The 72089-nt window shown below is 40.1% G+C and overlaps 1 long non-coding RNA gene across 1 annotated transcript; it reads right to left on the bottom strand.

The window, feature by feature from the left end:
- Positions 1-29276: 29276 nt before the first annotated feature.
- LOC144587815 (uncharacterized) lies at positions 29277-57541 on the bottom strand. The gene is made up of 2 exons (XR_013542979.1): positions 57476-57541; positions 29277-29426 (listed from the first exon to the last, which is right to left on the bottom strand). It is a non-coding gene; the product is annotated as an uncharacterized LOC144587815 (long non-coding RNA).
- Between the last annotated feature and the right edge of the window lie 14548 nt (positions 57542-72089).

The raw sequence follows: 72089 nt of genomic DNA, 5'->3' as shown, positions 1-72089 counted from the left end.
TATTCACAAGGAGGCAAAGTGTTGGTTGGGAAAAGAGCTTGACCCTTTTCCTCACTCTCTGTGATACCAATGACAATTCTCCCCAAAGTAGCTTTTAGCCATATAACAAATGTCCCCACTGGTAGTCCTGAGGCATATTAAGAACTACATCTACACTTGTCTTTCTTTGCCTTAGGATATGGGAACTCCAGTCCTTCAGTCTTAAGGGGTAGGTACTGCAAAGAATGACCAAAAGGGTGCAAGCATTGCATTTTTCATCTAGCTGTATAATTGAAAGACAATAGAAATAAGGCAGATCAACAATTTTAATCTTCTCATTGCTACACAACTGCTTACACTCACAGAAGCACTAGCTGCTACATATTCTTTTTGCTCAACTTTCGGCTGTAGAAACATACCTTGTTGGGAGAGTTTCCCCCACCAAAAGATGAGCTATTTCCTGTTAAGCAAAAGTAAAATCCAGGTTTTTGTAAGATAACTAAATATGTCTTTCTGGAACCTTAGTACTTTCCTGGACTGTCTGCTCTCATCTAAGCTCACATGTCTGCTAAGCTGAGCTCAGAAACACTATTACTTTTTTGGGTTACCATTTCCTGTACCTCCAGTGGCCCTGAGGATTCCAGGTGATATAGTCTAAAAAGCAACTTTTCCAAGCTCTGCTCTTGTAGTTCAGTCATCAGGTTTTATTGCCTGTGCTTAATATGCAACACTTGTTTGGTTGGTTGTTTCAGGCATTTTATACCACCTCATTTAGTGACACGCACTAGTCTGGGTAGTTAAACAATAAATATAAGCTGTCCCAAACCACTACTGCTCACAAACCAAAGGGGGAGGGGGAAACCATAATAAACAACAATCATAAATAAGAATTAGAAAATAAAACCCCAGCAAATAATCCAAAGCCAAACAATGGTGGTGTATGGTGAATACAGATCTCGCTGCTACCTTGGGACAAGGATGTCTTTAAATGCTTTCTTAAAGAGTTTGGTCTTCAGTATCTTCTTAAAGATACTGAAGACCAAACTCTTTTTGCCTGCCAAATCTCCAATGGGAGCCCATTCCACAAAGATGGGGCCACAACTGAGATTTCGTAGCTCCTGGTGGAGACCTTCTTCGCTTCTCTTTGCATGGCCACCCATATGTGCAAGGCCTGGGGAGCCTGGGTGGAGTGAGCATACATACCTCAGAAGAGATGATCAGGCAGGTAACATGTAACAACTGCAATAATCTGAAGTTGGGTTTTGACTGTGGCTGTTCCAAAACTCTGAACTTGCTTAGCAGTGGAAATTAGAACAGATACTTTCACTTTATTAAACTGCAAGATGTTTTTCCATTTCATTTGGTTTCAAGTCATTGTCTGTCTTTAGCTCTTTTATTTATTGTCTTTAGCTTTTTTTATTGGAGGTGGTTTGTGCATTGGCAGTTTGGACTTTTAATTATTGGTGCTTAAAACCACTTTGAACAAGTGTACAGTAAATGTGTCACATAGTTGTTTAAATGTTTTAAAATGCATAACCCAATTTTAGCATTTGCAAAAACTTGCAAACCTGAACAGGCACAAGCAGCTCTGTTCTATATTACCCACAGTGATTGTTAGATAAAAACATTATATCCAGAATTGGCAATCTTTATAGCATAGCTCTGCAAAGAATAGTGGGCAGCAATGGGAGATTTCACAGATCATAAGAGAATTAATTACCTGTTCTACACTGGAAAGAGACTATGTGCAAAGGAACATGTCACATGGTTGTTGTGGGTTTTTCGGGCTTCTTGGCCGTGTTCTGAAGGTGGTTCTTCCTAACGTTTCGCCAGTCTCTGTGGCCGGCATCTTCAGAGGACAGCACACTGTGCTCTGGGTAGGCTTGAGAGTGGAGTGTTTATGGCTGTGAGAAAGCTAGTTTGTAAGATAGGCTATTGTCCTAATCAGGAGATGGTTGACTAATCAACCATCTCCTGATTAGGACAATAGCCTATCTCACAAACTAGCTTTCTCACAGCCATAAACATTCCACTCTCAAGCCTACCCAGAGCACAGTGTGCTGTCCTCTGAAGATGCCGGCCACAGAGACTGGCGAAACGTTAGGAAGAACCACCTTCAGAACACGGCCAAGAAGCCCGAAAAACCCACAACAACCATTAGATCCCGGCCGTGAAAGCCTTCGCAAATACATTGAACATGTCACAGATCAGCTCTCATCTTGTAGACACACGGCCTACATTACTGGCTGTTAACCTGTCATGGGGCATAATTGGTAGCTTCGAGGCAATAGTAAGAACTTATTTGACAGAAAATTATATGTGGAAAGGATTAAAAAATATTCCTAACAATTTTATGTGTTTGGTAACAAAGGTAATGAGTCATCAACCAATGGAACGCAAAAAGAAAAGTGCACATAATAGTTCAGTGAATGATGAGTAAGTTAAGCCGTCTAACCAGTTAAGAGAAAGTTATTTATCACAACACCAATGAATACAGGGTACTTGAAAATCCTCAGAATGAATAATGGAACCATTCCTTATGTGCATTTTTGAAAGTAACAATCAATTATATCCAACCTTTCACTCAAGGCATTTGAAACACAAATTAGGAAAAAGAACTCTTTTGTTTTCAGCTTTCAGCTTGCAGAAACCTTTGTGCTAAGCATATAGTCCTTTTCTAAAATAATTTGGGCTGTTCTGCAGTTCTGAAGGTCCCTACTTACGAAAATTTCGAGGTATGAAAAGCTCCGGCTGCAAAATTTTAGTTCCACTTGTGGCCAGAGCTTCGACCTACGAAAGGCAGGGGGAAAGGGCGGGAAATTCAAAGCCGCCCCTGCTGCCCTCTGCTTACCATCACTGCTGCCCTCTGTCTTCTGTCTCTGTGGGGACAGAAGGCAGAGGGCACCAGGGAAGGGAGATGGGGGGCAGAGGAGGGGGTTGTGAAGTCTGGGAAGCTGAAAGCCACTCAGCCGCAGTGGGCGCGGAGTGTCTTTCAGCTTCCCGGGCTTCCAAAGCTGCACCCACTGCCCTCTGTCTCCCATCCCGGTACCCTCTGCCTTCTATACTATACTAAAATTTTGTGGCGTGGATTAAATGGTTTTCAATGCATTCCTATGGGAAGTGGACCCTCGACCTATGGACTTTTCAACCTGCGGCCACCGTTCCAATATGAATTAATTCCATAAGTCGAGGGTCCACTGTATTTATCCAGACATTCCTGTCGGTATACTAAAGGCATCTGCTCACAAATTGGCAGTCTGCTAAAGGAGGCGATAAGATGAGTCTCCACCTCCTCTTCTGGCCAAGTGAGACCTGGAATGGTCTTTTTTGTTGCATGGCTATCATCCTTTCATTTTTCTGTAGGGTTACCATAATCATTTTGCCCATCAATTGAGTGTTCTTTCCCTTTTTACACACCGTGGCTGCGGAAGCCTGATGGAGACCTTGGCAGCGGCAGCGACAACTAAGTTAAGGGGGTCTTGGTGGGGGTGGGGGCTAAGGTAGGGAGAGGAGGTGGTGGGTGTAGACTGTGGGGGTGGGTGGCTGTGGAGGTGGGTGGCTGCCTATCGGCCTGAATGGGTAAAATATTCATCAGTCTGTAATTCATTGGGACTTAAAATTTGATACGAACAGATGAATATTTAACAAATCAGCTATTTTGTTGAAAAAGCTGATCCATTTTTATATTCATCACCATCTCTATATGTGAAGCATCAGGCATCAGTAACAGCCAATACAATGTAACCCGATCCACAAAAATGGAAAATACCACATTTTGTGGATTTTGGAACACAGTCTGAAGGCACACGGTGCAGCAACTTCACTAAAATAAGTTGGTTTAAGTCAGATGAAAGATCTCTGGGAACCTTAGGTATATCAACTCAAGCTCTATGGAGAAAATGTGAGGTGAAATTAAATACGTAAGGCAATGGCCATGTTGATTTTTTAGATTGTTTTTAAAAAATGTATACTTTGCATTTAGAAACTCGTGTTTGAAATATCTTAGACCTCCCTCAATAACTCATGCTATCAAGAGAAGCCTGTATATTCAAGGACAGTGCCAAGGTCTTTGAAGAACACATTCAGAGAGGGGAAACAGATGGTGCTGGGAAAGAAAAAAATTGTTTCTCCATAAACATGGTAGTAGGTTGAAACAGGGAATGGAATTACATCAGCAATGGGGATATACTTGAGAATTCAGAAAGGTTGTTAAACAAATTATCACAAGCTGAGAACATAACCAAGAGACAGATGCAGTCAGTAATTGCTCATTTGAACTTTGCCTATAGGGCTATTCCTGAAGGAAAAGAATCCCCTCCCTTCTGGAAATTAAATCGATGCTGAGCTCTCAACACATTAGATGAGGACATCAAAAGTAATTACATCTGATACTACCAGTGGTGTGTGTTGGCACAACAAATTCATAACTCTGTTACATTTGAAGCAATTTAATTTAGCACAAGAAACAAATAAAATGGCTGATTTAAGACTTAAGAGACAAGCAAAATGAATATTCCCCCCAAATAAATTCTTTTGTTGATGTTGGAGCATTTTGTTTCAGTGTCCATTGGGTTCAGAAGGAACTGCCAAGAAACTGCCAAAATTTAGGAAAGAAGGAGAAAGCCAAGAAATCAACAAGCCACATTTCGTATTCAGACAGTATCAATTTTCCATAATGTCCCCCAAAATGTAATATTTCTATATATTCTCAGGGCAGTTATTTTCATGTTCTCATTTTCCCTTATAGATTTGAAATGGTACTCCATGCTAGCTTTTTTGAGGTTAAAAAGATCAAATCAGTGTACAATATTTAAATATTAACAATATTGTAGAACACACACAAACATGCCTCATGAATGTACGAATAAAAACACTATGCAACATATTACATTTAGAAGTTAAAGGTTAAAAGACTATGAACTATGATGGAATCTCCCAGAAGAAGTACTCGGCTGTAGGGAAGAATCATCAGGGGGGAAACATCCTCAGGAATACGTGGAGGCTCTTGTTTCCAAGAAGATCAGTGGGCCAAACCACTGCTAAGTTCCTTTCCCAACTGACCATATGTATCCTGTTGAGCATGAGGTTGGCCCCCAGAAGCCCAGTTATTTAAACCTTCAGTCTGAAGCTGTGACTTGCTGGAGATAATGTCATGTCATTTCCTGCTCATGCATCCTGTGCACCTGTACCCCCACTACTAATTCCTTGACTATGCATAATCTCTGATCTGGCTCATTATGCCCCCCCCCCTGGATACTCCCTATTGATTTCTGATGGATACTGGCCTGGTTTGACTTTTTGGACTGTTGCAGGACCATGACTTTGGCTGTCCTTGATTTGCCCTCCTCTTCAGAAAACCTCTGATTACCTGACCTTCTGCATGGCTTTGTCTATGATTTAACACTTCCCTCGCTTTGTGCCTCAGCTGACCTGCAGGTCCAGCTCACCAGAGAATACGGCAATATCTCTAAAAAATTTTTTTATCTGGAACTTCAAAACAAAGCTTGGGAGTAATCAATTGCAAATAATAGGTTATATATAATTAATTCCTTTTTGCAGTAACAAGATTAAATTGTGATCATAATGTAGTAAGGGGAAATATCACTCCTTTAGTGATAGAACTGTAACTAGTTTATAGCAGCTTCATGACTACCAGTTGTTGTCCTTAGTATTTAGATGTGTTTTGCCCTACAAATCAATAGCTTGTAGTATCCTGATGTTTTGGAAAAGCAGCTAAACATTCCTATTTTGGACAACAATCTGCTTGTCACAGCCTGAGCTTTCCAACCTCCTTCTCTTACAAATTATCTTGATTTAATTGGTCACCAGAAGGCATACACCACCTCCAATGTGGTTGAGTCGTTATTATCTTCTAATGACTTGCTATGCAATTATCTAACTTACATAACTAAACTAAATTACTAACTTCAAAAACAAATGGGCCATGGGACAGTAACAAATATTTCACTCAATACCATATATTCTTAACTTGTATTTGTATTTATAGGACTTTCACTAACTTCTGTCAAACATCAAATAGCTTTACTTGATAGTTATATTAATACTAAGACTGAAATCTTACCATCATTTCTTTGTGTCCTGGTTCATTTAGTCTGTATTTTGGGACATCCTGGAATAAGGCTATTAATGTGGTATATTTTAGAAAGCACACATGGGTTTGGCAGGTTCAGTACCTTCCAATAAAATAACAACAGCAACAACAGTAATAGGAATAAACATCACAGGAAAGGATAGGCAATTGTATTTTTCCTATTTCTTTATTGCTGTAATCTGTTTATAAAAGCGTCCACCAAGTCTGATCATGGCTGATAAGCCTGACTCATAATTGTTCATAAAATCAAATATCTCTGAGGATCAGTCAAGATAGAATTCCATGTTCGGAAGAAGGATTGGGTGAATGTTGTCAGTTTTCATATGAAAGTAATCTGAACCTGACAGATTTTTTTTTGCTAGATGTCCATAAACAGTCTGATATCCAATTATGCTGGACAACACAGAGTTCCTCACCAGACCATTCCCATTTCTGCCACTGTTGAGCCTAGATAGTGGTTCACTAGAACTTGGAAAGATAATTATTTTGCACAACGACTCCCCAGATCCCCACCCAGCATAGCCATGGGCTACAGTGGCCAGGTATTCTGAGGATTGTGGTCCAAAAAAGTAACATTTCCAAACTCTGGAGTTCTTGACCCCACCCCTTTAGAGGGAGGAATCACCACCAAGAAATAAAAACTGAATGTTTTCAAATAGTGCTCCTCAGTCTCTGATTGAGCTGTTAGAGAACCATTTTCAGTTAGTGTAGCACTTACTAGGACAGACAGAGAAAAGAAATGACTAGACAAGGCAATGGCACATTTAAAAAATGTTTTTTAAAATTATTATTTTTATTGAGACATGCCGACATACAGAACAAAAAATTAAAACCTAACAATAATTACAGCAAAGCATCAAAACTAAACATCCATACTGCACCTATAGATCAGAGATTTCGCCATTGTCTGGTCATCTAATATCATCAAAGGATTCTAGTAAGCACTGATTCACCATAAACTAATTCTTCCCCTAAATTCCTGTCTTTTCCTGGACCTAGTTATATATCAGCTTCCAGTTTTCCTTTACAAAGTGTCTCGGTTGATCCAGTAGTGTCTCTGAAAGCATATCCAGTTCTGCAATGTCCAATAGCTTCTTTAATAGCTCATCCATCGTTATGCCCTTCTTCCATTTTTGTGCCCAGAGTAACGTAGCTGCAGTGGATTCTTGACCTACGGAATTAATCCGCATTGGAACGGTGGCTGCAGGTCGAAAAGTCCGTAAGTCGAGGGTCCATTTCTCAAAGGAATGCACTGAAAACCCTGTAATCCGTAACCTGCCCAAGAAAAAATTAAAATAAATAGACCTTACCTGTCCGAAGCCTTCCAGGGGTCCCTCGCTGCCACCATCGCTGCTGCCCAAGGCCTCCAAGGGCTTCTCCGCCGCCATGGGAGGCCTCTCGGAGGGCCCCCGCCCCCACCGACGCAGGCTTTCTCAGGGTGGCCCAGGCCTACCAGGGGAGGGCTTCCTGGGGAGTAGTCCCGGTCTACTCCCCAGGAAAGCTTCAGAGGCATTGTCGGCGGCGGGGGGGGGGACCTCTGAGGATGCCTCCCATGGCAGCAGAAAAGCCCTGGAAGGCATCCTAAGGCACGATCGATCGGCAGACTGGAAGGGGGAGGCAGGGAGGCAAAGTGCCAAATTTGAATTTGGTGCTTTCCCCACCTCCCCTTTCCGATCTATAGGTCGGTTCTCTGGCTGCAAGTCGATGGGAAAATTTGCGGCTGGAGAAGTCTGTACCTCAAAAAGTACGCACGTTGAGCCTTGCGTAAGTTGAGGGTCCACTGTACAGCAGACTATATTTTATTTTCTTATCTGGCATTATATTCAATAATAACATTTCAGGTTTAAAACTTAATTTTGCTGAATTTCTTTTGACATTTCCCAAACCTCCAACCAATTTTTGTTGTTGCTTTTTCGCATGACCACCATACATGATAATAAGTCCCTGGATTTTTTTTTTTACATTTACAACAAACATTACTGATCCCTTCTGACATTTTTGCAAATCTTACCAGCGTAAAATGCTATCTATGAAACATTTTAAGGGTGTTTTCTCTAAGATTAACTGGCTTAATCATTTTATAATTATCTTTCCACATTTTTGTCTATTCATCAATATCAATATTATAGCCAAAGTTTTGTGCCCATTTTAACATCACCTCCTTCACCCTCTCATCCTCTAGATCAGAGGTCCCCAACCTTGGGCCTCCAGATGTTCTTGGACTACAGCTCCCACAAGCCTTCACCACTACCTCTGCTGGCCGGGGTTTCTGGGAGTTGAAGTCCAAGAACATCTGGAGGCCCAAGGTTGTGGACCACTGCTCTAGATCATATTCTAATAGATATGTATACTTTTTTTGATTATTTTCTCTTTCGTATAAATCCATAGTTCATCCACCTGAACTTTTCTCTCAAAAAAAGCCCATGTATTTGTCCCTTTAATATCTTGATTCTAGTTTCAACATTGATCACCAATCTGTAGATAGACCCAATTTTTCTAGGTCTTGTTTGTCTTTCATATTTTGATCTTTAGTTAACAAGTCTTTATATGTGAGTAAAGCTCCCTTCTGATTCAATACTTTCAATGTAAATGCCTCTATTGGTGCTACCCATATTGGAATTTTCTTATGTTTACATTTGAAATTTTTGCCATACTAGACACAACGTGTATTTCCTTCTGAGTTGTAAGATAATTTTCTTTCATCAAATTACTATTTTTGTGATAATAACTCTCAGATATTTCACTTTTTGTACCTCCTCAAATTTAGTTTTCATTATCAATTTTTCAGTGTCCTCTTTTTTATATTTTTAGTCAAAAGTTTTGTGTTTTGGTAGTCTATTTTAAGACCTGCTACAGCTCCGAATTCTTCTATAGTTCTTGATAGTTCTTCCATACTATCCAGGGGATTTTCTAATATTATTATTAAATCATCAGCATATGCTTGTAGCTTAAATTCATCTCCCCTGATTCTGAGGCCTCTAATTCCAGTATTCCCTCTTATTTGTCTATTCAAAATCTCTAATGTTAGAATAAATAGTAATGGAGAAAGGGGGCAACCTTGCCTTGTTCAATTTGGTAACTTCAGTTGTTTGGCCATTGATTTTAATTTTGGTTTTCTGTTTAGTATATATTGCTTTAATTGTTTGTAGAAAAGTTCCTTCTGCTCCCATCTTCTTCAATTGCAGCAACATAAACTCGCAGTTGACATATGTGCAATGGCACATATTTATTAGTTGAATTTACATCCTACCTTCCCTCACCTTGAGGATCTCAAGATGTCAGATGCGATCCTTTCCCCTGCTGTAAGGTACATAAGACTGACAAATGCTGACTTTGTGACTGAATGAGGATATCAGTCTTCATAACCTTATCTGGCTACTAAACACTGAACAGTATAATTCATTCATTCATTCATTCATTCATTCATTCATTCATTCATTCATTCATTCATTCAGTGCTGCCATTCTCCCACAAAAGGACTCAGGGTGGTTTTCAGTAGTTAAAATACAAGTTAAACTGAAAGGACAATAAATATACAATTAACTAACAACTAAGCATAGAATAGTATAAATCACTGATCACAGAAAATTTTAAAATAATTTAAAATGCATACTTCTAAATCATAACCACTTTCTCAGGATCAGTCTACCTTTAACGTTCAATGTGATTTTTTAAAAACTTGTTTTTAAAAGAAATATTTTACTGTCACTAGAAGGTCAAGAGGGCAAAGACAAACTTGCCCCCCCCCAAGGGAGGGCACTCCACAGTGTGGGAGCAGTCACCGAGAAGACCCTCTCACATGTTCCCACGAGGTATGCCTGTAAAGAACAGGCAGAAGGGTGTCCCCTGAAGATCTTAGGAACTGAGAAGGCTCATATGGAGAGAGAGATATTGCCCTTCAGATAGCCTGGACCTGAACTGTATAGGGCTTAATAGATCATAACTAGCACTTTAAACTGGGCCTGAAAATGGTCTGGCAGCCAGTAAGGCTGTTATAACAGGGAGTGCTACCTGTAACTATCCCTGGTCAGTGGCATGGATGTAGCATTTTGAACTAGCAGAAGTTTTCCGATTGTCTTGCAAGGCAGCCCAATATAGAATGTGTTACAATAATCCAAGCAAAATGTAACTAAGTCAAAACAGACATCTCAAGCAACAGCCTCAGCTGGCCAGGGGATTTTAATTGTGCAAGTGAACTCCTGACCACCAGGAGACATGAACATTTGACCTCAAGGATGAATCCAGGAGTACATCCAAGTTCTCATGAGGAGCATAACTCTGTCTTTCACGGGCTGAATCACTGTTCTCTAATCTGCCTTTTGACTGACCAGGAACACCTTTGTCTTGTCTGGATTGCTGTACTGCACTACCGTATATTGAAATATTCTTATCTCTAAGCAACAAAAAATACAGAACCAAACAAGCAAACAAAAGGGGATCTGAATAGATTCAGTGAAGGAACACATTTTTAATTTTAAATTTAATAGTAAGGATCTGTGAAAGACCACTGAACAAAAGTGTCCATCTAGGATAAATGTCATTCATCCTTCTGTCTAAAAGTAATGAAAATGACTAAAATGACAGTCTCTAGCAAAAGAAAATTCATTTTATTAGTTTTGATTGCATTTGATATGATAGAATCAAGGGATGAAGATGAATTTAATAAAGGGACTACTGCTTTGACGAATGATGGCAATCTCTGTTTACATACTAGTAGCTAGAGATCATCTATAATTTCATGCGACAAAATACTGCATTTCCCAAAAGACATAATGGAATTTTGGTATTTAAGGAACTGCCAATCTGAATCATTCCTAAATCCTGGGTTATTATCTATTATTACTTCATTGCAGATATCCCTGTATTGCAGCTTTGGTTTCCCTCTGGTGCGCTTTTCCTGCACTAGTTCTCCATACAGGAGATCTTTTGGAATCCAACCATCAGCCATTTTCACAACATGTTGAGTCAAAGTAGATGTCGCTGTTTCAGTAATGTATACATGCTAAAAATCCCAGCTCGTTCTAGGACTACACTATTTGGAACTTTGTCCTGCCAGGTGATACCAAAAATGTGTCAGAGACAATGCATATGAAAAATGTTCAGCTTCGTCTCCTGCCATGCACAAAAGGTCCAGGACTCACTGCAGCACCGAAGTGTGCTCAGGACACAGGCTCTATAGACCTGGATCTTGGTATATACCATCAGCTTCTTATTAAGCCATACTCTCTTTGTGAGTCTAAATGAGCCTCGTGGCGCAGTGGTTAAAACGCTGTACTGCAGCTAAAAAACTGTGCTCACGACCTGGGGTTCAAATCCCAGGTAGCCGGCTCAAGGTTGACTCAGCCTTCCATCCTTCCGAGGTCGGTAAAATGAGTACCCAGCTTGCTGGGGGGGCAATATGTAGCCTGTATAATTAAAAATTGTAAACCGCCTGGAGAGTGCTTGTAGCGCTATGGGGCGGTATATAAGTCCAATAAATAAATAAATAAATAAATAAACATGGTAGCTGCTTTGCCAATGCATTTATTCAGCTCGACATCTAGAGAAAGGGTGTCAGAGATTGTTGAGCCAAGGTACACAAAGTCATGAACAACCTCCAATTCTTACGTGGAGATGGTAATAGAGGGAGGCGAGTCCACACCTTGGCCCATGACTTGTGTTTTCTTCAGGATGATTGTTAATCCAAAGTCTTGGCAGGCCTTGCTAAAACAATTCATGAGTTGCTGGAGGTCTTCAGCAGAATGGGCAACAAGGTGTTACATATTATACCTATAAGACAACTACTAGTTATAAAATAATTATTTAAAAAATAAGTAATTATATGTGATTGATACTTATAACTAGTCACTTCTGATTTTGCCTTCCATTGTTAAATAGCTAATACACAAATATTTGTATCTCCAATGTACTGTATTTAACAGATGTAGAAACATTTGACAAATTAGTTGTGGAAAATGTAGAACGGCAGATAGCTATGAATTTAATCTGAGTACAGTCCTAACAAGCCAGCAGAAGAGGCTTATGTCTAATCTCAGCCTTTTGCACCCAGTATATGTATACTTGAATTAGGATTGCACTACTCATAAAGCTTAAAGTAAATAAGTGGTCAACTTAATAACTGAAATTAGTGTAACTTAAATTAGTCTTCATCACTTATTTCTCCCATTATTTTAATGGTTTTGCTCTACACATGAGAAAGTCAGAACCAAGCTTCAGTTCATAACATTTCTGGTGCACAAACTCTAAACCTAACACTGGGCAAGGTGAAGTGGTTGCCTCGGACAACAGATGGTGTGAGGTGAGGAACAGCATCAAACTGTTGTCAGATAGAACTCTGTGTGACGTGGTCTGTGACAGAGAATATTAAAACTTGTTGATTACCTTAGAATTCTGTGTCTTTTGCCCTTGTCTTTACAAACTGAAATATAATTCAGCCAAAAATGCTGCATACATATTTTGTGAATGTGGGTATATGACATCACAAAGCAGAAAGCAGAATAGTCTGCAAAAGGAAGCTCCATGAGTAACTTGCCATATGAGTAGATAATTACTGCTGCACCGGCAATTCTTATACCGGATGTTATGCTATCTCATCACATTCTGGAAGTAGTCATTAAGTTGGATCCCAATTAGATTGGACCCAGTGAAGTCAATGGTACTTAAATTAGCAATGACCCCTGATTCTATTGGGTCTGTTCTAAGTGTGACTAAGCCTGAATTCTATTTCTGTTGTTAGCAACTGAAAGAATTAGTAACACATGCGGAGCAACATCTAAACTTAGCTTAATTGACTGAGGGCTCTTTTGGAATATTTGTTCTCAAGTTCCGGAGTGTGCTCTGTTGTTCTCTGTATTCTCATCTTCATGAGCAATGCAAGTCTTGTCTTTGTTGCAGCAGTGACCAAGTGCAACAAGCTTTCTACCCTTCCTGCAGGGCATGGCTTATTTCTCTTCCTGGTTGGTTCTGGGGAGGGGAGTTTAATGCTATGGCAGCCTTCTGGTTGGAAAGTTACAATTATATTTCTCAAAGGGCAAAAATATACAAATAAATAGTTCTGGAGCAGTGGCCCAGCAGTGAATTTGATTTTTACATTAAAATAAAGAAGAGTACAAGGTCTCTTTGGAAAGAAGTGAGAGGAAGTGCATTATAAGGTCAAAAGGGTTTAATTACATGTCAGTTAGGTAAACACTCAGAGATAGAAGAGAAGCACTGGAGGAAGGTTGTCTTTTAAAATTATTTTTAAAGATTTTTGGAGATATTCGATGTAAAGCATTTTAAAAGAATTTTCATGGTCTCCTCAAGGGAGAATTAATTGATTAATTAATTTCTCTAACTTGTGTATTGTCTCCCATTAGTGTAACTCATCCTTCTGAGTGGTTTACATGAAAACAATAGTCACTAAAAACAACAAATATAAAATAACATAAACAACAACACCTGAAACTGGCATAAACCCAGATGGTGCAAAAATTGGAGCCATGGAACCAGAGCTAAACATCCACAAGAGGCTGCCATTAAAAGCAAAGGGGAGAAAAAGCAGTGTGCTGCTTATATACCGCCTCATAGCACTTCAAGCACTCTCGGAGCAGTTTACAAGTTAATTATGCAGGCTACACATTGCCCCTCCCACAAGCTGGGTACTCATTTCACCTACCTCTGAAGGATAGAAGACTGAGTCAATCTTGAGCTGGCTACCTGGGACTGAACCCCAGGTCATGAGCACAGTTTTGGCTGTAGTACAGCAATTTAACCACAGCACCATGAGGCTCCTATTAAATGCCTCTTGAAACAGAAGCATCTTCAACAGCCTCTTAAAACTAGGGAAGGAGGGAGCCAGGTGTAGCTCCACCGGGAGACAATTCCACAAGAAAGGTGCCACTGCTGAGAAGGCCCAGTTGCTTGTGGAGTATTTCCTAGCCTCCTTCAGCATGGCCACCCGTAGGAGCATAGCCAGTGAGGATCTAGTGGTGCAGAAACATGCACTTGGGGAGAGACGATCCAAGTGTGAATGATTTTGTAAATTAACATCAATACCTTGAACTTGACCTAGGATGCAATCAGACACCAGTGTAAACGAGCCAGGACTGGTGAGATATGACCAAATCTGCTCACACCTGCCAACAATTTCAAATGAAAGTATAACTTTTGAAAGAGATGAAAGGGTATAAAATTAGTAACTACTTCACTATATATACATGAAGCTGCTGTGCTCAATATAATAGTTTTCTATACATGCTGTATTCTTCATTATAAAGAATTATATTTTATTCAGAATATAGCTGGATTCTGGTTCTTCAGTTATCTCTCAGTAGAGTGGATTTGAAAGAAGGTTCAAAGCTTTCGCAGGAACCCAGAGTGCCTGTAGAAAGGAGATTGCCTTTTAAATCCCTTAGAGATGATTGTCCCTTAAATCCTATCCAGACTCTGTCTTTCATTACACAATGTGGTTTATAAACATAAGGGAGTGTGGAAAAAATATCTGAAACCAATTGCTTCCTGTAACCATGAATGAGTTTCTTATACCTCTCTCCTGGAACTTTGGACCACTCTTCTTTTGCAAACTGTTCCAGGGCCTTCAGATTTGAAGGATGCCTTCTCCCAACTGATATTTTGAGATCTCTCCACAGATGTTCTATGGACTCATTGCTGGCCATTTCAGAACTCTCCAGCACTTTGTAACCAAAGTGCTTTTTGAAGTGCTTTTCATATCACTGTCCTGCTGGAAGACCCATGACCTCTGGTGGAGACGCAGCTTTCTGACACTGGCTACTATGTTGCGCCCAAAATTTCTTTGGTAATCATCAGATTTCATGACACCATTCACACAGTCAAGGCATCCAGTGCCAGAAGCAGCAAAGCAACCCCCAAAACATCTTTGAACCTCCACCATGTTTGACTGTAGGGACTGTGTTCTTTTTGTTAAATGCCTTGTTTCTTTTTCTGTAAGCAGTGCCATGATGTCCTTTACCAAAAAGCTCTATTTTTGTCTCATCTGTCCATAGTACGTTATCCCAGAAGGATTGTGGTTTTGTCACATACGTTTTGGAATACTCCAGTCTTGCTTTTTTATGCCTTTGTGTCAGCAGTCGTATCCTCCCAAGTCTCCTACCTACACCATTCAGATGGTGATGGATAGTGCAAGCTGACACTGTTGTACCCTGTGTCTGCAGATCAGCTTGGATTTTTTGGGAAGTTAATCTGGGTTCTGTACCTGCCATTCGAACAACCCTTTGTTGTAATTTTTCAGTAATTTTGCTCTTCCGCCCATGTCTAGGGAGGTTAACTACAGTGCCATGGGCTGTAAATCTCTTGATGATATTGCACACAGTGGACACAGGAACATTAAGATCTCTGGAGATGGACTTGTAGCCTTGAGATTGCCGATGTTTTTCCACCATTTTTTCTCTCAAATCCACAGACAACTCTTTACACTTCAGTCTTTTCTCCATGCTCAGTGTCACACACAACACAAATGTTGAGTCAACTTTTCTCCATCTTAACTGGTTGCAAGTGTGATTACTATATTGCCCACACCTCTTACTTGCGACAGGTGTGTCTAAACACAAATTAAAGGAGCATCACATGCGTGAAAAGCTATTATTTCTTACAATTTAGACAGTGTTCCAATAATTTTGGCCAGTGCATTTTTGGGTTTCTGTATGGGATTGTATCAGATTTGACTTCTCTGTTTTTTTGTGTTGTTCCAACACAAACCAAAGAAATGAACATGTGAGTACCAAAACATTTGCAACTGCAACCATTTTCTGAGAGAAGGGTTGCATTTTCTGACAGAATTGCAAGGGTGCCAATATTTTTGGCCATGACTGTAGCATGTGTTCTAAGACTCACTTTAACTAATGAAGAAGTATTGTTTCCATTTGTGTTTGTGTGTATACATGCACACAATTTGTATCGATGTCTCTTAAACAGTAAGATCAAAGGAAAATGACACATGGGAAGTACAAACAATGATAATTAAATTATTAATAGTTTCCATTCAGTTGTTGGATAATAATACAGTACTGACATCCTGGCACTGAAAAACAAAATAATGTATGGAGTTGTTGTTGTTGTTTTTAAGTTGGCTGAAATCTTGTTGAGCAGCCTCACATGTGCAATGGCAATAATGTCATCTGCAGTGGCGAATCACCATTGATTAAAGAATTCCGTTGGTGATTTCAGGATACATACAACCTCATTGCATTGTGTATGATTTAGCAACAAGTTGCCTTTAATCAGTGGTTATTTGCCTTGAATCAGCAGCAAATTTCCCGCTGGTAATGATGTCATTACCATTGTGCACATGAAACTATGCAACAGGATTACAAGCTATAAGAGACAGAATGATATGTCTTGATGACCTTTCGGCATTTTTCATGCTGCAGTTTCTAAAAATAGCCACTTTAGGCTCACTAATGCGTTCGTTCGTTTAGTCGTTTAGTCGTGTCCGACTCTTCGTGACCCCATGGACAAGAGCACGCCAGGCCCTCCTATCTTCTACTGCCTCCCGGAGTTGTGTCAGATTCATGTTGGTTGCTTCGCAGACACTGTCCAGCCATCTCATCCTCGGTCGTCCCCTTCTCCTCTTGCCATCACACTTTCCCAACATCAGGGTCTTTTCCAGGGAGTCTTCTCTTCTCATGAGATGGCCAAAGTACTGGAGCCTCAGCTTCAGGATCTGTCCTTCCAGTGAGCACTCAGGGTTGATTTCCTTTAGAATTGATAGGTTTGTTCTCCTTGCAGTCCAGGGGATTCTCAAGAGTCTCCTCCAGCACCACAATTCAAAGGCATCAATTCTTCAGCAGTCTGCTTTCTTTATGGTCCAGCTCTCACTTCCATACATCACGACAGGAAAAACCATAGCTTTGACTATTCGGACTTTTGTTGGCAAGGTGATGTCTCTGCCTTTTAAGATGCTGTCAAGATTTGTCATCGCTTTCCTCCCAAGAAGCAGGCGTCTTTTAATTTAAAGGCTGCTGTCTCCATTTGCAGTGATCATGGACCCCAGGAAAATAAAATCTGTCACTGCCTCCATATCTTCCCCTTCTATTTGCCAGGAGGTGATGGGACCAGTGGCCATGATCTTAGTTTTTTTGATGTTGAGTTTCAGACCATTTTTTGCACTCTCCTCTTTCACCCTCATTACAAGGTTCTTTAATTCCTCCTCACTTTCTGCCATCAGAGTGGTGTCATTTGCATATCGGAGGTTGTTGATATTTCTTCAGGCAATCTTAATTCCGGTTTGGGATTCCTCCAGTCCAGCCTTCCACATGATGTATTCTGCATATAAATTGAATAATCTGAGGGACAATATACAGCCTTGTCGTACTCCTTTCCCGATTTTGAACCAATCAGTTGTTCCATATCCAGTTCTAACTGTTGCTTCCTGTCCCACATATAGGTTTCTCAGTAGATAGATAAGGTGGTCAGGCACTCCCATTTCTTTAAGAACTTGCCATAGTTTGTTGTGGTCCACACAGTCAAAGGCTTTTGCATAGTCAATGAAGCAGAAGTAGATATTTTTCTGGAACTCTCTGGCTTTCTCCATAATCCAGCGCAAGTTAGCAATTTGGTCTCGAGTTCCTCTGCCTCTTCGGAATCCAGCTTGTACTTCTGGGAGTTCTCGGTCCACATACTGCTGAAGCCTACCTTGTAGGATTTTGAGCATAACCTTGCTAGTGTGTGAAATGAGTGCAATTGTGCGGTAGTTGGAGCATTCTTTGGCACTGCCTTTCTTTGGGATTGGGATGTAGACTGATCTTTTCCAATCCTCACTAATGCAGTACCCTGCATTACCAAAGTTCAGGTTGTTCAAACAAGCTACTCATAGCTATTGGCTGAGCTGCACTGGTGCCATGGAATATTCATAAACCTATTGATTTCCTAGGATTTAAACAATCATCAGACAAACATTACCACTTGCATTGTAGTGGACAGAATGGGTAGTTTACTCCCATCATGCCAAAGGCCAGACACAATTATTAATGATAAACAGTGACTGAAAGAAGAAAATCCTGAGCAAGCATTAGTGGTTAAAATCCTGTTGCATAGTTTTGAGTGCACAATGGTGATGACAGCAGCAGCAGAAAATCTCCACTTATTGAAATTACAATTCTTTAAGGATTTCAGAGCATTTGCAACTTTCTCACATTATGTATGAGTCACATACATCCTCCAATCACCTTTAATAATTGGTAGTTTGCCTTTGTTCAGTGGCAATTGGCCACTTGTGATGACATTATCAACATTGTGTACATGGACAGAATTTCAGCCAGAGTGTCACAGCAGGAGTTTCTTTCATTTCTGGGTGTATGCAAATTGGCTTGCTATATTTGGCGGTTGGTCTTCAGCATATAAGCACAAGATTCCGTTGAAGTCTGATGTCATAAACTTGAAAAGACTAGCTCAGTCACCTCTCTGCAACATTAATGTGCTTTCAGCTCTTATTTTAGGCTATGGCCAGCATCTATTATAAAAGAGTGCTAAGCAATTCTCTCCCCCACCCAAACCCTTCTGTAAAGAGGAAAGGAGAGTCAAAACACTACACAGGATCTAAACAACTTTCTGTGAGTTTACAACAGGCAGCCACATTTCATTATAATGATCTGTTCGCACCGTATTGCCCATCCCACTGCCTATTATATTGTTCTTCATTAATCTTTAGAGTATTGCATTGAATTGTTTGCCAGAGAGTAAAATCGTTTATCATACAAATATGGTTCACCAAATATGCTATTGTACAACAATAGGCAGTATGACGAAGGGATACATTTTACTGTGCTATTTTGAAGCTATTGTCTGAATGCCTGAGATAAATCTTTGAAGCAATCATGTTTCCAACATATTCTTTCAGACTTGTTCTTTTATGTCGCAAACAAAGCAGCTGGGAATCAAATAGCATGTGAGACTCTGAAAGGCTCCTTCATGGTTGATATAATCTCATCCAAAGACCTGTGTCCTTAGAAACACTCTGGGTTTAACATCACAGAGCATATGTGAGATACTCCCCTTTACTTGTCATTAAAATGTGTTGTGCAAGTTCTAAAATACACATTCTTCTTCAAGCATGAATATTCAGAACAAAAGTAGAATACAAGTACCTTTCGTTACAACCTATAAATTGGTCATCTTGATGCGAATAAAGGAAAATAAAAAGCTGTAGCAGAATTTGCTATTTAGCTTCACAGGAAGCATCATTCTGAGGTTCAAGGTAGAGAAGATTTTCCAAGAAAATTGTTAAGTGAGTTGAGCAGGTGAACACTTTCCACTTCTGAATAAGGACCAATTTATTTTACTGGTCCTTATCCAGATGCTACCATGTTGATGGCAACACCGAGCACAGTGTTTACAGCATAATGGCTTATGGCAATGACTTCCAACCAGGGGTATACATACTCTCAAGGGTATGAACCAAGACATTTAGAGGTGCACACACAAAATTGAATAATGGCAGGAAAGACACGCACATCACCATTTTAAGACAAGATACAAGTGAAAAGCTGTGAAATAAATTTAACGTTTCCTTCATTACTTAACCTTCAGAAAAGCCCTGTTCCCTCTCAGCAAATGCTGGGGAGTCCCTTCCTGAACAATGTGTTGTGAACACACCACTACGGCGTGCATGTTCAGTGGCACACCTCTCATAGACTCAGATTTCACCCTTCTTTGCTGTGAGAACATCTGAATGATGTCATGCCCATACCCGTATATATATAAGTTGGCACTTCCATCAGTCTTGTGAGCAGTGTTCATGGAGTGAATTCTTCCAGGTCTTCTGTGATATATTTACTTGAATTGATTGTATCTTTTGAATTTTGAATGTAACTGTATATGCACTGTCACATTATTCAATTGCTTTTTAATCCTGTTACTTATAGTTGCCTTGGAAAATGCATGTCATCATTTTCAAAGCAAAGTAAGCAGACATTCTTCAGTTGACTTCTGTTAAGTTTTCTGAATTTCAGTAAATTGAGATTATTCCAATTCTTTAAATTGCAGTGCCTAACTTCAAAAAGCATATTATTTTAAAAGAATACATTAAAACAAGTATTTATGTGCAAATCACTTTACTGATTCAGAATGAGTGAACTGAAAACCACGTTCATCACCAATTGTAGTCTGTGGAAGGACAGTTAAGTTGGGGCCAGCCTAGTCTCCTGTGGAAGGGAGTTTCAAAGTCTGTGAGCAGCAACAGAGAAGGCCCTCTCCCATGTTCCCACCAAATGCACCTATGAAGGTGGCAGGCCAGAGAGGAAGGCCTCTCCAGAGGATTTTATTAGCTAAAAGTACCATTTTCTATGAGTTAGTGAATAATTGTGCAGAAGCACTGCTCCCTCTGCCTTGCCCCCTTCTCAACTAAAGGTTATTAGTGGTTCCTAGAAGATGGGCATATGTAGGGAGTACACTAGGGCTGCCCCTTTTACATCACCAAAAGGGTTGGTGGACATTGGGAGGGGGAAGAGAAAGGGGGGAGAGGATAAATGATGATATTGATTTGTATAAACGTGTATATGGTAATTTTTTGTACAGATTTTTAAAAGAAATTATTTTAACAATTTAAACAGAATTACAGTACCTCTTGTTGCAGTGAGGAAGGATGTGAGAAGGTGACTGGTGTACATGCTGAGTCAGGTGTCTGTGCGATCCCTGCAAAAGAATTACTTCAAGGACTCTGATCTCCTCCTGAGGGTTCTTCAACTTGAACTCAAATGGACAACAGTTCAGATAAATGACAACTTCAAAGAAAGTACTGCTCTGAGACAGCTCTTCAGATAAAAAGCCTCCCCCTTAAAAAAAAAAAAAAGGAAACATAGCCACCCTAGAGAAGAAGTTATGGCAACCGTGGGAGCAAATTGGCATCAGAGTAGGCTCACAGTATTACCTGAAGCACAGCAGTCACTCACTGTGGAAGTCAAGGTGACAGTACCTGAGGAAAACAAAGTTAATTTGGCATCTGGGTTAGAAAATTCCACAAGCATCTCTCCTGCCTGGGCAGTAGAAATACATCAATAATGCATTGCTAACCTTAAAATATGCTATTATCTCATGGTATGACTGGCTCAGCTCAGGGGAAAAAGGAAAGAGTTTTCATATCAAGATAGATTACCAGTCCATCTAGCTCAATTTAGGTGTCACTTTCAACCTCCCAGAGTTTCAGACAATGAAAAGGTGGCGAGCAGAATAAAGAAAGAGAGCAGAGCTGTATTTTGAATAATTGTGGGGACAAGAGAATTTCACCGTGTACCAATTGCACGACAAGAGACAAGCAAGACGTCTCCATCACTGTTTCTCAGGGTCTCACCCCTGGATGCTTCGAATGTAAAGCATGTACTTTATTGCTGAGATATAGTCCCCTCCCACATAGTGGGAATCATGGAGGGCCAAACTTGAAATTAAACAGAAATAGATACACATGTAGGTTGATCTGTATCAGAAATGTACACCTGTTTGTAGTACCACAGTGCTACATACTGCCAGCTAAATCAGCAAATTGACATTCCCATCAGAATTCCCCCCAAAACAGGACTTTAAAAAAATGTTTTCCAGATTTGTTTCAAATGAGTGGTGGTGTATTTTTTTCTGCTCTGCTCTAATTTGTTCCAGGGCTCTCATGGACCCCAATACTGCATCGATGTGTGCTGATGCAAGTCCTTTGCAAATGTAAGTCATTTGCTAATGTTTTCTCATGGGCATGTTTCTATTCATCAGTATCCACTCCTTACTAATTATTCCTGCTTAGTATTCTTAGGTTATCAGTTGCTCTATCATTCTGCTTTAATTTTCTTTTATATATATAAAAAAGTGGTTATATATATATATATATATATATATATATATATATATATATATATATATATATATATATATAAAACCACTTTTGCACCATACCATAAAAGTAAAAGCTAAAAACAGTGGACGAGGGGGAGCTTAGAAAACAAGAGGATTCAATGGTGAAGAATGAAGGGTGAGGAGAAGCCAGGGAGGATATCAGCTATTCCTGCATTCTGCTTTTTTGTTGTTGTTGTTGTCACTTTTACGCCACAGCACAAAAGTGAAAACTAAAACAATTATTGGAAATTGCAGTATAGGGAAATGAGGAGAGACTGAAGTAGGAAGGGAGAGGATGGAGAAGACAGACAAAAGGGGGGAAACAGTCTCTTTGAGGAGAGAGACCTCAGGGAGCCATGCTGGATGTGTGTGGATAGCTGGTGACAGGATGGACTCCTTTGGAAGGCCTCTACTTCATTAGAAGATTTTACACATCCCTTGTCATCTGCTAGGGATGTTTTAGCTGTGGGAAGATGGACTTGATGGCCCTTGAGGTTCCTTAAATGCTACAGTTCTAGGACTCCATGATTTTATGAAACATACAGTTCTCTCAAGAGCTTGGATATATTCATTGGGATCTGGGACTTCTCTGACATTTTTCTTTTTTCAATGCCATTTCATCCTGCTTCTTCCACCACCAAGACCACCATGCAACATCACAGGCTGTTTTTAGCAGTCCTCTCAAGTTTAAGAGCCTTTATGTGGGTCATGATGGGCTGCTGTTAAAGTTCAGAAGTGTTTGGCTACAGGGAAATAGAAAGCAAAAGCATGTAGCAAGGCTCTTTAATCAACCCTGCTGTGTTTTCTAGCTCTAAATGTAGACTGATTCTGTTAGGCTTAATTCCTGCTTTTTTTCTCTAAGATTACTTCCAGTTTCATGTTTGTTCTCCTAGAAGACAGGCAGTGACACACTGCCTCCTCCTAACCCCTCTACAGACAAGCTTCCTGGATTTAACCAACTTCAGGTAACTTTCCCCTTCATGGTGGATAACTTTCTCAGCTTTCTTCTTTTGTCTAGCATGAATCTCTGGAGTGATTGCTTGTATTTGATAGTCCTAAGCTCAGTATGTGGCTGCTTCTATAAGTAAAAATATCAAATAATCTTCCAAAAACAATAGCATGTTTCTTCTGTGATGTGAATAATTTGAAAGGCTCAGAGATTCTCACTAGTTTCAAATAAGTTAGCTGAACAAGACTGGATGGCTAATGCAACTTTTACAACCATCATTGCATGTAATTGATTTATCTTCCTTTTCCTTGTGCCATTTCAAAGGAACTGACTAAAGGCTGACAGATACCAGCCTTTTTAATTAGAAGCTACACAGTGGGGCTCATCAGAACCGTAAATGTTCAGAGGACAATTGACAAAGCACCTAAATAATTTGTTTTGTGTCTTTTGTCAAATAAAAGCAGACATAGTCTTCTAATGTTGATTGATTGCTGAATATGTGAAACGCTGTACAATTGTCAAAGAAAAGTGCTGCCTTGATTTTTATTGTGACTATGCTTTTAAAAAGCAACAGAGAGAGAGAGAAGGAGAATTTTAAAATAGAAAAAAATTGTTTTGGAAAGGCACAAATAGATGTATCTCGAGGTTAATAGATCATATTTCACCCTATCTTTGCTTGTGTGTACAGGGAATTTACTAGTATATTAACCAATATTTTAAAAAGCATGTTAGGCAAAATGTATTAAATTGCAATTCTACCCAGCCTTACCAAGGCAATACATCCCCTTGGATACTTGAATCATTTATTCATCTCTCCTCTTTACTGTACAGTAAAGATATTCAATGGGACACTTACTCTTCCTGAATACATATTCCCTTGAATGCTTGTTACATCCTGCATTGCTGATCTTTCACTAAACAGTGGGTTTGACTAGATGACCTCCAAAACACCTGCCCAAACTGGAATGGTATGGCTTCCCCCCCCCCGCCCAAATACATATGCTTAAGATTCACACTGCTTCCTGTTCAGTGTGACTTAGATGAACAGTTTCTTATCGTACCACAGCAATACATTAGTTGCAAAGGGCATATATGCTTGTTTAATATCCACCTTGTTGCTCTTAGCCTCTGGACAGCTCATAAAGCAAAGTTAAAAACAGCACTAGAAAATAAACACTGCAATAGCAAACCCATAATAAGCAGCCATTAAAAACAACAAACCCAACTGACACAACATACAAAAATTAGAAAAGGTGAAAAGGGGCTGAAAGCACAAGAGAACATGTTGGACTTCCTTCGTAATAAAGAAATAACAAAAGAAATGTCAGGTACAGATATCTAAGGAGGGATTTCCACAGCACACACTTCACCAATCCTTGTGTCATTCATAGTCATGTCCAGAGCCAGGACTTAGACAAAAGACAAGACTGGGCTAAATAGAAATGCAGGTTTGAACTGGACTGGTTTTTTAAAATATTCCCTTGTTACTGGTGACAGGGCATCATTCTGCACTGCATGAGAGAGAAGCTAGTTAGCTGGATTGTGATGTGCTAGTTTCAGTAATGTATACATGCTGACAGTTCCAGCTTGTTCTAGGACTACACTATGTGGAGCTTTGTCCTACCAGGTGATGCCGAAAATGCATCAGAGACAACACATATGGAATATGTTCAATTTCCTCTCCTGCCGTGCACAAAGGGTCCAGGATTCACTGCAGTATAGGAGTATACTCAGGACACAGCAATGTCTACATTGACTCGGGCATGTCATGAGAATGGCTGATGGTCGGATTCCAAAATATATCCTGTATGGAGAATTAGTGAAGGGAAATCACCCCAGAGGGAGACCACAGCTGCAATACAAGGATATCTGCACGCGGGATCTGAAGGCCTTAGGAATGGACCTCAACAGATGGGAAACCCTGACATCTGAGCATTCAGCCTGGAGGCAGGTGGTGCATCATGGCCTCTCCCAAATTGAAGAGACATTTGCTCAGCAGGCTGAGGCAAATAGGCTTTCCTGAAACCAGCAAAATTAGGGAGCTGGACAGGGGACAGAATGTATTTGTCTTCAGTGTGGAAGGGAATGTCACTCTTGAATTGGCCTTCTCCACCACACTAGACACTGTTCCAAGACCTCTATTCAGAGCATGTTACTTTTATTTTTATTACTATTATTATTGTTAACAGCAAGTCCTCTAACTCTAATAGCTACATTAAGACCAGCAACAACAAAAAGGACAAGGCTACGTGGAGGAGGAGGAAAGACCACGATTAAGGACTCTATGTGGGGTTAAGCACAGGGGTTCCATTTTAATAATTTAATTTAATGCAATTTTTGATTTTATATCTGTATGATTTATAATTTGGGATATTGTAATTGTAACTTGATTTATGCACTTATTTGTCCTTGTTTAAACTGTTGTATTAATTTAGGGTTTTTTCTTCCCCTCCCTTTCTTCTTTCTTCTTTTTCCCCTTGATATGGAGAGGAAGGTCCTTTTGCCCAGTGAGGGGCCCTTGAACATCTCGGTGATCACGGGTAATGGGTGATATGGCATTGATACAATCCCTACTCGTGTTAGAAGAATGATGAACAGATGTTTAAAGGCTGTTCATTGTTCTGAGACTGTGATCAACCACCAATATCGAGGTAGCCAGACCAGCCAGCCTTCCACTCTATCCCTGCTGCTGTTGAATGCCAGGTCTGTGTCCAATAAGGCCCAGGTAATTTACGACCTTATCCTGGAGGAGGATGCAGACCTGGCATGCATAACCGATACATGGATTGGCGGGGAGGGGGGCCCTCCCCTGGCTCTCATCTGTCCACCTGGTTATGCCGTCCAGCACCAGGGTAAACTGGAGGGGCGGGGGAAGTAGCCATTGTTTACAAATCCATCTTAGAGGTTACCAGGCACTCCTCGGTGGTAAGGCCGGGTCTAGAGGCACTCCACGTGTCGATAGGGGCCAGGGATGGAATTGGGATTTTGCTGGGTTGCCGCGCCCCCTGCAACCCAGCCACTTCCCTTCCGGAGCTGGCCGACTTTGTCTCCGCAGCACTGTTGGGATTCCCGAGGCTTCTGGTCTTGGGTGATTTCAACGTGCATGTGGAGGCAGAGGTCACTGGGCCAACTCTTGAGTTCTTGGAAACCATGGCTTCCTTGAACATGTGCCAACATGTCATCGGCCCCACCCACGTGGGTGGCCATACACTGGACCTGGTTTTTCCACCAATTGGAGCGAGTGTGGTCTGGTGGTGACTGACCTTGTGTCAGTCCCCTTGTCATGGACAGATCACCATCTGGTAAAATGTAACCTCTCAATGGCTCTCCCCCCCTTGCAGGGAGCAGGGACCTATTGCTATGGTCTGCCCTCGAAGGGTACTGGATCCTGTTGGATTTCAGGATGCCATGAGAGGTGTTACGGCTGACCTGGCTGGCGCTCCTGTCGAGGCTCTGGTTGGCAGGTGGTCCACCGCTGCCGCTAGGGCTGTAGACACGATCGCACCTAAACTCCCTCTCCTGCGTAGGGCTCGGCCAGCACCCTGGTTTAACCAGGACCTCCAAGCGCTGAAGCATATGAGGAGATGGCTAGATGGAGAAAAACCCCGACGGATTATAACTGGATAGCTGTCAAGGTCGCTACTAACCTTTACCTGTCTAAGGTAAAGGCTGCTTGTCGAACATACTTCGCTAACTGGATAAGCGAAGCTTCAAATCAGCAGGCGGAATTATTCCGTATAGTGCGCAGCCTATCCACAATTGGCCCGGGTAGGCCTCTCCTTAGTTTCTCACCAGACCAATTTGCAGCTTTTTTAAAATCTAAAGTGGAGGCCATCCGCCGGGACCTTTCTCCTTTTTTGAATACAGTGAGTCGAGCTGAGATGTCCAGCGCTCCGTCTTGCCCGGTCACCTTTGACTCCTTTCAGCCTGGCATGCCTGATTCCGTGACCAAGGTGCTTGACTGCTGTTGAGCCACCACCTCCTCCTTGGACCCCTGCCCGGCCTGGCTAATCAAAGCAGCCAGGCCTACAACAACAGAATGGGCCACTGCAATAATAAATGGGTCTTTCCTTGAGGGCAGGTTTCCATCTGCCCTCAAGGAGACACTCATTAGGCCCATAAGAAAGAAGCCTAATTTGGCGGTGGACGAAATTGGCAATTATAGGCCCGTCGCCAATGTTTCTTTCATGAGCAAAGTGGTGGAGAGGGTGGTGGCCGACCAGCTTCAGGCCCACTTGGATGAGACAGATGCCCTGGATCCGTTTCAGTCGGGCTGCAGGCCGCGCCATGGAACAGAGACGGCATTGGTCGCCCTGTTGAGGGAGGCTGATAGAGGCAAAATGTCTCTGTTGGTCCTCCTCGACATCTCTGAGGCCTTCGATACTGTTGACCACGGTATCCTCCTGGGGAGGCTCTCTGAGTTGGGAATTGGTGGCTTGGTGCTAGCCTGACTCCGTTCCTTCTTGGAGGACCGCCCCCAGAGAGTACAGCTTGGGAAGAGTGGAGTCTCAATTGTGGGGTCCCACAGGGGTCGATTATCTCCCCAGTGTTGTTTAACATTTACATGAGGCCACTGGGTGGGGTCATCAGGGGGTGTGGAGCGTCGTGTCATCAATATGCTGATGACACCCAGCTCTACATCTCCTTTTCACCAACTGCAGGTGATGCTGTCCTGTCCCTTCGGCGCTGCCTGGAGACCGTACTGAAATGGATGTAGGAAAACGGGCTAAGGCTGAACCCGGACAAGACGAAAGTTCTGAGGGTGGGTGGCCCCGTGGTCAGTGGCTTGGGCGACTCACATTTGGGGGGGTGACCCTGGCCGTAAAGAGTGGGGTCCGCAGCCTGGGGGTACATCTGGACCCGACGCTCACCATGGAAACACAGGTGGCGTCGGTAGTCCATACCGCCTTCTTCCACCTTTGGTGGATTGCCCGGCTGCAGCCCTATCTCGACACGGGGGCGCTCACTACTTTGGTCCATGCGCTCATAATCTCAAGATTAGACCACTGTAACACGCTCTACGTGGGGCTGCCTTTGAGGCTGATGCGGAAACTTCAAGTGGTGCAGAATGCAGCAGCCATACTCCTCAGTGGAGTGAGAAAATACCAGCACATTTCTCCCACCCTGGCCATGCTGCATTAGCTGCCTATTCGTTTCCACACCGACTTTAAAGTTTTAATGCTCACTTATAAGGCCCTAAACGGTTTAGGACCTCGATATTTGGCAGAACGCCTGCTCCCACCAAGATCTACCCGGATCACCCGTGCGAGCCAGGAGGTGAGGCTGAGGAGCCTGACGCCGAGAGAAGCCCGGAAGGAAAAGACACGAAACCGGGCCTTCTCAGCGGTGGCTCCTCGCCTCTGGAATAATCTCCCTCCTGAGATCCATACAGCTCCCACTTTGGGCACCTTTAAAAAGCAACTAAAAACATGGCTATATATTCAGGCCTTCCCTCCAGCTAACACTTGATTTTCTCTTGTTCTCCTTTATTTATTTTAGTTCTATTTTTGTATTGTGTATATTATAATTATGATTTATGTAACTCTTTGTATTATTTTACTGTTTGTATTCACTGGAAGCCGCCTAGAGTGGCCTTTTAGGCCAGATGGGTGGGGTATGAATAAATAAATAAATAAATAAATAAATAAATAAATAAATAAATAAATAAATAAATAAATAAATAAATAAATAGTGTCTTGAGACTGAAGGATGCCTACTAGTGATGTGCTAGTTATTACAGAAGTAAATCCCGGGGGTGGGGGGTTCAAGGAGCAAATTTTCTCCACTGCAAGCTATATCAGTCCTGAAAATATTTTTTTTCAAGGTGTGCATTTTGTGAGGAGGCAAAATAAGACATGAGAACTATGTGACACTCTATACTAGAAATTAGCAACGTCTGCTAGGGATGGGAATGTATCTTTTGTTTTCTATTGACAAAAGGGGAGGGATCAAGAGGAACATCGAGATAGTTTGGGAGGACTGTGGGCCTGCCGAAATAATATTTTCCCTCTGTGGGAGTGTATTGGATTAAGATTTGGCAGATCCAAGTTCAAGTCCCCACTGCGCCTTAAACTCATGGGGTAAACTTATTTCTCAGTGTGTGACCTTACTTAGAAGGTGGTTGCAAGGATAAGGTGGAAAGAAGGAAATCTACAGTATGTGCACTGCCTGGAGCTCCCTGGATGAAGGAGAGGTGACAGGATATGAAAAGAACTAATACATGACTATTAAACACTAAACAAGCACCCATGTCTCTCAGTCCTTTCCTTTCCCATGGCAGCTGACAGGTGTTCACAATAATAAAACTGTCCATTTAAAAAAAATACACTAATCAGATTTGGAATATTTTAGATAACAGTATCAATATATGTTTTGCATTTCATTATTTCAGTTTAAAAAAAAAAGGGGAATACACTGGAATACAAGACTTTTCCAGACAGCTTTGTCATTTTCAAAATGCTTAGTGTCCGATCCTTAACTGCAGTCCGGCTTTTCTTTTCCTTTTTTCACCTTCATCAGCAGTTGTTTCAAGACATTGCTGCTTTTTGCCAGTAATAGCTGAAAAAATTAAAATACAGAATTAAAAAAGGCAAAAATGTGGTGGCACTTTAAAGACTAACTTGTATACTTTTTTTAATGTGAGCTTTCTTGGACAAGTCCACTTCATCAGACATAAGAAAAGGTGATATAATATGGCACATATTTATACAGGGCATCAAAGTTGTGGTTGGTTGATAAGAGACTGAAGTGGGTATTAAGTATTGTGATGATAGTATCTTTAGTAGAAGCTAGTGCTGCAAAGAATGTGGGAACCTCTGTCATAAATTAACAATGATAAAATGACAATGGTAAGATAATGATGGTAGAGTAACAATGATTTTAATTAAATGGGCTTTTTACAGTTCTTGATGAACTTTCCCCCTAAAAGCTTTTCTTTGTAATCAGCTGTAAAGTGTGCAAATTGCTCCAGAAAATGGATGACGTGAAAGAACGGTAGAATCTATATTACTTTCAAAATTTCTAAAGTGGATCTGTTAAGAGGGGATATATGGAAAATGTAGTACAGTGCAATATCTGCAGTGTTTATATCTGGTTGAGGCCCCAAAAGCCTTGTCTTTTGATATGTGTGTCTAGCATGCATATATATTTTATCTCTGCTGTTTCGCTCTGGATTCATGTCCTGTGGTTTCCTTTATCTAGGACGGCTATTTTCTGTAGAATGTCCTGATAAATTAAAATTATGTGAAATGGGCTTCTGTGTGTTATCTTTTCTGATGTCTGATTTATGCCCATTTACAGTGGTGCCTCGCTTAGCGATTGCCTTGTTTAACGATGTATTCGCTTAGCGATGAGGTTTCTGGAGCGATTTTGTGCTCCGTTTAACGATGTTCCCTATGGGGAAAATTTGCATAGCGATGTTTGGGACCTTGCCTCGCTTAGCGATGACAGTTTTAGGTCCCCTGTTTCGCTTAGCGATGTTCCGTTTTTGCAATTTTAGGTGTGTCTTTAAAAGTTCAAAAACGGTTTTAAATGTTTGGAATCGTTAGTGCACCTTCTAAAACATGTGCAAACTTAATTTGGCTTTGTTTTGACTCTTCGTTAATTTTTGGTGAATTTTTTTCCTCCATTGAAATGCATTGAACCCGATTTTTACAGCTGTCAGAACAAAGCCAAATTTAGTTTGCACACATTTTAGAAGGTGCGCTAACGATTCCAAGCATTTAAAACCGTTTTTGAACCTTTTAAGACACACTTAAAATTGCAAAAACGGACATCGCAAAACCATTGAAATGCATTGAATAGGCTTCAATTCATTCTAATGGGGGATACATTGTTTCGCTTAGCGATGTTTCCTATGGGGCTTTTCGCTTAAGGACGGCAATCCGTTCCCATTGGAACGGATTAACTGGTTTTCAATGCATCTCTATGGGAAAACGTGTTTCGCTTAGCGATGTTTTCCCATAGCGATGTTTTTTGGAACCAATTAACATCGTTAAGCGAGGCACCACTGTATTTATTTGCATAGAGATTGTCCTGTTTGGCCTATGTTGAGTACAGATGGGCATTGTTGGTGAAAAATAATTTTCAAAATTGGCATAAATAACATTGATAGAGGAACAGGTAAAAGTGCCTTTGATATTGTGTATCACATTGTTAGGTCCAGTAATTATGTTGCCTAATAAATGTGGGGGCAGAACTGGCATCTGGGTTTGTAACATGGTTTTCTTTCAATTTGTATATCAGTGTTGTTTATCTATTGTGTGTCAGTAATTGTTTGAGGTTGGAGGGTTGTCTATAAGCCAGTTACTCTTCTCTACAAGCCCTCCAAGTTTGGTGGAGTTTGGGTTTCAGATATCTGAATAATATAACCACAAGGAGGGAATCCCCAGGAAAGTTCTGCCCCGATAACTAGAGACACTGGAGTCACAGGGAAGCTTCTACTGACTCTCCACTACAATCCATCAAAGTTTGGTGAGATTGGGTTTCCCCAAGCCAATTGTTAAAGGGCACTTCCCTGGGAGAACCCACTTTGTGGGTATATAACTTATATGTCTGAAACCCAATCTTCACCAATCTTGGAGGACTTGTATATAAGAGTAAGGGGAAGATTTCCTGCGAATTTGGTGCTGCTAGGTACTTGGATGACCATTTTATAGGATTTTAAAATAAAACATGAATTGATGAATCAATTCATCAGAAAAAAAACCCATAAATTTGTAATTCTTGATTTGTCAAACTTGATGAATCATAAATCAAAATTAATCACAATTTTTCAGATTTGTGCCCTGTTATATAATACCAGTCAATTTTTTTTATAATTTTGATTGATAGTGCCTATTATTATTATTATTATTATTATTATTATTATTATTATTATTATTATTATTATTATTATTATTATTATTATTATTATTATTATTATTATTATTATTATTATTATTATTATTATTATTATTATTATAATAATAATAATAATAATAATAATAATAATAATAATAATAATAATAATAATAATAATAATAATAATAATAATAATAATAATAATAATAATAATAATAATAATAATGATGTTCCACATTTCTTTACTTCCAATAATAATTTGGGGGGGGGAGATAACAAGGATAATTCTAAATGTTCAGTGAGACAGGTTGCATTGGTTTACATATGAACTTTCCACCAATTAAAATGCAAAAGGAGAGACGCTTCACATTGACAGACTTATTTGTCACCAGACTAGCTCAGGGAGAACAGAAAAAATTAGGTGTTGTACTGGTTTTCTCCTTGCAGACTTTCATTAATATTTTCTCCCAGTGGATTTCTCTCAATATGATGACTTTTTAAAAAATCAGGACTTAATTATCCTTTAAAGTAGGGGGGAAAACACAGATCTCAAGAAACTATTGGAAGTTCTCATTTCCCTCCCCCCTTTCACTTTTATCGAATTATTTTGCTAGCAGGAATGATGGAATGCATTCATCTTCTTTATAAGATTAATGTGCTAAGTAAAAGCATTACCCATTTGCAGGTGGAATTTACATCTTATTGGAATGAAATAGAGATGCGACAAGAGAGATACTTGTAAATTGTTCCCAGGAGATTTAATGTAGCAGGAGTTTAAGTGCTCCACTATCTCATCCATACTATTGAACCTTTGCATTCTTTTTATACTAGTTAATTTGAAATTTGGTTTTTAAGGAGTCTGCGATTCCCTCTCCCTTTTTAAAATGAAGCATTCATCCTCCTTCTCCTTCAGAGTAAAATAACAGACCCAAGAGATGTTAATTTTGGCCATGGTGTTCGAATTTGGAGAAATACAGGTTGAATTTCCATGTAACCCCATTCAGGGCCAGTGCCAGGTTCTTTTGCTCCCTAGGCAGTTTTGCACCCCTCTCAGGTCTACACTCTAGGCAGTTGCCTAGATCGCCTACTGGTAGTTCCGGCCCTCACCCCATAGTACACATATAAGGTTTTGGATGCTACACACTTTGACCTGTGTGAGTGACAGGTGCACCATTTGCTGGTATATATGACATACCAATTCTAAGGCTCTTGTTGGCTCTTCAGACTATATTTCTGGCTTCTCACTTTCTTAAAGAGAGGTCCCAAGGGAAGCACAGTAGCCCGTGCTAGAGACGCTTTGTGCATTCATAGCTCTGTCTGCTTCAGAAATGTGGTGGAGCACAGGAAACTGCCCACATCTGCAGAATGCTGCCTTTTTGGACTACAGTTTCCAGATGTCCAGCCAAGATAATTACGGGAGTTGTAGTCCTCCAAAAATAATTTTTCCCAAATATTTATGTGTTCTTCGACAAATTGACAGATAAGATCAGCTCAGATAAGAAATGCTGATGAGTCAAACCTCAAAAACTATCAGGACTAATTGTTTCTTGTAGTGCAGTAGACAGAGTTCATAATTACTGGGTCTGGAATGGGAATTTGCTTGGCTTTAAATGCTCAAACGTACTATAGATCAGGCAGTCATTCTGCATCTCAAAAGTAGGCACGTGCTTCTGTAAAACATGGATTTAAACCTATTTTGCATTATCTTTCCATCCAAATCCTTAATAGGAATCAGAGTTCAGAAAAGCTTGTGGAACATGTTTCTTTAGGTCTGAGCTGATGCCTTCACTTTCTTGGTTACTGAATAAATTTTAAAGGAGCTCAGTAATCTATAAGGTAACCAATGAGGTAAAAACTTTATTTGATCTTGCTTCAAATAATGTATTTGGTGGATCACTGCATATCATTAACTTAATATCTATGAACCTTGGTAAGCTGGATGTGGTCAAACAGGAGATGGCAAGAATAAACATTGACATCCTGGGCATCAGTGAATTCAAATGGACGGGAATGGGTGAATTCAATTCAGACAATTATATCTACTACTGTGGGCAAGAATCCCGTAGAAGAAATGGAGTAGCCCTCATAGTCAATGAAAGACTGGGAAAAGCTGTACAGTACTGGGATATAATCTCAAAAATGATAGAATGATTTCAATACAAATCCAAGGCAGACCTTTCAACATCACAGTAATCCAATTTTATGCACCAACCACCAATGCTGAAGAGGCGGAAATTGACCAATTCTATGAAGACTTACAACACCTTCTAGAACTGACACCAAAGAAAGATGTTCTACTCATTATAGGGGATTGGAATGCAAAAGTAGGCAGTCAAGAGATAAAAGGAAAAACAGGCAAGCTTGGCCTTCTAGTTCAAAATGACGCAGGCCGAAAGGTTAATAGAGTTTTGTTAAGAAGACAAGCTGGTCATCACAAACACTCTTTTCCAACAACACAAGAGGCAACTCTACACATGGAAATCACCAGTCTGTCAATACGGAAATCAGATTGATTATGTTTTCTGCAGCCAAAGATGGGGAAGTTCTATACAGTCAGCAAAAACAAGAACTGGAGCTGATTGTGGCTCTGATCATCAGCTTCTTATAGCAAAACCCAAGCTTAAACTGAAGAAAGTAGGAAAAACCATTGGGCTAGTCAGGTATAATCTAAACCAAATCCCTTATGAATACACAGTGGAAGTGAAGAACAGATTTAAGGAACTAGATTTGGTGGACAGAGTGCCTGAACAATTATGGAGGGAGGCTCGTAACATTGTACAGGATGCAGCAACAAAAACCATCCCAAAGAAAAGGAAATGCAAGAAAGCAAAGTGGCTGTTCAACAATGCCTTACAAATAGCAGAGAAGAGAAGGGAAACAAAATGCAAGGGATATAGGGAAAGTTACAGAAGATTGAATGCTGACTTCCAAAGAATAGCAAGGAGAGAAGAAGGCCTTCTTAAATGAACAATGCAAAGAAATAGAGGAAAATAATAGAAAAGGAAAAACCAGAGATCTGTTCAGGAAAATTGGAGATATTAGAGGAACATTTTGTGCAAAGATGGACATGATAAAGGACAAAAATGGGAGGGACCTTACAGAAGCAGAAGACATCAAGAAGATGTAGCAAGAATACACAGAGCAATTATACCAGAAAGATTTGGATAACCCAGACAACCCAGATAATGTGGTTGCTGACCTTGAGCCAGACATCCTGGAGAGCGAAGTCAAGTGGGCCTTAGAAAGCATGGCTAACAGCAAGGCCAGTGCAGGTGATGGCATTCCAGTTAAACTATTTAAAATCTTAAAAGATGACACTGTTAATTTTTTATATGTAATATAACATACAGCTACACTCAATATGCCAGCAAGTTTGGAAAACTCAGCTGTGGCCAGAGGATTGGAAAAGATCAGTCTATATCTCAATCCCAAAGAAGAGCAGTGCAAAGAATACTCCAACTACCATATAATTGCACTCATTTCACACGCTAGCAAGGTTATGCTCAAAATCCTACAAGGTAGGCTTCAGGAGTATGTGGACTGAGAACTCCCAGAAGTACAAGCTGGATTTTGAAGGGGCAGAGTAACTAGAGACCAAATTCCTAATACGCACTGGATTATGAAGAAAGCTAGAGTGTTCCAGAAAAACATCTACTTCTGCTTCATTGACTACACAAAAGCCTTTGACTGTGTGGACCACAGCAAACTATTGCAAGTTCTTAAAGAAATGGGAGTGCCTGACCACCTTATCTACCTCCTGAGAAATCTATCTGTGGGACAGGAAACAACAGTTAGAACTGTATATGGAACAACTGATTGGTTCAAAATTGGGAAAGGGGTACGACAAGGCTGTATATTGTCTCCCTGCTTATTTAACTTATATGCAGAATACATCATGCAGAAGGCTGGACTGGATGAATCCCAAGCCAGAATTAAGATTGCCGGAAGAAATATCAACAACCTCAGATATGCAGATGATACCACTCTGATGGCAGAAAGTGAGGGGTAATTAAAGAACCTTGTGGCACAGTGGTTAAACCTCTGTACTGCAGCTAAAACTGTGCTCATGACCTGGGGTTCAATCCCAGGTAGCCGGCTCAAGGCTGACTCAGCCTTCTATCCTTCCGAGGTCAGTAAAATGAGTACCCAGCTTGCTGGGGAGGCAATGTGTAGCCTGCATAATTAACTTGTAAAGTGCCCAGCAAATGCTTGAAGCGCTATGGGGTGGTATATAAGCAGCATGTTTGCTTTTTGCTTTTTAATGAGGGTGAAAGAGGAGAGCGTGAAAAATGTTCCGAAGCTCAACATCAAAAACACTAAGATGATGGCCACTGGTCCCATCACTTCCTGGCAAACAGAAGGGGAAGATATGGAAGCAGTGGCAGATTTTACTTTCTTGGGCTCCATGATCATTGCAGGTGGTGACAGCAGCCACAAAATTAAAAGACACCTGCTTCTTGGGAGGAAAGCAATGACAAACCTCAACAGTATCTTAAAAAGCATTGACCTCACCTTGCCAGCAAAGGTCCACATAGTCAAAGCTATGGTTTTTCCAGTAGTGATGTATGGAAGTGAGATTTGGACCATAAAGAAGGCTGACCACCGAAGAATTGATGCTTTTGAATTGTGGTGCTGGAGGAGACTCTTGAGAGTCCCCTGGACTGCAAGGAGAACAAAGCTATCCATTCTGAAGGAAATCAACCCTGAATGCTCACTGGAAGGAAAGATCCTGAAGCTGAGGCTCCAATACTTTGGTCATCTCATGAGAAGAGAAGACTCCCTGGAAAAGACCCTAATGTTGGGAAAGTGTGAAGGCAAGAGGAGAAGGAGATGACAGAGGACAAGGTGGATGGACAGTGTCACCGAACCTACCAACAAGAATTTGACCAAACTCCAGGAGGCAGTGGAAGACAGGAGAGCCTGGCATGCTCTGGTCCATGGGGTCACGAAGAGTCAGACACGACTTAACGACTAAACAACAACAAAAAACTAAATATTCTCGGAGGTAATAATGATAATGGAAATTTTTCAAATGACATTTTTTTTTCATATTGTAGCAATATTCTAAATCTTCTTCAAATGAGAAATTTAGGGTCTGACAGATGTACTAAATAACTCTCATATTCCAAAGCAGAATAAAAGCTTTCTCATAGTCCTTTGAGAAACAGAATTGGCTTCTTAATTGCACCATGTGGATTTTCCCACCAGTTCTCTTTGATAAATGAGGGATCTGTTTGTATTTTTAATTAAGTGGCAGCCTCAGTGAGAATTGTATTTCATTGCTGGATGATAGTGTCCAATGCAAAGATAGATAGGGAAATGTTACTGAAGATTAAATGGAAGACAACTGAAGCAATTAGGATTATTTCAAGCACACTCATTCCAGAATGAATGACTGCACAGTGTCAGCTGCAATAACTCTTCCTCCTGAGAAACTGAAAGAGGAATCAGTTAATCTAGAAATGCAGTACATTATTTTTGGCTGATCCTAATAAAGGTATTGGCCGAGTGTAGATATGAAGTCTTTCTTAAGGACCAACATGCTTTTGTTGGAATGTGTTATTTATATTTCTGTCACATGGTGATCTAATGCTGAATGTTACTGAATGGAGGAATCACTCTGGAGGCTAGTACTGTAGTAAGGGATGGGGGAATATGTGCTGTAGTGTTATAAGAAATCCAGACATGGATAAAAGGAAAAGATTGTGAACACATTCACAGAAACTTCTATTTTTCTTATCTATTTTTTGCAGGTCTGTTTGGCAATCATTTGCAAAGAGGCCATGTGCAATCTGTCTCATTCTAATTAGGAGAAACAGAAGTGGGAAGTTCAGAGGAAAAGAGAGAAAGGAGGTAAGGCTAAGAGTATATCTGGAAAGGACAACAGGGAAAAAACATACAGTGGTGGCTCACTTGACGACGTTAATTTGTTCCAGCAAAATCGCTGTACAGTGAAATCGTCGTCAAGCAAAATAAAAAAAAACCCAATGAAACACATTGAAAACCGTTCAATGCGTTCCAATGGCCGAAATACCTGCTCGTCCAGCAAAGATCCTCCATACGGTGGCCATTTTCTGGTGCCTGTAATGCAAAGAATCCATCCCTAACACAGTGGGGAGCCATTTTCTACAACCGGCAGCCATTTTGAAACCCAACGATCAGCTGTTTGCTGATCGTCATATAAAGTGAAAAATAGGTTCCCGAAGCAGGGAACCTACCAACGTTAAGTGAAATTCTCCCATCTAAACATCATTTTGCAATCGCAAAAGCGATCGCAAAAACTTCAATGTTAAGCGGATTCGTCGTCAAGCGGGGTAATCATCCAGCAGGGCACCACTGTACTACCTATCTATCACCTCCTGACCCCTAGTTCAGATTACTTGCTACATATGCTGACATTTAGTTTTCAGCTTCATATTTATTTTGCTGGGGACATGATACTACATCTTCTGTAGAATGGTGAGCAAATATGACTAGGTTTTCCATCTGAATTAATCAGTTGCATGTCACCCCACCAGATTAGCAACTCAGTGTTCACAAGCAGAAAAGCTGATTTGCTTTTTTAAAAGGGAGAGTACACTATCAAACTCCTTAGCTATGCTAAAACTGTGAAAGATGAGAAAAGTTATTTTTTTGGCCTGCAACTCCCAAAATGCCCTAGCCAGCAAGGCCACGAGGAAAGTTAAATAAATCATAATTAAAATCATACACAGATGGCACTTGAGGCTTAATAAATTATCTTACTATAGTAATAATAAATCACCAGTGTGCTGGAGGAACTGTAGGAAATGTTAAAGAGTTGAACTACAATCTTGCTGCAAAGGAGAAGGAAGGGAACAAAAGTAGGAATTAGTTATCTCCACTTAGAATTTGCTTTAATTAGCCACTGTTCCAAGCCCTGCATTTTTAGACCTGTTTACCCCCACAGCCACAGTTGCATTTTGGTTTGCATTTACTGGATCACACACAACCCATACTGACATTCAGCTACTTGTTCAAAAAAAACCTTAGTGCTTAATTTAGGTTGAATTAGCACAATGAATAGCAGACGGAGTACCACAAGGAAGTTGGAACCAACAGACACGCCGTAGACATCTGCTTACTCCATTGTTCCCAGAGCTCCACAAACTCATACTGAGTGGCAATATGGCTTCTAGAAATTCTGCTGGGCTTGCACGTAGATTTCTTCTCCATTTCAACAGTGATGTCATGTGTGTCAAATAGACTGCAATAAGCAATCAAATTACAAAATGGTGGGCAGTGTTTGAAATATTACCCCTCATATTTTCTTGTGGAAAGGGAGAAGGGACTTGTTGTCCAGTTTATTTGCTTGTCTATTTATTTAACTTATATGCCGCCCACTCTACCCAAAGGTCTCTGGGCAGCTGACAACAATTAAAATACAATTAAAATACAATAAAAGATAAAATGATTAAAATACAATTGAAATAGATACAGTTGTTACAACTCCCACTACCCAGTTGGAATCCTTGCCAGGTAATTCCTGCTGCTATTGATATTTGTCATCCTTTAGTGTCTTAGTAACCAAATCAAGAACCCCTGCACAAGCAAAGGAGAATCCCACTGAGGTGCTCCTGCAGGACATTTTTGGTACAATATTCCATGGTCACAGTTCTAGAAAGTGCAGCTTAAGATGCTTAAAATTACCAAGCAGCCAGATAACAAATGGGGTTTCTTTTTCACTGTTTCTATTTTTATTTCAAATAATGTGCTTGTACGGATTTTTAAATTTGGGCCCTTTTTTGAAACCAATTGTATTGCATATTTGAATAGCACTGATCGTCCCACTGCTTTATCATTTTGCTCCATCTCTCCACAACACAGCTAATCTTGTATTACTACATGTTAAAACAAACTGTGAAGGAAGACAGACAGAATTGTAAAGCTGGAAGGAACCCCCAGGATCTTTGTGTCCAGCCCCTTGACAATGCAGGAAATCTACAGGTAAAGTATCCCTCACAGGTCCTATTTAAAAACTTCCAGTGAAGGAGGGACCACTACTTTTTTTGGAAGCAGGCAGCTGTAATAATATATAGCCCCCCAAAAGCTTCCTCTTATAATTGCCAATATCTTGTTTACAAGTATGGAACATAAGGGCTGTACAGCTGCAGTGCTCAACATTTGCCTCAGTAATCACTGGCTTGCTATTACATGAGCTTCAGACAATGCAAACCACAGGGCTTTATGCTTGCAAAAGATTTAGCTGGTTCCCCCTTGTGCAAGAAGCATTAAAAAGGGGCAGGTGTGTGGAACAGACCATCCTGTGTGTGGTTTACCTCAAACAAAATGCCAATATACAATCAGGTTACAGAATTCTTTGGCAGAAACCAAATGCAGATTTCTGCTGGTGGAACAGCGGGATCTAGTAGAACTGGAAAGCAGCTACTCCCCTTCTACTTCGTCCCCTCAAACTGATGCTAGAGGGCTTGGAAGCCCACTGGAGATAGTGTGGGTAGTGCAGAATGTGATAAGGGGAGGGAAAGAGGGGGGAAGTCATTGCAATGCTGGATTTCTCCCATAAACCAGAGAGATAGATACTGTACTTATGCCAAGTCAAATTTGTCTGTCCATTTCAGTGTCAACTCCACACTAGTACTGCCCAGCAGTGGCTGCTAGCTTTTCAGGCCAGAGTCTTTTCCAGTCCTGCTTGTTGATGGCAAGATTCAATCTTGGGACATTCTGAATGCTAAGCATGTACTCTGCCTTCCTCTAACCAGATGGTTTTAGGCAGAGGTGATGAAACTGTTGTCATCCTGATGTTGTTGGATTAACCCACATTAGGACAATAAGGAGTAGGATTTATCCACTTTTGAATAAGAGGAGTGGCAGAGAAGCCATAGCAGATTCCTTCTCTTTCCTGCTCCACATGTAAGTTTTTTTGTAGCCACCTTATTGCCATACAGCTAGCCAATAGTGAAGGAACAATACAAGATCTTTGGGCTAGCCCAGTTTTACTCTTCTTATGTTCTTATGCTATGCAAAAAGAATATAGTTCGCTGGTTTTAGTGGGTTGCTTGTGTTAGCCTAAACATGTAATGGAAACTACATGATTATTTTTTTAAAAAAAAGAACAGTCAGTTTTGGTGTAGAGCGGGGGTAAGCAGCATGTGGACTGCATGACATAGATGACAAATTGAACTTTAACTCAAGGTTAACTCAGTCTTCCATCCTCCCAACACTGATAAAATGAGTACCCCACTCACGGGGGGGGGGGGAGGCAATGTGCAGCCTGCATGATTAAATTGTAAACTCCCCAGAGAGTACCTTAAGAGCTATGAGATGATATATAAACCATACCCTTTGCTTTTCATCCCTGATCTAAAGACTATCACAGGTACCATATAGACTTTATATCATAAAGCAATAATATAAAGAATTCTGAGTAATGAAAAAAAATTAAAACCAAGTTATGAAGAATTTCTGGGGTGAGATTGGTAGTTAGGTAAAATATGTTGCAACCAAAAGAACAGAATGGGAGAGTCTTGTGGGTCCTTAAAGACAGAAGCCTGGAAGCATGGAGTTTTACTGGAAGTATTAAGTTTGCATTTTGACTTAACAAAACAAAGAATGTAAAATATTTGCAGTATGCTAATTCCATATTATACTCAGTCAAGTGTTGTGGACAGAGTGACAGATGAGGACTCAGGAGGCTTGGGTTCAAATATCTGTTCAGCCATGGGGGAGTAGAACTAATAAAACCACTCCTTAAATATTTCACTTACCTTGAAAGCTCTATTAGGGCCACTATAAGTAAGTTCAAACACGACAGCACATAAGAAGAACAATTTCATATTGGCATACAGCTAGAGAATGGATTTTTAAAAAATAAAAATAAAGCTGCTGCGAAGTGAAAATTAATTTAGTCCAATAGCATAGACATATACATATCAATATTCAGGAAAAACAATGGAGAAAGAAAACATATTAATAATGGCAAGAAAAACTTGGTCAACAGCTTCTTCCAGCACAAAATCACACCTACTACAAATTTAATTTCTGTTGCCACAGAAACTGATTGTTGAGTAAGCAGAACTGTGCAGCAGCCATAATGTATTACAAAATGGAAACATTTGTAGTATGGCTGGAACATTGTCACAGAAACACAGGAAGCTCCTGCCTTCGGCCTCTCTAGGCAAAGAATGCTTACTCTGACTAGACCAGTGGTCTCCAACCTTGGGCCTCCAGATGTTCTTGGACTACAACTCCCAGAAGCCTTCACCAGCACCTCTGCTAGCCAGGATTTCTGGGAGTTGAAGTCCAAGAACATCTGGAGGCCCAAGGTTGGAGACCACTGGACTAGACCACAAGTGTTTCAGACAAATATTCTCATCCCAACTCCCTATTTGTCTTAGCTGCCTTGTAACTGAACTCCAAGCAGGTATGATCAAAGGTATGCTTTAAATAAAACAAAACAAAATTATACCAGTATATTTTGCATCCAGTTATCTTCTATTGTTTGTATCTCACTTCCAGAACTTTTAAAATAGCTGCCACCATCAAGACAGCCACAGCTAAAATAAGGAAAGACGCTATATACTGAGGAAGGATCTCATTCTCCTTCTCCTTCTCTGTCAGAAGTAATATATTGGCTGCCACAAATCATGAGGCTGATACCAGCAGTGGATGGCAGAGTAAAAGAAGATAGCCAAGACCACCACCTATCTCTCTGGAACCCACTTATCTCTCCCTCCCCTATCAGTCCTATCAGTCCTGAAATTGTTGGGGAAGCAACACATGACTCTCACAAATTCCAGAAATTATTAGTAGTGGGCTTTTAAAATCAAGCTGAAAGACATTTGAGATCATGGTGGGGCCATATGTGGCCCAAGGAATGCACGTTTCCCAACGCTGCATTATGTATCGTAACCATACAACCAAACTATATAGTACTGAAGGTCTGGTGTATCCTGAGCAGCTACAGTGGGGTCTTGACTTAAGAACGACTTGAGTTAAGAACATTTTGACTTAAGAACCGCTCTCATAGGAAAATGTTGACTTGACTTACATACTTAGATTTAAGTTAAGAACTAAAAAAAACCACGTGGGAGGCAGGGAAAGTGCAAAATTTGAACTTTCAGTTAACTGTTGGCCAGTGAAAAGGGTGCCTGTCTGCTTCCTCACTCCTCCCAGCGTTTAGAGAGTGGATTGGGAGACAGTCTTCAGACTGCCTGGTACTGTACTGCCTGGACTGTATTTTCCCTGCCTTCCCTGAACCTTTCTTGACCTAAGAAAAAAAAGAAACAAAATATCCCCCTCTAGTGCTCGAAGGCAGAATAGCAGCTTCCCATTCGTTTCTATGGACGGAAAAGAGCAGATACGGATCAAATGGTTTTCAATGCATTCCTATGTGAAATGCAGATTTGACCTGAGAACTTTTTGACTTGAGAACTGCCTTCCAATACGGATTAAGTTCTCAAGTCAAGACCCCACTGTACATTGATACTGTATGAGGTTTTGTACATAGTTAGAGTTGTTCAGACTAAACTCTGCACATTCCAGCTGCACGTGATGACTGTTGCAACTCCAGTTAGTGAATCTTGTTTTCAGAATATTGCAGATCCTACAGGTAACCATTTAAGGTGAAGATGACACATAATACCTGGGCTGCTCAAAACTCTTGTCTGCTGTACATTCCATTCTACCAAGCTGGCTACTGTCCTTGGCAGTTCTTTTGCCATTTATATAATAACAAAGCAAATAGAAGGAACATTAGCAAGCATGTTCAAACAGATGGGGCTTTGTTCCTTTTGTAGAGGTCAGCAAGAACATGACCTTAATTATATTTTGCAGCTGTTTTCTATGGAAAATCACAAGCTGTGTAGTGCTTCAGGTTTAAACATTTGGTTTAACGTCTACTTCTGCTTCATTGACTACACAAAAGCCTTTGACTGTGTGGACCACAGCAAACTATGGCAAGTCCTTAAAGACATGGGAGTACCTGATCACCTTATCTATCTCCTGAGAAACCTATCTGTACGTGGGACAGGAAGCAACAGTTAGAACTGGATATGGAACAACTGATTGGTTCAAATTTGGGAAAGGAGTATGACAAGGTTGTATATTGTCCCCCGGCTTATTTAACTTATATGCAGAATACATCATTTGAAAGGCTGGACTGGAGGAATCCCAAACCGGAATTAAGATTGCCGGAAGAAATAACAACAACCTCCGATATGCAGATGATATACCATTCTGATGGCAGAAAGTGAGAACGAATTAAGGAACCTTGTAATGAGGGTGAAAGAGGAGAGTGCAAAAAATGGTCTGAAGCACAACATCAAAAACACTAAGATCATAACCACTGGTCCCCTCCTGGGAAATAGAAGGGGAAGATATGGAGGCAGTGACAGGTTTTACTTTCTTGGGCTCCATGATCACTGCAGATGGTGACAGCAGCCACAAAATTAAAAGACGCCTGCTTCTTGGGAGGAAAGCAATGACAAACCTCAACAGTATCTTAAAAAGCAGAGACATCACCTTGCCAGCAAAAGTCCAAATAGTCAAAGCTATGGTTTTTCCTGTAGTGATGCACAGAAGTGAGAGCTGGACCATAAAGAAGGCTGACCGCCGAAGAATTGATGCTTTTGCATTCTGGTGCTGGAGGAGGAATTCCCCGGACTGCAAGGAGAACAAACCTATCCATTCTAAAGGAAATCAACCCTGAGTGCTCACTGGAAGGAGAGGTCCTGAAGCTGAGGCTCCAATACTGTGGACATCTGATGAGAAGAGAAGACTCCCTGGAAAAGATGCTGATGTTAGGAAAGTGTGAAGGCAAGAGGAGAAGGGGACGACATAGGATGAGATGGTTGGACAGTGTCATCGAAGCTACCAACATGAATTTGACCCAACTCCGGGAGGCAGTGGAAGACAGGAGGGCCTGCCATGCTCTGGTCCATGGGGTCACGAAGAGTCGACTAAACGACTAAACAACATCAACAAACATATTTGGTTAGAATAAATTGTCCTTGTGAAAACGTCAGTGTGAATAAAATGTTTTGCCAATATCCCATTCAGAATGTGGGATAACTGCATACATGCCCAATCAGACAGCCCTCCTCTGAAGGTTACAACTGGTTACATGATCAGTCTTGCAAACACTGTGAGATTAGGCATGCGGAGAAGATACTGCACAGGTGGGGGAGGCATTTACACAAATACCCTTTTCCAATCTCAAAAGGCAAACGTTTACTGAACTCAATGTTTTGTTCTGCTCTGTTAAGTGTCATTGAAATATGCCTTTGGAATATAGATTTTAGTGCACCAACAGAGATTCAAGACGTTCAGACAGAATGAGTTACAAATATACTATAGCACTATAGTAAATTTGTACCATAGCAGTTTGGGGTTCTCTCAAAATGTGCCTTGTTATTCAGAAGGCGTAAACTTGGGAGAAGCATAATACAGTTAGATGCCTCTAGCTAAAATGCTATTTCCAAGGAGAATAGAAAAGCATTATAGATTCAGACATCTCTAGCCCAAATGCTACTTCTAAGAAGAATATCAGAGTGTACCAGTGTGCAGTAATTATTTAAGTAGGGGACACTTTGAGACCCAGCTTGTCTTCCTTTCTTTAGCAGTACATACTAAAGAAATGCAAAACAAAATTCAAGCAACATAATAAGGTACAAGTATGGAATAATTCAGTGCTTTTTCTCTGTACAACTATAGCAATGATTCTTGTTAAATCTATGGAGTCCAGAATAGTGGCAGTATTCTATAGCTAGGAGAAGCACAATCCATCCCTCTTTTTCATGCCTTTATATCAAGAATGCAACATATAAGAAACCTGGCCTCATCTCTCTTTGGATCTTAAGAATTTCTGACTATTTAATAGTATCTGAAATACCACCAGGGCACCTGATTGTGACATACTTTCCTAGAGAGCTGTAGTGCCCCCTCCAGAACTACAGCAACAATTCTAAATACCTCACCAAAATGTGGATCTCAGGATTCTACATCATGGAGCCATGGCTAAAGTGATAGCAAACTGTGTGAGGCAGATTCACTCTCTGAATACTTCCCTATGTCCAGAATTCTCTTACTATAAAAAGACAGCACACTAGGGTGATGTGTTCCCATTGACAACGCCCCCCCCCCACCATGTTCACTTTGTCTCTTCAGGACAATTTTTAGATCATTACCTGCAAAACACAACTTAACCGTATTTGCTCAAATATCTGTTGTATGATCCTGTAAGGCTACGGCAAGAAACCTGCTTGTTAGTTATGCCAGTAATGGCATAAATATTCCTACCTGCAATGCTGCTTGTATTCCTAATCACGTACACATTCACATAACTGGAGGGCAAAGAGGGATACAACAAGTGGGATGTTAACTTACCACAATTTATGGCTGCAGTTTACAGCACTGCACTTTCACCGGCATAGCTAAAGAACAAGATTTAGGGCAATATTTCAAGTGCAAACATCATTCCTGTCTTGAACCTTCATTCTCCATCATGCAATGTGTGGTTCAGAGGGATTAAATATACGGTCCGATCATTACTTGGCTGGGAGGATAGGGAGAAGGGCGCTGAAAAAAGTTGGGTCGATACTGGAATATATACCCATCAAAGAATGTGAAAGGTCTTTCTTTGAATGTCAAGGAATGTTTTTTAACCCTATCAAAGCACAGATAACATGCAGCAAGGCAGCAGGAGAAAGAAATTACCTTGTCACATGACTTGGGACTTTTATAGAGGGAAACTCAATAATGAAGACTGTATCGCTCCATGTTTGGAAATAAAAGTGAAAGTTTTACTCCCCGCTCTTGACAGGAAAAAAACATTGATTTGTTTGAAATATAGTGCTGTAGAAGAGTTTTGTGACTATCCTCAACTTGCAGAAAGACAAACAAGTGGAGCCTAGAGCATATCAAGCCTGAATTATCTCTGGATGCAAAAGCGATGGAACTGAGGCAGTCCTCCTTGAGGGCACATCACAAGAAGGCAATATTATCTGGAAAAGACAACAATGCTGGGAATGTTTGAAGGGAGCAGAAAAAAGAGGAAGACCAAATATGAGGACAAGAATTTTGGAGATCACTCATTCTTAGGGTCACCGTAAGTTGGAGCTGATTTGATGGCACGTGACAACAGTAGCTGCCCAGCAACCAGAATGTATATATTAAAAAAATAATTAGAGCATAAAGAAATAACCACGTGACCATGAGGTATAAATAGCATTTTTCATTTTCTTTTGTACAATTTTGTCAGGGAAATTCGCACTCATTTTGCTCTAACAATCTGTAAATTTGAAAGGTAAGGAATGCTTTTCAATGGTAAATTATAGTATACACAATTTTTTTAAAGGCTGCTTTTCTCTCCAACTTTTATTTCCTTTCTCTTTTGCATATTTAGCAACATGGAATAAAAGAGTAACTATCCTGATAAATATAAACAGATCAAGACGCTTCTGGTGTACAGACCGTAAAGTAAAGAATGTTTTGTGCTAGCAAAGTTGAAGAGACTTGAGATGTTTCTTTATATTCTACAGACAGGGCTTTATTTTTCAATTGTATGTGGAAATTCTTTTGCAAAAGCTATGCCTGATGAAAAGTGATAACATTATGTGAACATTGTCAGTCCCACCACTGGTGGTGCCGACAGCTGGTAATAACTCCATAGGCTCCATGTTGTAAGAATAATCAGCAACTGGCTTTATTTTCCCCGATGGGCACACAGGAAGAGAACCTGAAGCTTTAAGTACCTCAGTGAACCCCACTCCCCGAGAACGCTCTTTTGGAGCCTCATGGCACAGTGGTTAAATTGCAATACTGCAGTGAAGACTCTGCTCACAACATGTGTTCAGTTCTGGGCTTAGGTAGCCAGTTCAAGCTTCCATCCTCCTAAGATGGGTAAATTGAATACCCAGCTTGCTGGAGGGGCAGGCAATATGTAGCTTGCATAATTAAATAGCAAAATACCCAGGGAGAGCTTTAAGCACTATGGAACAGTATATAAACAGCACACTTTACTTTTGCTTTTAAGAGGAGTCTCTGTTGAGACCACAGGGGCCCTTGTAAAACAGGAGGGGAGGATGACTCCCAGTCCCCACCAAAGTCCTCCTAATGATGGCCAGTACTGTAGAGGCAAGTAGAGGGCACTCCTATGTTCCTCTACCAATCGTGCTGGTGCTTTCTCTGCCAGTGCTGCAGCTGGGTTGAAGTAGGCATCACTGCTCCCACAGGATGGCTTGGTCACCAAGGTAGCAAAGGTGGCACTGAGGACTTTGGCAGTTCTGTCATAGGAGCCCCTCACCCATGGACCTTTCTTCTGTCGACTGGCAGGGCTCAGGAATTTCTGCTTGAGATTCCTTCTCCTATTTGTTTTCCACCTCTTCCAAGGAGCAGAACTGGGAGTCCACAAGCCTTTATAGTCTCCCCTCAGGTCTCTTCCTTCATCACATCTCTCTCTGATCCTCTCAAAGAAGCCCTGAGAGCTCTTCTTTCTCCTCCTTTATTCTGCCTCTTCCCTCTACAGGTGCCCCTCATCAGTTGCTTTCTCTGCAGATAGCTGTCACTCATCTCTGCTGCTTGCCAGGGGCATAAGAGTTAAGATCTCTTCTGAACTATCCTGGGATGATGGGGAAGGGGCACATGACCTGCCCCAGGTTCTGGTGGAGACCCCTTTACACATTACCAGCATAGGGAGATTTTTAGTAATGAAAGACTTCCTCCATCTTTCATCTGGCTTACCCAGATCATTAATAATACTTTTCATTGTGTGGAAGCCACGAGAGCCCTAAGAGAAAGAAGGAAGTCTTTAGCAAAAATCTCTGCTGTTGGATTGTGTTCTTGGCAGTGATATATTTTTGGTAATTCATAGAAAAACCAAAGAGAGAAAGGAGAAAGCAAACAAACATCTATCTCCCTTGCTGCTCCCTTGTGTCTTCTGCTTCCGGGAGGAAGTTTTCTATTTCTCTTTTGAACTTTTATGCACTGCCTTAATACCCTTCTTCTTCTTTTTTTTTTTTTTTGAAAAAAAATCACTTCTTTGGCCCCTTCACAGTGCTGTGGAAAGGTTTAGTTTGTCAGTATCCCAAAGTATCCTCTCTTAAGCCACTTCACAATACTGGCAAATTGACAATGGGCTGTTGCAGACCAAATAAGATCACTTCAGGTCTGTATGTCATTTGGATGCGAGGATGCCATATAAAAACTCTTAGTGAAACAGCAGCTCCGCTGGCTTCGTGATGTTTTTTAATTAGTTGCCCTTCTTCCAATGAGCTCAAGGCTATTTACATGGCTCTGCTTCTCCCCCCTTTATCCCCCTGATGACTCTGTGGGGTAGAACAGGCCGAGAGACAATGATTTATTCAAAGTCACACAATGAATATCATGGTCAAGTGGGCTCTTTTTCAACTTGGATCTCCCAAGATCTGTTCTGAGCTCCCTGTGGTGCATCGCCTACCAGAATAAGCCATTAAGACTAGCTCCAGTAGAGAGATGACATTTCAAAATCTCTGAGCAGAGAAGTGGATCTGTGCTGAACGCCACACAAAACAAGTCGTTTAACAAGAATTCAGTTTTATTTCCTCCAGAAAGAGAAAAGCAGGTTGGAATGCAGATGGAGAAAGCACAATTAGAATATATCTGACTAGGGTTATGGCTCTTTTTAATTTATTTACTGTATTTATTTAATATATTTTTACTCTGCCTTTTTTCTTAAAAGGACTCAATGTGGCTTACATCATTAAAAGACAACACCAAAGCTAACAATAGTGAGTAAACAAATACATAAAAAAAATCAAACAAATACCTGACTGAAAAAATATAAGCAACACCAAAATATATTCAAAGCAGCAAGATACAACAATCCATTGAAAAACCCCACTCAGGCAGCCAATCACTCAGAGAAAGCTTGCCTGAAGAGAAAGATCTTTACCTGCTTGCAGAAAGACAGCAAAGATGGGGCCAGCCTGGCCTCCTGTGGGAGGAGGTTCCAAAGTCTGGGAACAACAACGGGGAAGGCCCTCTCTGTTGTAACACCAAGTGCACCTGTGAAGGCTCTTCTGATAATCTTAACACTCGAGCAGGTTTATCATGGGGGATGTGGTCCTTAAGATAGCTTGGGCCCAAACTATTTGGGGCTTTATAGGATAGAAACAGAAATGGATCAGCAACTAGTAGATCTGCTGTGAAAGGGGGGGGGGGTTATGTGATCATTGTAACTAGCCCCAGTTAATAATCTGGCTACTGTGTTTTGGACCTGCTGCATAAAAGGTACCAAAACCAAATCTAGCCAAGGACATTTTGCTGCTGAGACGAAAACAAGATGGCACCTCCTCATTCTGCATACAGAATTTAACCAGACTGAAAGTCAAATCTGACTTCAGCACTTGTCATGGGATAACGTCTTCCCCCATCTCTGAAGGCATTAGACTAACTTGCATCTTGTAGTACTTACATTTCTAATGTTGCTACTCCTTAACCCCAAATTTTGTTGCTTTATGCAGCCAATGCCATCTGCCTAATGATAGGGCTAACTCTGACTGAAAAAGAGGAACAGCATGCAATAGGCTAATATGAGATTATCTGGAAGTTGAGTCATAGCAACTGGGCTTCTTTCTTATTAGGTTGAAATGTTTCACTACTCATCCAAGTAACTTCTTCAGTCTGAGGAGAGTTGGTAGGAAACTCTTGATAATATCCTCCACATTGGCTTCACTTCCCATCTAATAAGAAAGAAGTCCAGTTGCCATGACTCAACTTCCAGATAACCTCACCCGGATGACTGAGAATCTTCACAGACTAATGTGAGATTGTTTTATCATTGATGACGGTAAGCCACTTACAGAGAAGAAAAATCAGCTTCGAGTCACATCTGCAGCTCATTTGCCAGTCACCTGATTTCTCTCCCTCCACACCTCAGCCCTTCACATTTTTACTCAATCTATGTTTTATTTTGAAAGTTCTTGGGGTGTGGACAATAATATGAAATGTGTGAACTGCAGTATGGAAACGTGTGTGAACAATCTACTAGTTGTGACATATAACATGCCTCTGAATAGCAGGTTGCAGAAAATATAATCAGGAGAGAGCTCATATTCTGCTTATGGGCTTCCTAGAAGCATCTCTTTGACCATGTGGTTCATCAAATACAGCAGGAGAATTCTTATGTCCTTAAACAATCAAAGAGTAACTTCCATTCATTTATTCTGCATCTTGTTCCACATGCCTTTAAGATGTTGATGTCCAAAGTAGCGCAAGGCGCCTTCATGTTGTTTAACTGTCCCTTGCTTTTCCTGAAGCAAGCTGGAGGTAGGTCCAATACATCCAGGCAAGTACAGTCAAAATGTCCAAACCCTCTGAGGAAAGACGCACAAATCCTACAGATTCAATTTCTACTTAATCAGTGTAAAATACAATTGTAAGATTTATTGAGATTTATACCATGAATCTTGGTTTACTTGTTTGTGAATTATATCAGATCCATTCTGTGAAGCTTAAAAATATACCTTTTCAACTTGTGAATATAAAATTGATTATTTTTCCATCTAAAATGTACCTAGGAGATGAGAAAAATTACTCAATATATAATTCATGCATTATGACAGGAAACATATGTTCTAGACTTAATATTATGAGTACCTATACATCAAGGAAGCGTTCTCTGAAACTTGGAGATTTTTTTAATTTTCTTTTTTAACCATTAGATGTAAGTACCATAATTAATAAGTTGTGATAAATTATGAGTCCAAGGAAGGAACATGTAATAAATCATGAAAATCAAATGTAAAATTATGCCTTTGGGAAGGGGAAACTGTTGAATATAAAACTTTGTTCTAAATGTTCATGGCATTTTTTATTTGATAAAGAAAGCTGCAGATAAAAGAAGGAACATTTTGGCTCTGTCCTGTAATCAGCCAGCCACTTTAAATTATTGATGTTCCCAGTTCATTTCAACATACATTTCTAAAGTAATAAAGAAAGACAAGCAATGTGTTCATGTGACTCAATATGAAACTATTTTTAAAGGTTCTTTTGGTAGATGTTTCAAATATTATATTCTATGTAAATAACTATATCCAAAAAAATCCAGATACAAACCAAAGGAAGATCTCAAAGGTTTTAAGTAGAGGTGGTGTGGGAAGTGGAACAGGAAGGGAGAAAGAAAAGATTGCATGCTCTAAGACTGGAATAAAGTAAATACAGGATGGATGGGAAAAATGAGGATTGTAGTACAAAAAGTAGGGCAACTAAGAAAAGGGATAAAAGAGGGCACAGATTTGCATAAATTGTACATATGCTGATTTATTTAGAGAGATGCAAATGTAGAGGTAAATTTTATATATATTCAAACATAGGTACCTCCGAACAGAAGCCTGTTCCTTTAAACTGGCATCTCTAAAGTAGGGCACATAGCCATCCATCTCTTTCAATGCCCACATTCTTCTCTGGGTTCACAGCTAATAAAGTAGACAAACCTTTTATGGAAGCTGGATTCTCATAAACAGTTCCCTTTCCAAGTACCTCTGTTTAATGGCTCTCACAAAGCTCCCACTGAGATTCTTGGTTGGAGAAATCCATGGAAGCCTAAAAGTCATGAGCCACTCCTTGAGACAGCAGCCTTAGGATAGATGTTGAGACCCACCAGCAAATAATTGAGAGGACGCCAACACCAAGAGCAACTTAATGAGCTCTGAAATGGAGATGATTGTACTGTAAGATGCTCAGGAACAGAACTCAAATTCTATCCTGTGGACCCATCTTAAGATACATACATATGGTCACTGTTATCGTATACTGTTCAAAGTTATATGTTGAGCACAAGCATAAAATTGTAGCATCTCATAAAAGTTGTCTCAGATGGCTAATGAGCTGTAGAGGCAGTGCAAGAGAAAATATCAATATGTGAGTTAATATGTATAGATGCTTCAGATTCCTTGTTGAAGAACACAGTCTTGTTTGGTGTTTGCTAATAATTCTTCAGTAGCTTTCTTCCTTGCATATTCACAAAGTGTAGTTTCAATTTTTTTACATTAAAGCTGACTTATATAGCCTAGCAAATAAACTGGCAGGAAGAAAATGAAAATATTATTCACTTGCTTTTCTTCCACTGTTATTTGTTTTTTATTTAGCCCACCCAAGCCTTTTTTTAATCAACAAGAGTTTCTGCTTGCTTATCTGGTTGTTTATCCTCTCAGGAAGGAGGCAGTCATAAAAGACGCTCTGAAAGCCAGTCAGCTTGAGGACCAAGTCCATGAAATGGTGTGGCTTTTCAACATAGGCATGCCACTTAAGATGGAAGTCAAGAGGTATTACGCAAGCAAGTGCAGTGTATAAGAGAAATTTTTTAATGTACAACACATGCTGCTAATAATATATGTGACTACTCAGGCTCAGTCCGTCTGGTCAGCTGGACTTTTCAAACATTCCTATTAATATTCATAAAACCCTGAGTTGTTTGAACCCTCAGCAGAAACATGTGAACCACACTGTTAACTTGCCTACACTTCACTTGTCCCTTTAAGTTACATTATGTGCCATCAAGTGGGATATATCTGATGACCCCAACAGGGCTTTCAGGATAAGTGAGATATTCAAGGTTTTGTAAATTTCACATACACCCCACCAGTGCCCAGGTGGGAATTTGAACCCAGGTTGCCTAAGTCCTAGACAGTTACTCTATCCTACACCACACTGGTTAACTCCTCCCTACCTTGCCCTCATCTGTCTTGTTCCAAGAGAAAGAGAGAGAGGGAGAGAGAGAGAGAGATCTGGTAAAATGTGGTACTCAGTACCTCATTTCATTTCCAGAAACGAAGAATGTGACATACAGTAAGTCTCCATCGCCAGTTTTGCAAGGTAAACCAACTCCTTAACAACTTTCTAGGGTCAGTTAAAGACATCTGTTACATGAGGTAAAGAATATAATGGTGCCTCCTGCTTTTGCATATAAAGACTACCCAGAGTGGCAGGCAAATCTTAATTCAACAGGGGCAATGGGAGAACATTCTTTATCACTGCTGAGGAAAAATGCTCCAGTTCAAGGAGTGTAGGGTAGGTTGCCCACCATTCTGTCTTCTAAGACAAAAGTCTGCTCTTGCCACACTCCAGCACCTGTTACTTCAGATGATTGCCTCACTCTACCTTGTGGCAACATTTTATCCCTATTGCTCAGAGGAAGGCTGTTCCCACCCACTCCCATTATTTTATTGAGTATTTAATAACATGTGGGAACCCAGACTTAAGACTTTTAGATGCGAAAGAAGACAGAGCTCCTTGTTGGAACCTCCTTTAAATTCCAAACTTGTTTGCTAAGCGGTCCAGTCTGTGAGTTATGGTAGCCGTCAGACTATATAATGAACTCAGCCATCTCCAGTTTCTAGTTCAATACAATTTTTTAAGAAAAAAAATCAAGCACAGAGAAATCCAGAAAGTACAGAAATAGCTTATTGACTTTTGAAAGAAAAGGAAGTTAAGAAAAAAAAGAATAGCTAACTAAAACCTATTAGGACCCAAAGATCCATCAAAGCAGCAGCTGAAGATACCCACAGCTGGTTCCATGGGTAGCACGTGAAAGACAAAATGGGGTTGGACAGCTCCTGAAGAAGAAAACTTACCCTTCCCAAATCAATAGCCTTAGAGAACCTTATCATGCATCCAGTGTGTGACTCTGTAAGTCCCTTGGTAATCTCAGACTGCCCATTGACTTGTCTGAGGATCAGGGGGGGGTGCAATAGGTAACATCAGCCTGGGATGTACTGAGGTGTAGATTTTCAGTACCCACAGCTGCCTAACCATGCCACGAAGAAAGTCATGTTCTTTCCTAAGAGAAATCTCTGGAAAGGAGGAGAAGAAGATCGAATCCATTCCAGAGAAACTTTCCTAAGTTCCTTTATTTATTTATTTATTTATTTATTTATTTATTTATTTATTTATTTATTTATTTATTTATTTATTTATTTATTTATTTATTTATTTATTTATTTGTTTGTTTGTTTGTTTGTTTGTTTGTTTATTTATTTATTTAATCAATCAATCAATCAATCAATCAATCAATCAATCAATTAATTAATTAATTAAGACTATGAAATGCCCTCTTAATTAAATAAGACTATGAAATGCCCTCCCAACTGAAATTCGTCTGGCGCCGACGTTGATGATATTTCGGCGCCAGGTCAAAACCTTCCTGTTCCAGAAGGCTTTTAATTGAAATAACATCAACTGTGGGTCCTGATGATGGCAATTTTAATTGTATTTTAATTGTATTTTAATCATTTTATTTTTATTGTATTAAAGTTTAATTATTGCAAGCCGCCCAGAGACGGCTTTATATGCTGCCCACTCTATCCAGAGGTCTCTGGGTGGCTTGCAATAATTAAACTTTAATACAATAAAACTAAAATGATTAAAATATAATTAAAATACAATTAAAATTGCCATCATCAGGACCCACAGTTAATGTTATTTCAATTAAAAGCCTTCTGGAACAGGAAGGTTTTGACCTGGCGCCGAAATATCATCAACGTCGGCGCCAGACGAATTTCAGTTGGGAGGGCATTTCATAGTCTGGGGGCAGCTGCCGAGAAGGCCCTTTGTCTACAAGCCATCCCTCTTACCTCCTTGAGGGATGACTCTTTCAAAAGGGCCCCCTAGCTAGATCTTAACTGCCGAGTAGGCTCATATGGAAGGAGGTGGTCCTTCAGGTATCCAGGGCCCAAGCCGTTTAGGGCTTTTTATGTCAAAACAAGCATTTTGAACTGGGCCCGGGCAGCAACTGGGAGATGGAGACAAAAAAGTTTTCTTAATTGGGATAGAACTCACAGAATCACTGCTATCTGGGGGATTCTGAGAGTTATATTCCAGAGAAGTAAAATTTCCAGGATTATATTACATACTGAAGTCTATAACTAAATTTTATCATTGGAGCTGCTGAAAGATAAAAGCATTAAACAAGAACTGAAAAGGGATACAGTGCCACTTCCAGGACCCAATTTTACTACTGTTCTCCAGTAAATAGTTTCAGAAATGGAAACGGCATATTATTTTAAAATTGCAGGAAAATATGATGTGTGCTTCTCACCTTTGCGGTAAACATGGAAATGTTGTTTTGTTGAGGTTCTGCCTCTTCCAATAAACTTGATTGTACAAAGTATGTAGGATAAAGGTATGACACCTTACTTTTTAAAAAATAGAAGGCATTAAAATTTTCTTGGATTGAAAGGGTTAACTATGAAGAAGTACTAAGGCTATTTGATTAACAACTCAAAAAATATAAAACATATAAAAAGCAGAAAGCTCGGAAATTTTGGCCACACGATAAGGATGGAAAAGTGCAGCTGAATAGCTAAGATGGAATAGGAAGTTGAGGAAAAAGAAGTTTTTCTTCACTGAAAAGACTATTTTGGACACAATATAATGTCATTGTTTAGATCTGCCACATCCAACTACGGATATGCATGGTGAAAATATTTGTATTTCTTTTCTTTTGAATTTTATCAGGAAGGTTCTTTTTCATTTTCATATTTTCATAGAAAGGAAAGCCACTTTTGAGTTTTCCATTCATGTTTTTGGCACTAGAAAAGCCATACTCAAAATCTACTCCAAAAAGCAGAGGCAAGGTTACAGAGAATCAATGTACTCCAAGAGAAAATAAAATCATCACGAGATCTATGCAGGGACCCATACAACCCACATTGGCACAGTCACAAAATTCATACTCCAAAACCACACACACTGAAGCAAACAGTTCAAAACACTCTGAAAGCCCACACAGAGGGAAACAATAGCAACATTTTAAAAAGCACCCTCTTCCAGCCCCCCCCCAAAACCACAAGAAAGCAAATGAAGACCAAAATACAAACAAAAGTACATGCAAACTATTAGGTGATAGAGATATTTCTGTCTCTCCTTCTACTTGATTCCTACTCTGAATCCAGTAGGTGGTGGCAGGCAGTTCAGGCAACAATAAAAATAATCCAAGAAAGGATCCTCCAGAACAAAGCAGAAAAAAATTAGGAAAACCAAAGCTAAAATAATCTAACAAATATCCTGTAGAGGTAATGGCAGAATCACCCCAGTAATCTATCCTACCGAATAGGGATAGGACCCTTTCAGGAAGTACCACCCCAGGTGACTTCTCGTTGAGACCGGCTACCTTCCTGCTGGCCATCCAGTCCCGTGTGCCCATATTTGGAGGATTTTTCTGGTACATAAATCATGGGTTCCAAATTCCCAACTGAGCAGGCAAAGTTGAACCATCTGCCATGGACACAATTTCTTCTTTATTTCCTTGAACTGTATCACCAAGGTCCCTAATTTTGCTCTTCATGTCCTTTAACTCCTGTGACACCCCTGAAATTTGATCTTGAAGCTTAGTAATGCTTCTTTTGATGGACTTAGATCTTTGCTCTGTTTTGTCAAAGCCTTCAGACATTTTACAAGACAGATATTTTATAAGCCTTGTAACCTCGTCCATCCTATCGTCTTCAGTTGGTTGTGTCGTCAGTCTTTCCAAACTGCGATCTGAGGGGTTTTTGGCAGTTTTATCCCTCCTCCTTGACATAGAGAGTTCTAATTAAAAATAATTATTGTTGTTTCAGGCTTTTCGTTAGGAGCAGGGCAGCTGGAAAACGCCAGTAGCTAATCGGCCATGAAAGTGAAAGTAGTTCGTAACTTTAAAAAAACATAGTCCTTAAGGCTTTTAATCAGCGATACGCCTTCCTTATCCTTCTCTCCAAGGATTTATGATAAAAAAAACATTCTTCTAAAGAAAGAAATGCATTTTAATAGTTTTTTACCTTGCTAGGCGATACGGAGGGTTCGCTCCTAGCTGGTCATCCCCCCGAGCGGAAGTGACGTCTCCGTGCCCAACTTTCCTAGTCAAGTGGCTGCTGTCCAATCTGTCTCCTAGCATTAGCCTTGCTGGTCCCAAAATCTAAAGCCACGGCTAGTGCTGCTGTTCACTCCACCATAGCTCTGGATTAATTATCACCCTTATACAAAATGCTTCATCCTTATGTTACCAGAAAGTCCACATATGCTCTGTACATGAGATAGGTGTGCTGGACCAGGGATAACTCCTTCCAGGGCTGCATTTTCACCAATACCTCTGCCTAAATTAAGGAACCAAGTCGTTAACTGGGCTAGGTCCTTGCCTTCATCTCCTTTCTCAGTATCCCTGTATAGTAAGCTATTTCCGTAGAATAATGAAGTTGGAAGGTGCCTATAAGGCCAATGAATCCAACCGCCTGCTCAATGCAGCAATGCAAATCAAAGGATATATGTTGGGTGGTTGTCTAAATTTCTCTTGAATGCCTCCAATGTTCTCTGCTGTGGTGGGAAGCAGATGGTCCCTAGCAGCAAAGCCTGCTCCTTAGGAGGCAGAGTCTGCAAGGCCATTGAGCTGTAACTACTATCTGCCACCATTGGAAAGGTGGACAGAGGACCACCACCACCCCAGTCCATAGTTGAGCCACTTGAACCCACTGTGCTACCTTGTAAAGTCCACTGACCTTCTCCATCCCACTAGGGCCCCAAGCAATATATGAAGTATTCCTGTCCAGGGCCCAGGCCATGTGCAAGATAAGAGGAAGAGCGCTGAAGCTTTATACTGAGTGCTGGGCTGCCCCTGGGGGTACATGTCCAGTGAAAGCACCTGCTTGCAGTATTTCCCGTCTCAAGGCTTTTGTTCAGATTGTGATCAAACATAAAAAGAAACTTTAAACAGGTATTTCTTACTTTATTCTGCCATCATGTGGGCTGAGGGAGAAATGCATGGCATAAATGCATAAGAATTTGTTTTTACTCTATAGCTGTTCTGTCCCATCTAACTCCAATGCACAGATGAATGGGGGGAGGGAGATAATCTGTAAAACAGATGGATAATAGAGGAGATATCTGGTGTAATTTTGGTATAATTCTACAAGTATAATTTCTAGTATAGTTTCTGCTTAACTGTGAAAATTACTAGCATACTATTATGATAGCTTTGAGGATTTAACATGGTAGGGTTAGTCTATTTGAATAATCTTTTTATATTATTGCTGCCAGTCTATAAAGAAACAATAATGAAATGTTTGCTGAAAACCTGTTGCCTAGCATAATAAGTTACATTAGTGTAGGTCCAATGAATCTGTAGGGAGTTGGTGAGTCTACTCGTCCATAATCTCCATGGATTCAAAGGTGCCTTCTGTACAGTGGTGGCTCGCTAGACAATTGATTCGCAAGATGAAAAACCCACAAGACGATTGATTTTTGCGATCACTGTGGTGCCTCGCAAGATATTTTTTTCTATCACCGTGCTTCGTAAGAGTTTTTTTAGACGGATGCTCTGCAAGATGTTTGTTGTTGTTTTTTTAGATCGATGCTTTGCAAGACTTTTTTTAGACTGATGCATAGGGAACCTCGCAAGACAATTTTTTCATAAGACAATGATTTTCGCGGAACAAATTAAAATTGTCTTGCGAGGCACCACTGTAGTTGTGATTTTCTTTAATACAGTAAGTTGCAACTAGAGCAGCCCCATTTGAATCCATGGAAGCTGCAGAGGAATTGACTCACCAAATCCTCACCAATTCAATGGGCCAACTCTGGTATGATTGACTACAATAAGCAACAGGATTTCAGCCATTATAAGATATGATTACATTCAGAGTTACAGGAAATCCATCATGATTTATCTGACTATCATAATGAGCAATACCTTCCTTTCTTATACAATCCAAAATAGGTGGTGTTTTTTTTCCCCTTGATGTAGAGGATTAATCCTGGATCTGCTGCTTCAGCAGAAGTTCAGAAAAAGCCAAGATCTGAGAGAAATCAACTAATGCTTAGTAGACAGCTAATAAAAGGCACTACAACACTAGCTGCTATATGGGACTTCCGGCTTGACGTCGCGACGAGACAGCAGCAGGAGGACAGAGCTCTGTCCCCCTGTGCTGAATTCTGACCCGTTTTGGGACTCCGTGGGGGTCGGAACCACCCTGGAGGGGTGGTGAACTGGGGGAGGAAGCCTGTTGATCACGGGGGGGGGGGGGCGGCCGCCCCGGTTCGATCCAGGAAACTCCCTAAACAGCCAAACGGGCAGAAAGAGGCAGCCTCAGCGAGCCTCCAAGTCGCTGGCAGCTGGCGGAGAGAAGCAAGGAATAGCACCTGGCATCGTTGTTTTTCCATCGGGTGAGAATTCTTTTACAACTAATTGTCTACGTACTCCTATATATGGGAAAAAAGAATAGCTATCTTGTCTCAGTAACTTTTTAAAGCGGCAGAAAATCTGGTGAGAGGGATAGCTGAAGAAAGTAACTTTTTTTAAAATTACACTTTAAGAGTATTTACTACCTGGCGTTATAAGCTTAAGAGACCTTCCTGCAAATGAAGTCTGGATATTATTTTGTCTATCTAAAGGGTTTGGAACAATTCCCAAGAGGTGACCTTGGACCTTCTGTGGTGGTTTAAGGCTGAAGCACTGCTTATCGCCTCGTGAACTTCTCTTTGTATTTGGCTGGAATTAACCCTAAAGTGGACTTTCTAAAAACTGTTCCTTGGGTCGAATTTGGTTCAACTCTACATAGCTAAAGCGGAACTCCTGAAATGATTCTGGAAATTTGGAACATTTGTTTATAAGTATCTAGGCAGCAGAAACAGAATGGCACAAAGAGAATTTTGGAATGAAGTCAAATTTATGCTCCAACAAATTTTATTGGCTGTGACATCTCATTATGAAGAGGCCAAAGGATCCAACCATCAGAAAGACTATAGTCCACAAGCAACTGGAAACAACGAGGAAGGAAACGGGAGCATCACAGAGGATGTATGCCAAATCAAGCAGCAGCATGAGAAAGTTAATCTAAGAGAAATATCAGTCTTGGACCAGAGGACAGTACTAGAGGAAGACAAAGGGGAAAAAACAGCAAAATTAACCAAAAACAGTCTGGAAGACTCATCGAAGATAGACCAAGTACAAAAAGAGTCAGTGGACATAAATCAGATCTACAAAATGGTTTTAGAGGACATGAAAGATGACAGCATGTTTAGAGATATAGCAGGGAATGGGAAAGGAGGAACCAGAGAGGGAATTACCTAGAAAAATGAAAAAAGGGAAAACAAGGAAGGGCCCCTTAATATTGGAAACATGTTTATATTTATCATTTGGATCTGTAAAAGGGTATATTCTATATATCAAAAGGAGAACTAAATTGGAATAAGGGAGCCTGAATTAGGGTAATGATGTAATATGGTGATTTCTTATTTTAGGCAAACTAAACTAGATACAAAGCTGGGTCATGGATCTGGAACTACTTTCAATAAGAATGTTATTAGAAGATCTTGAGAATTCTATATAATATGAGAGCAATATTATGATAGTAGCTATACTATATACTAAAATCTGTATATGAATGGTTTGAAAGATGGTCGGAATTTTGGGGGATAATCCAGAAGACACTGAGATGTAAAAAACAAATAATTGTAAGCAAGTATGTAACACGATGTCTGATAAGCACAAACAATGTAGATAGATTGGAAAATTAATAAAAGAAACGTTTAAAACAAAAAAACACTAACTGCTATACAAGAAATGAAATGGAAGTAATAGAGATAAACAGAATCCACTTGTAGTCATTTCAATTAAAGTCAGGCTGGAAAGCAAAGGCCAAGGAATGGCACGAAGTAATTATATATACATTGCCTATGTTGCAAACTCTACCCACTTTTTCCACTTTGGCTCTAGGTTGGCCTGCTTTGATTCTGGCGCATCCCACTCCTAGAATCCTGACCCCAACAGATTTCAACCAAAGTAGATTAACACTCAAGTTAGAAACACAGAGATTTTCAATTTTTAAAAATACCTGGCTAGAATTCTCTGCTATTAGGGCTTTCAAGATTGAAATTAGCACCTTCATTTTCTAGCAGTCAGTAGTATAATTCAGGCTGCCTGCCAGTAATTAAATACATTACTTTAGCAGTCAGGATGAACCTGTAATTTTTCCATGTCAGTTAAATCACCCTTTTTATAAGCTAGAATTACAGTTTGCAGACTGTTTTGCAATCCTCAAAATAAAAAAGAAAATCTAGATGTAGAAAGCACCTGGACCTCAGAAATCCATGAACTGCAGACCTCACACTCAGATAAAATATAAATAAAAGGGGGAATTTAGCTGTGTGTGTTAACTATTCCGGGACAGTAGAGAGCATTTCTTCTTTGACTAGTTCTGGCATCATCACCCCTTTTTGGCAATTGCTGGGGTCCAAGATCCAAGAGAAGCCCAAAGAAATCCCCCCCCCCCGGTAGAATATACTAGTTCTGGGAGACTGTCAGCCCCCTTTAGACTAACCACACTGCTTTGAGATGTTTGATGTACTGTTGCTCCCGAACATTGCATGAAATTGAAATTGCATGTGGCCTGTCAAATCCACCTTCTGCCACCAGGTACAGTATATCCAGGTGGGATCATCATCATGGGAGCACTGATCTCTTGATTGCTATGAACATCTTGCTGGTGAGGGACTCAGATCTGAACCTGGCCATGATTCCAATTCTCCTAGCATTTCTTGATAAAAGATCACTGTGGCACACAGTTCTTGGAACTGGCTAACTCTTTTAAGATGTACATTGTGAAACAGTAAGATTTTGCTAGTTGTTTTCCTGATTTGCTGACTAGACCATTTGCAGCTAATCTCTGCCAACAGAGTAATTACCAATATTTTCAGATTCACATAATTACGTTTTTTGTTCCCACTTCAAGTCTTTGTATCAACATCAAACCAAGAAGTTAAGATACTATTTCTAGCTAAATAAGATAGATGTTATTATTGTATAGAATTCTTTTGTGGGTGATTGTTTCTTTTCTTTCTTCTGCTGCTTTTCTTTTTTCCTCAGATGCCATTTAAGATGTAAAAAAAAATCCAGGCCTGGTTTGATCCCACCCATAATATACTCTAATTAACCCTCTAACTGGCAGAGCCATGCAGTTAGATGCTAGTTCCATTTCCTTTAGAAAAACCCTGTTTCATTGTGTACAACTCTGTTAAATATCCACAATTTTCCAATTCAGAGGTTAGAAAAGTTACTTTATGGACCAAAATTGCTAGAATACTCCAGTCACTATCAACATAACAGGGTGGGGGTGGGGATTCTATAAAGTGTCATCCAAAAAAGGCGACATTTCCAAGGTCCATGTTGCCTTTTCAAAATAGAATAAAATTATCTAGGTATTACTTAGAGCCAAGGTACAAGGTGAATTAATGAAAAGAGTTCTATCACCTCTTGCTGCACAGCTTATGGTTACTGCCAATTTCTGTCAGAAAAAAGTGAAGTATTGAAACCCTAGTTAGGTCACAGGGTTGAAGGACAAAGGAAGAATTTTAAGGGGCAAAGTAATTCTGGATCAGATGATTCTCTGTGTTGCATATTTTTCTGCAAAATGTTGACTATACTTGCTGATATTTTCAGGACATGCTGAGGGGTTGATAAAGTTCCTAGCTCATTTTCTTTAAAGTAATTTTGCTTAACATAGATAGGTCCATAAATTCCATTAAGATAGTTTTGCCTGATAAAGAAAACCCCTGCTGATGTAGATCGTACAAATCGATACTGATGCTTAGCAGAGCGTATAAAATTCAAGGAACGATACTGACTTTTGAAAAGCTTTGAAGTAACATTAAACAATTTTTAGAAACAAAGTTTCATTCTCTTTCTCATGGACATTTCTAATCATGCTTCTTTCCTCTGCACACCTTGTATTGTGACAAGAGAACCACTAGGGGCCAGTGGAGTGTAACAAGTGGTGGCTCTCTCCAAACCTAGAAATCAATTTGTGCCTCTTCATTATTTCAAGGAATGCAATTTAAGTTAAGTTCTGGCAAGTAATGGAAATATCTAATTGCTTTCAGAAATTCAGGATGGGCCACATTTCATTATTACCTGAATTATTTAATCAATAGGCGTTTCTATAATGTACTAATGTGCAGGAAGAATTAGTGTAAATGACTGATATCAAAATTGTGACAGACTACAAAGTAAGGGATTTTAGAACATTGTGACCTTCGGAAGAATAGGGTGACATGCCAAAAGTTGGAACTACTTATAGGAATTAAATTTTGTCAAAACCTGAAGCGTTCTCATAAGGATATGTCACAAAAGAATTAATACACATTAGCCATTCAAAGGAAGAAGTCTGATTATTAAAAGAAATGCTATTTGACTAAAATCTCTGGCATTAAGTGTCTAATGGCTAATGACTGAATGGAAGACAAAAAGATTCACATTGCTGGATTCAGTTTGTTTGTTTTTTAAAAGGGGTGTATAGAGATATATTATCCAGAAGGTAAAATATTTTTTTTAAAAAGGGTCCTTTCCAAAATTTATTTATTTATTTATTTGTTACATTTATAGCCTGCCCATCTAGTCGTACTGACTACTCTGGGCGGGTAACAACAGATCAGATCTAATACAATCTAAAATCTTAACAACATTTCACTAAAAACATTATTATGTTTCTCACAATAATTAATAAAAGATCTGTATTTTGTATATGAAAGAGAGAGAGAGAAAGAGAGAACGAAAAGAAAACGAAATTAACCAAACTGAATATTTTTAGCTATGCATTCAGATAACCTATTACCCCAACTGGATATAACATTATTTACATTATCTTCAGAACTCTTTTCTGTAGCTGTTAATAGAAAATATTGTGCACATTTCCTGTCCTTTTTGACACCACAAAATCACCTGCCACTTGCATAAGATATGTTCAACCCAGTTCAACATCTGTGTTTGATGTTCACTGATGGGTCACATTAGATTTCAATATATGATTTTGAACAGTTGGTACCTGATAGTATTAAATGGTTGACAGGTGGTAGTAACCAACAATTGTGAGCATCTGGCAGGAAATGTGCAGTAAGTCATTTTAATCATTTAATGCATTACAAAACAACCCCTTGAACAGACCATATAAGGACAGAACAAAAAACAATAAACACAGACCCAGTTTTGATCCTGGAACAAATAGTTCACCAATTTAGGTAGTTGACAAATAGGTTTAGTGTTTAGTTGCATTTACCTTTATAGATTTGGTTGGGGTTAATCTTTTTGTAGAACTACTGAATAAACATTCAGGAAAACTAGAATGGGGACACAACTCTTAGGAAAAAAGTGGAAACATTCAGTGTTTCATATGTGGCTGTTTGGCTTTTCACACTGACATTATGTTTGCTTGATCACTTCTACTTTTTGTGAGCAAACTTTTTTCCCCCTGTCATTGCTCATTTCAAAGATTTTTCCCCCCTCATCATTGCCTTTCAATAGACTTCTTTGTAGTTTGTGTTTTTGTTATTTTTTTTCTCCACAGGCCCGCCTCAGATGGACATCACCCATCTGTCAGCTGGTAGCATATCCAGTGTGTGCATCAATGTTCTAGGTTGCTGTTTCATGCATTCATGCCTATCAGGTTCTGAATGCTGTAAGCCGCCCAGAGACCTTCGGGTAGTGTGGGCAGCATAGAAGTTAAATAAATAAATAAATAAATAAATAAATAAATAAATAAATAAATAAATAAATAAATAAATAAATAAATAAATAAGCCCCAGATTGCCCCTCAGCTACTTGCATCTTGAAAACAGCACACAGAAGGACCTGAATGAATGGAGACTTTCACATCCATTCCTTTCCAGTTCATCTTCCTCTTTAATGGGGTGTGATTGATCACAGAGAGCTGCTGGGGGAACAGCCACCCCAGTCTAGGGTTGCCAGATACATGGGTACTAAAAGGAGGACATAGAAAGACAAAAAGGAGGACAAAGGAGGACATAGAAAGACAAAAAGGAGGACAAAGGAGGACATATTAAATATTTCATTTGAATCATTTCAGATTAAAACCACAATCAATACAATTTTATTACAACAGCTGCCAATAAATGTTTCTTAGTGAACCAACCAAGAAACAGTCATGTTAAAAATTAAAAATAAATTCAATGGAGGCTTTTTTTCAAAATACCAGAGGTGGGCGGGCAGGTGGGGGAGGGGAAAGCCAGGGGGAAGGGGGTCTTTCCACCTCTCCCCCTCCCATCCAAAATTATAACATAAAATATACAAAAGCCTGACATTTTATCTTTGCCTGCCTGACGGAGGACATTAGGCTAAAAAGGAGGACATGTCCTCCTTTTGCCTGACATCTGGCAACCCTACCCCAGTCTGGCTATAAGCAAACATTGCTACTGGCGGAATCTATGTTCAGAACTGTTGGAGGTTGGGCTGCGGGCATAATCCCCAAGCCCTCCCACATAAGGCAGCTGCCTCATGCTTCCTAATGGTAGAGGCAGCCCAAATGGAAGGCAGTAGGGAAGAGGGCATGTAATCCTTTAAAGATGAGCCTCCAGTGAAGATGGCTAGACTTCAGGAAATTCTACCAACTGGAAACCCAATTTTTTTATCTCCTCCTTTAGATCTGAAAAACGCTTCACAGCCCCAACATTCCCAGCATAGTACTGACTCATTGTTCACAGATGTACTTGGAGCTAAAAACCTCATATCTTGTGCCATCACAATTTTCGTGCTTCCTGTTTCAGCATGCACATAAAATAAAATAAATCCATGGTGCATAGGTCACATCCCAATATTACTGTGAATTATTTTTGTGCTGAAATTGCGAGGGGAAATATACATCATCAGTGCCTGTGTCTTGTGTCCTAGCCAATAATTCTAGTATTACATCCTGTAATCTAAACTATTTAACATTTTTCAGTTAACAATAAAGAGGCACTATCGGTCCAAAAACAATGAGTATCTGCTTTGCAGATTTCCTCACAATATTTTACAATGTGTACATTTAAACCTTAATAGTGTTTGCCACGTTGTTTTTCATATCAGTTCATTGTATCTTTGTTTTTTCAAGCCATTAAAGGCACAACATCCTGAAAGAAACAGATGCTACACAGATTAAATCAGCAACCCAATGAAAGTTCTAGTTTTTCAGCCAGAATATCTTTCTTTTTTTTTCTGCCTGTGTAAACCTGATTGCTGTCAGCTTTCACCCTTCTCAAATCAATCCCAATTCACTCTTCTGTATCCCATAAGACATAAGTACAATTTGCAATATTTTTTTAAAAAAAAAACAACAACTATTTTTGCATAACTGATCCACAGATTTTAAAACATTCGGCAATTACAATTCACACTGGTTAAGCAGACTGCAATATTCATGCTATGACGCACAAACAGAAATAAAAGATGCAGATTTGAAATTAAACTACCGCAATCAAAATAAGATCCTTCATTGCAAAACTAGTTTTGAAAGTGCATTAAATTTTGTGGATTATCTTTTATGCGTTCTCCTGCATGTTACACAATGTTACTTGGAATTGCTATGGTTATTACCAAAACAAGTTCTACATCATATTTGATCTCAACTATAATGAATGCTGTTGGCTATACCAATGCAACTACACCTTGTATAAAGGCAATTAACATATACAATATTTGAACATGATGGGCTGAATCTAGGGAAGAGTTCTAATCATCCAAGATTTCTAGTTCCCACAAGCACTTGCACCTGCATGTACCCCACTCCGCCCCCACCAAATCTACTTATCACAAAAGAAGGGTATGGGCAGCAGCATATACCAAGCCAGAAACACAGAGTTTGTAGGAAAGAAACATTATGATCAGAGGGCAAATGAGGAGCAGGATAAGGAAAAGGTCAGCAATCAAGAGCAATTAGTATTACAGAGAACAAATGGAGAGGAAGGAATAGATGGCAACTCTGATGACCAAAGCACAATTAGGATCAGTGGGGAAAGCAAGATCAGAAGGCAGTTCAGGATTCAGAACCAAAAGAAATGCCATAAGCACTAAGTAAACTTTATTCCGCAGGCAGTTTCCACCGAAACAGGAGTCCTTGTCCATGCCACTTTTGCACATCATTGTTCACAAATTCATTTGCACCCATTTATGCCTCATTTTGCATTTTTAAAAGAGACCCTAATGAAATCTCATGTAATTTAGCCTAAAATGCACAGTTTAAAAAACATTTTGCTGTAAAACATCTAGGGGTTTTTTTAATCCTCAGCTGCACATTTGCCAGGGGTTGAACTGAAAATGCCTGTTTTGAGCTGAAAACTGCATTGCAAAATTTGGAAAATCTTAAAACTAAAGGTAAACTACAGTCTGATCTGCTTCTTTGCGTGGAGAAGTACAAGCCAATTCAGAAAACAAATCAGTAATAGGCCAATTCAGTTCACTTAAAAATGACAATGAAATGAATTCCCTGAGCAGCCTTAATCTGTACCTACGTATGTCTACTAAGAGACGTGTAGCTGATGGCTTGGTGTGTGATTTCGGGATTTTCCCATCATTTTAACTGAAACAATGTTAAGTGGACTGTTTAGTGGATGAATGGCTCTTTTACAGTATTTGATTTGGAATCAATGGTGAGCCAATGAGATTCCATGTGCCAAGGTTTGCTAAGTATGGCGGGATCACTAAGAGATCATAACTAATCTCTTTACAGTTGATCATGAGCTGTGGTTGAGGCAGCCTCAATTATTAATCAATATTAATATGCCAAATTCTAGAGAATTACTTGAGTGACATGTGAAAATGTGAGATTATCATTCTGAATGTAATAAATGATTAAGAGCTAGAGGTATACTTCGCCTCTCACAATAAGACCCCAAAGAACTGCACTTTGGTTTCTCATCTCTTCAGTGACAGCACAAATGCCCTACATCAGTGGTTCTTAACGTGGGCGATAATGCCCCCCAGGGGGCGGTTTCATTTTTCAGGGGGGCGGTAGAATGAAAAGGGGCGGTGTGGGGGCGCTGGAGCAGAAGGGGGGCGGTAGGGGGGCGCTGGAGCAAGCCAAACCTGTGAAGATAGCTGCAGCCTTTTTACAATATGCATGAATATATATTTTCCTCCAATCTTAATTTAGTTTCAGAGTTTTCGTCTTGAAATTTTTTAGTTCCTGCATTGCAGTTTGCTTTTATTCCCTTTTTATATTTCTTTTTGCGTCTTAAAATTCGCTTGAAACTAAATCATTAAATGTTACTTTTGGGGGGCATTTCATTTTCTTGAAATTGAATTTTGTTTTCAGGGGTCATTGCATTTAAGTGTCTTAAATAAATAAATAAATAAATAAATAAATAAATAAATAAATAAATAAATAAATAAGATATCATCACCGTGGGGAGGGGGGGCGATGATAACTTCCTCAATGGCTCAAGGGGGCGTTTCTTTCAAAAAGGTTAAGAACCACTGCCCTACATGATAAAGGTCTAAACATTACCATCCATGCTGTAATTTCACAAAAATTCTGCAAATTCTTCAGCTTAGCTTTATTGTTTTTGTGAGCACACCAAATCTGAAACAAGAGAAGCCTTAATTTTCCTTTGAACAGATGAGATTGTATTTCAAGAGACATCTCCGGAATTGTCAGATTTGTAATGAATAGTTGGCAGTATAATTTAATTAACTTTTTTTGTTTTAGTTTTAGAAAGAATATGAAGTTTGTGATGAGTGGAACGCAGTGATTAAATCCTCTGACATGCAGTATAAGTGCTACATCGTGATACTATCATTCCCTTGAAAATGACTTTATTCTTCAAAGAGGGCTGATTTCATTAAATTAGTTTTATTTGTTCAGCATTCAAATCACAATTTTCCTAGACTCTCTGGATGTGTGGGTATCATATCAGTACTACAGATCTGCTGTTTCGTTTGAACAAGTGGAACAATGCAAGAATGCTGCCACTCTCCAAGTGCATACAAATTTCCGGACTGGAACAATGGAAGCAACTAGATGGTTTAACAACCACTGAATTATAGTAGGCATGTATGATCATATTTCTTTCTATAAAATGTTATGTATAATAAATTTGAATATTACTTTGGTGCTGGTATGTAAATGTTTGGTCTGTAAGAGAGGTAGGCAACATATGGCTCACAAAACCAGAGTTGAACTGCGCTGTGGGCTAAACCGCAGAAGCCTGTGCTGCAGGGCCAGAAGACCAGCAGTCGTAAGATCAAATCCACACGACGGAGTGAGCTCCCGTCACTTGTCCCAGCTCCCGCCAACCTAGCGGTTCGAAAGCATGCAAATGCAAGTAGATCAATAGGGACCACCTCGGTGGGAAGGTAACAGTGTTCCGTGTCTAAGTCGCACTGGCCATGTGACCACGGAATATTGTCTTCGGACAAAACGCTGGCTCCATGGCTTGGAAACGGGGATGAGAACCGCCCCCTAGAGTCGGACACGACTGGACAAAAAAAAATTGTCAAGGGGAACCTTTACCTTTACCTTTACTGCAGCCAAAACTGTGCTCATGACCAGGATTCAATCCCAGGTAGCCGGCTCAAAGTTGACTCAGCCTTCTGTCCTTCCAAGGGTGGTATAATGAGTACACAACTTGTGTGTGTGTGTGGGGGGGGAATGTTTAGCCTGCATAATTAACTAGTAAATCACCCAGAGAGTGTTTTAAGCGCTATGGGGTGGTATATAAGCAGCACATTTTGCATTTTGCTTTTTTGTCTGTGTGCCCTCTAGGGCAGTGGTCCCCAACCTTGGGCCTTCAGATGTTCTTGGACTACAACTCCCAGAAACCTTCACCACCACCTCTGCTGGCCAGGATTTCTGGGAGTTGAAGTCCAAGAACATCTGGAGGCCCAAGGTTGAGGACCACTGCTCTAGGGAACACAAGGCAATTTTGCCATGTTTCGAGAGCCTCGTAGCACACTGCTCCCATTTCTCCTGATAATATCATAGCTTCATAATTCTGAAGTCATCAAACAGCATTACACCAAGTGTAAAAATGTGTTCCAGAGGTTTTCATTTGGACATAAATCTTCACAGCTCGCTGGATAGCTCAGTGGTTTAGGTCTCTGGCTGCTGACCTAAAGGTTCAATTCCCCACTGTGTCTCCTCTAAGTAGAGCCAACCTATGTGGCCTTGTGCAAGTTGCACAGTCCCATGGTGCCCCCAGAAGAAGTGAATGGTAAGCCACATTTGAGTATTCTCTACCTGTAAAAACCTGGAAAGGGTCGCCATAAGTCAGAATTGCCTTGATGGCACATCATTATTATGTATCATCACATTTTACACCACCATCATTTCATGTGGCTTGACTCATGTATTGTTCACTTTGCTAAGTATGGGTAAATCATGAATAATCCTCATGCTTTCAATATCAAACACAGGAAAGAAAGCACAGACAATGGAACTGTTATTTAAATAAACACTATAATTTTCTTTCTTCTGATTTCTCTGTGTAATTTTCCAGAATACATAATCAGAAAACATATACAGCAACAGACAGCTAACAGGGATAAGGTAAATGAAGTCTCCCCAAAACAGAATCAGCTCAGAGGTTGTGGGTTCAATTACATGGTGTGTTAAAAACCCAGCATGAAGAGACAGTGTGCCATTTGTTTCTTCGTCAAAAGGAAATGTACAAGCCCCCCATCTTGATGAGGAGCATTGGGGTTTAAATCTCCCCCCAACTTGGTTTTTATTTTTATTTTTATTTTTAAAAAAATATGTATCCTCACATGCAAACGTGCACACACATGGCCCAAAGGGGTGAGGGAAGAAAGGAAAAGAAGAGAAGAATAGGAAAGGAAACCACGTTCAGATGGTGAATTATATAAGACCAGAAGTGAGGTTTTTTAAAATCTTCTCTAGTTGCATGTAGCAGTTACAGTTAATATAGCAGTTCTAGACATATACTTGTGAGTAAGACAGGATCGGACAAATGCAAGGTCAACTGTATACAGTTTATTTAATGTAGCATGTAATTTGATCTTACATTACGGAGGGTCGAATCTTATATTAAGGGGAATTACATATTTCTTGCCGTTACAGCCTTTGCTCTCCAGACGTGCTATTAATTCAAAGCACAATACGATGATATGCAGATGAAGCTTATATTTACTTCTTGATGGTGGGTGACAAAACTACAGCAAGCTGATCTGCAAAATGCATAATTGGCAAGCTGCTGACAACTAGACATCATTTTATCACTTTGGGGAGCTCAGATTCTAATAATGTATTAACTCTCATACATTTTGTGTCTCACAGGTCAGTTTAAGTGTCATCAATATGCAAAAGAACAGCACCCCAAATTATGGCCAGTTTGTTTGGGTTTTTTAAGTTCCAAAATGGAAGCTGCAGCTCCGTCCCCCACACTGGTTGCGAGGATACACCACCACAGTCCATTCAAGCGGTTCTCCTTTGCGTATAAGCCCTGGGTCTGGCAACAAACATCCTCCAATCTGGAGATTTGGAAAGTCTTTCATCAGACCCGTGGCACCTTCTTGCCCAAAAGCTAGCTCGGTCTGCACTCCTTGGTTCTTTCTCTCTGGTTGTCCTCCGTCCGTTAGAATTCTGAAACCTCTCACGTTCTTCTCCTCCTTTATAACCT

The sequence above is a fragment of the Pogona vitticeps genome, chromosome 3, assembly GCF_051106095.1.
Source record: "Pogona vitticeps strain Pit_001003342236 chromosome 3, PviZW2.1, whole genome shotgun sequence".
In the NCBI taxonomy this organism is placed as follows: Eukaryota; Metazoa; Chordata; class Lepidosauria; order Squamata; family Agamidae; genus Pogona; species Pogona vitticeps.
Note: the sequence above shows the minus strand (reverse complement) of the source record. Positions and strands in the feature narration are given on the sequence as shown.